Raw genomic sequence first — 72089 nt, forward strand, 5'->3', positions numbered from 1 at the left:
CACTGGGTTTTGGACATGTCACACCAGCTCAGTAGGCTATTTACAATTTGCACTGTACTTATAGACTAAAGAAATATAGTTGCTCAGAATCCAAAGGCCGTCCGATGATAGTAGTTTTAAAGCATGTACCGTTTTGTACCTCAAGTTCAAAGAGTCCTATGAAAGTTGAATTGCGAGCCTTAACTTGTGTAACAGCAAAACAAAAATACAGATCCTGGAAAAACAAAGCACAAATACGAGTTAAAAGCAGAGTATCCGCTCCAGCGTCATGATCCTGCCAATTCAATGGGGATCCGCTATGTTGACCTCTTTGCCAGATGACAGCAGGAGTTTTGAAGGTTTGTGTCAACCATATTTGAATGGAGATTATAGAAATTAATAAAATATTCAGGAAAATGTTACCTAGGAGATTAGAAAGATATTCTGGTAAATATATATTTATATGCACGGAGACATAAATTTAGATCCTTTTAATAAACCCACAGATTTTTAAAAGTACCTTGTTGCATGGATGAATGCCTCTAAGTCATTACATTTTACCAGGTAAAGCAAATAAGTAGTAGAGAGAAATATTAATTGCCAGAAATATTATTTGAGAGACTGAGTTACTCTGAGTTGTATTGTGTATTGGTATTCTGACAATTTTTAAGTTTTGTTAAAAAATTATTTTTAAAAGACAGCACACTGAGTATATAAAATAGCCATTTATGCCTTAAACTACACTGTTACGTTAGAAAATACATCACCAAAATGATTAATTTTTGTGTTTAAAAAACATACATACATACAAGAGAAAAATACTTAAATTTTGGCACGACATGGACTAAACATGGTTTGTTTAAAGAAATGGATTTCTCCGTGCTGTGATCTATTATCTATGTTCTTCTAAAATGCATGGATTAGTGGATAGCCAGATTGTTGAATACTTTGTCCTGCAAAACCTGTGTACTGATAAACTTGACAATGATGATAAAGTATTGTAGAGTAGTGGAAACTAATTTTTCAACATTTTAGCCTCTTTAAAACAGCTATCTAGGTTTTTATAATTGTGCTTTTCACTAGAATATCTGTGTGTCTAGATAATAAAAATGCTACTTTAGATTTAATAAAGCCTCAATATATCCCGCAAACTTCAGTCTTGCTCCAGTATGAAAGTGAGAAGGAATAATGCATCACATGTGGGAGGTGCTTTAGAAATGTCAGACATGATTATATTTCAGATTCGCAAAGATGTGATGCTGGTAAGGCAAGTGTACCATCCTACCAACAAAATGTCAGCACATCTTCCTCAAATGGTAATGCTAAGGACTTTCTGGCTTAGCAGAGATCCATTGATTTTTTGAGCTAATTTTTCCACTATTTCCTAGATCAATTCTTTCTAAATCAAACATTAAAAAAACTAAATTTCTATAGAAATGAGTCTAAAAATCTTTGAATCTGGCTGTTACTTTGAAAGAACTCACTTTTTCCTTAGAATTCTCAGTTGATCATAAAGACAGTGAGAAGAAACTTTGATATTTATTAATATGTTTATTTTAAAGATAGTTTCCTTAATGTAACAAATATAAAAAGTTATCAGTGTTTTACAAATTGTCAAAAATGTCCAAAGTACAAAAAAGATACGATACACTAGTTAAATGGAAATGATTGTACAATCTGGCACTGAAGTACTTAATACTGTGGGCATGCACACTGTACACCAGAAAAGCGCATGCATTATTTGCACAAATAAGGAAATAAGACATGATTACTGCATTATCTGATTACAAATTCATTGCTTCTGTCAATTTTCTTTCTTCAGGGATACCATTTACCTGTAAATAAATAAGAAAATATATAATCCATTAATGGTTACAGCCCCTCTTAGAATACAGAACTATATTGTCACCATTATAAATAGGAATTGCGTATCCTTTCCCTAAGCCTCAAGAACTCAAAGTATGCATTAGAACTGTCAGCAACTCAAGCCTATGGCCACCCAACTGTCCATGTTTGATGTAAAGTATGACAACTTCAGACTTTTTTTTTTTTTCCCAGATTCTTCCAAACCTGAATCCAAATCCAAATATGTCTCCCTGTTTAGAATTCCAGTATTTAGACAGGCCTGTCTATGCTTTTAGCTTGTTTGGACTAAGCAAGTATGGTAGATGTGAATAACAACTCTTTTTTTGATGTAAGGATGACCACGCTATCTGAAATCCACTCACTTTGAAGATACTTTCCATCTCCTAGACCAAAGAATTTTTGGGTAGAGGGGTAGGGAAGAATCAATGTGACTGTGAATCTATCCCTCTAGAATCATAGGACTGGAAGGCACCTCTAGAGGTCATCTAGTCCAATCTCCTGCACTCATGGCAGGACTAAATATTATCTAGACCATCCCTGACAGGTGTCTGTCTAACTTGTTTTTAACCATCTCCAATTATGGAGATTCCACAACCTCCCTATGCAATTTATTCCAGTGTTTAACCACCCTGACAGGAAGTTTTTCCTAATGTCTAACCTAAACCTCCCTTGCTGCAAATTAAGCCCATTGCTTTTTTGTCCTATCCTCCGAGGTTAAGAAGAACAATTTTTCTCCCTCCTCCTCCTCCTCCTCCTCTTTTCCAGACTAAACAAACCCAATTTTTTCAATCGTCCCTCACAGGTCCTAGACCTTTAATCATTTTTGTTGCTCTTCTCCGGACTTTTTGTCCACAACTTTCCTGAAATGTGGTGCTCAGAACTGGACACAATACTCCAGCTGAGGCCTAATTAGCATGGAGTAGAGTGGAAGAATGACTTCTCATGTCTTGCTTACTACTCCTGCTTAGGTAGGATGGGAAAGGGGGGATGGGAAGCCTGTTCATGGCCCTGTCCTGGGGCACAGAGGCTGGTCCTTACCAGTACTGAAATGAGGCCCTGGCAGACTGGCCTGGTAGGGAGCTGTGGTGCGCTGCAGTGGGAAGGGCTGTGCCTCTGCTGCTGAGGTAGGGGGTGTATTTCATGTGCTCTGGGCTGTGATGGCAACTCCCTCGCAGGGTCCCTGGAAGTGTGGCAAGGGGCAGGGGGCAGAGAAGCAAAGACCCTAAATCCCTTCCTCCCAAGAAGCCTCAAGCTAGCAGGGAGGGATAAGAAGCAGGGTAGAGGAGGCAGGGGCACTCTAAAAGTCTGATTCTCCTGGGTTTCTTTGTGTGGTTTTTAACTCTCAAACTCTTGAAAGCTAATAGGTACTGAAATCACTTGTATGTATGCCTGTGTCCCCCATATGTATGTGTATTATTGAAATATCACTAAAAATACCTTCCACTTTTCAATGCAATATAATGTATGAAGATTTTAATTTTTTTTAAATGTAGGCTTGCCCAAGGACAAAAATACAGTGCTCAGTGAAGTTTGTTGCTCACTGAGAACAAAGAAAATTTAGAGGGAATGTTGGTCCCTATGCTGAAGAACCTACCCAAAGCCCCTTTTTACAAATTGTGTAGAAAATGGGGGTATTTAATCTCTGAGGCACCTCTAACTGCTACAAAGAACATTTTTGTACAGTTCATTTTTGTTTATATAAACTGGCTACCTCTCAGACAATGCAACAACCTGAAACTTAGTATAAAGGGAGCTGAGCTCACGGTTATAGGAAAAGTAATATCTTTTAGTGGACCAACTTCTGTTGGTGAGAGAGAGAAGATTTTGAGCTATATACAGCTCCTCTTCACATCTGACATGAAGAAGAGCCCTGTGTAGCTGGAGAGCCTGTTGGTGAAAGAGACAAAAGTTGGTCCAATAAAAGATATTACCACACCCACCTCGTGTCTCTAATATCTTGGGATCAACATGGCTATGACAATGCAAAGTTATAGAAAATACATTTTTGAAAGGGTTTTTACACTTTTTCTAGAACATTCTCTATTTACTGTTGGGTAGTTTTACTAAAATAGTGTATTACAGAAAACAAGATAAAGGTGTAGGATTAACCATACGGAGGGTTGTAAAATGTATTTTTATATAATTTTTTGTTATGGGGTAGGGGGCAAATGTGCTGCTTTGTATTTCATGCCTTTGTTTGCATTGAGCATGTATTTAAAGTCCTGGGCATCCCTTTTTTTTTTTTTTTTTGCGGCACTACAGGGTCGACTGAAATCCCAATGGGAAAAAGACATGAGCCCAGAAATCTAACCTATGCCACCTGGCAACAATCCCTAAGGGACCATACAAAAGCTGGGGATAGCTGAAGTGCACTGAGCTCTGCCCTTCTCCCCAATGTGGCCTCTATGTTGGGGCTGGATGGAGGATGTGGCAGAGGAGCTAGGTACATGAGCTGACAGTTCTTCCACAATAGGAAAACTTATAGCTAGCCTGATGTGGCTATTTCCCTAAAAGAGGCAGGATGGAACACACCAGAACATCTGGCCCAAATAGACAGTCATGTGAGAGCTAACTTTGGAGACGTCAGAACAAGCACTTCTTATTTGGGGGAAAGGGAAGGAAGGGACATATAACAGCTTGTCAACAACCTCGAACCTGAATTGCAAAATGAAACACCTTTCTGATCAGATAAGCTAGGAGACATGATGGCAGATTACATTCCCATTGTATTGTCCCCTTCTGCTGCTAAACCTCTTTTGTTTCCCCTCAAATGAGCAAAAACTGGGATTTTCATCACCATTCATATTTACTAATAATTTACTAATATTTCACAGAAATTTTACCCTTAATTGCTAGAGATCTAAATTATGTGGCAGAAGTTGCCACGTAGAGTGCTTTCAGCGTCGAGGTGCAGAGGACATGGATGCTTCAGGTAGTCCGGTTTCTCCTTGAACACTGACATCCCCAGTGAGAATAGCAACTTCAGTAACTATTTCTATTCCTTCTATTTGCTGTGCCCAGCACTTTCATAATTCCAAAACATTTTATGGAAAGAATACCTGCCATTACATTTCAGTGAAATGGCAACACTGTATTGTTTCTAGTAAAAAATATTGAAGAAGGGGGACACATCATTTTCAAATGCTCTCAAAAAGAACAGTGAATGCTCTGCAAGTTTTTTCTGTCTAGAACTATGCACTTCAATCTGACCTTGTCTAAAACTTGGTTTCTTTTGAGTGGAAAATAGTTTGTTTGTTTGTTTGTTTTTAAGGCTGAATTGTGTGGTGTTTTTACAACTGACCAAAACACACTTTTCTCTGTGGGATGAGCTTCACTAAATTTAAACCATAAGCCTCAGGACAGAGATCCACTGTGCCACCTACCACTTTCTTAAAATTATCTGAAAACATAATTAAAAACCATTTAATGATATTGTGCAGAATTATCAAATTTTATACATGTGTTTTTAATTCTTAGATAACTAAAAAACACAAGGGCATAAACATCTATTATATACTTGCCTCAAATCTTTGAAATGTTGTCATACGAAATTCTCCTTTAATCCCCGAAAGCAGTAATGAAGAAGAAGAATTTTGAATGAAAACACCAAACAAGGGTTTCTTACATATAAGACAAACCTTTGTCTAAGAGGTGCACACACATCATGATACGTATAACTCTTGTTTCTGCTGTTGTGGATACTTTCCTTCCCATGAGCAATCTCAGACTTGGTTGTCCCTAGCATACCCACTGAATAACCCACCCATTTTGGCCACTATAGTTTCCTAGTATGATTCTTATCCTCTTTCCTACAAATGAGGTTTCTTTCTCAAATCAGAGATGCTAACTGAAGATAAGCAGCTGATGCCTCACATTTTTGCGCTCTAGACAGATGGAATTCATTCACTAAGGCCAATGGAAATTACATCATGGATTTAATTGTTCTGCCCAGAAATTCCCCGATCTCCATTGTTTATATCTGGTAAAAGCAAGATAAAAGTGCTACTTTATCACTCACTGTCCTTGACAGTAGCAAGAAGAAATTAGATGTGGCTAGTTGTTGGGGTGAGAGAGGCTAGTCTATGTAAGAAGATCTCTGTTTTAACTTCACTGGATCTGTGTTACTAGCCCCACTTGCATTGTAACCTTTTTGCCTACTCTCAAGCTGCCCCCTGCCAAACGTTTCCAATGATTTCTCCATGAAAACTGGAACTATAATTTTGCAACATCTTATTACATTTCAAAATTGCTTCCACAGGCCAAAGGTTGAGTAAGTATTGGGTGCTGATTGCTCCCCATTATCACCTGATCTTTCAGCATTTTTTTTTATACTGACCTGCAGTTTGCTGCTGTGGAATCTGAGTCTGATGTGGCAGGTTCCTAAAAATAATAATTTAACATCTTTAAAACATCTATATATTATGTACGCTGCACATCTATGAATACAATCATGGTATTTAAACTGTACACACATCATTCTTCTATGAGGCAATAACCTACTTTTCCCCAAGTGGATAAACCAAGTGACCAAAAGGCTAAGCAGTTCAACATGAGCAAGGAACTAGATTATTGCTAAAGCATGGTAGTACCGTATGATTCTCATTATGTAACCCATGTTCAAATAATAAATTACTAAGTGAAAAATGTAGCACAACAGAAGGAAGGTGAAGCAAACTGAATTCTAAAAATGTAGACACTTGAAATACAGAAATGTAAAGATAGACCAGTATAACTATAAGGGAAATTTCTTATTTTGGAAGAAAAGAGAAACTACTTTTTGGATTTTTTTTTTTTTTTGAAGTGGCTACTTGAGGAGGTTTTAAATGTTAGAAGTAGTAGAGCTGTCGATTAATTGCAGTTAACTCATGCAATTAATTCAAAAAATGAATCACAGTTTTAATCGCATAATTAAGCAATAGAATACCAAGTAAAATTTATTAAATATTTCTATATTTTCAAATATATTGATTTCAATTACAACACAGAATACAAAGTGTAAAGTGCTCACTTTATATTATTAGTTTTGATTACTAATATGTGCACTCTAAAAATGATAAACAAAAGAAATAGTATTTTTCAATTCACCTCATACGAGTGCTGTAGTGCAATCTTATCACGAAAGCGCAATTTACAAAGACTTAGATTTTTTTTTTGTTACATAACTGCACTCAAAAACAAACCAATGTAAAACTTTAGATCCTACAAGTCCACTCAGTCCTCCTCCTTGTTCAGCCAATTGCAAAGACAAACAAGTTTGTTTACATTTACGGGAGATATTGTAAATAATAAGCAGGCAGCATTGTCACCTGTAAGTGAGAAGAAGGCATTCGTACTTTTGTAGCCGGCATTGTAATGTATTTACATGCCAGATGTGCTAAACATTCATATGCCCCTTCATGCTTCGGCCACCATTCCAGAGCACATGCTTCCATGCTGGTGATACTCGTTAAAAAAAATGTATTAATTAAATTTGTGACTGAACTCTTTGGGGGAGAATTGTATGTCTCCAGCTCTGTTTTACCTGCATTCTGCCATATATTTCATGTTATATCAGTCTCGGATGATTACCCAGCACATGTTGTTCATTTTAAGAACACTTTCACTGCAGATTTGACAAAACGCAAAGACGGTACCAATGTGAGATTTCTAAAGATAGCTACAGCATCTGACCCAAGGTTTAAGAATTTGAAGTGCCTTCCAAAATCGGAGAGGGACTAGGTGTGGAACATGCTTTCAGAAGTCTTAAAAGAGCAACACTCTGATGCAGAAACTACAGAACCTGAATCACCAAAAAAGAAAATCAATCTTCTGCTGGTGGCATCTGACTCAGATGATGAAAATGAACATGCATTGTCCACACTGCTTTGGATTGTCATCGAGCAGAACCCATCATCAGCATGGATGCATGTCCTCTGGAATGGGGATTGAAGTATGAAGGGACTTATGAATCTTTAGAACATTTGGCACATAAATATCTCGTGACGCTGGCTACAACAGTGCCATATGAGCGTCTGTTCTCACTTTCGGGTGCCATTGTAAACAAGAAGCGAGCAGAATTATCTCCTGAAAATATAAATAAACAAACTTGTTTCTCTGAGCAACTGGCTGAACAAGAAGTAGGATTGAGTGGACTTGTAGGCGCTAAAGTTTTACATTGTTTTATTTTTGAATGCAGGTTTTTTTTACATAATTCTAGATTTGTAAATTCAACTTTCATTATAAAGAGATTGCGCTACGGTACTTGCAATAGGGGAATTTAAAAATTATTTCTTTTGTTTTTTACAGTGCAAATATTTATCAAAAATAAATATAAACTGAGTACTGTACACGTTGTATTGTGTGTTGTTATTGGTAGAAAACATCCAAAAACATCTAAATAAATGGTATTCTATTATTGTTTAACAGCGTGATTAATCGTGATTCATTTTTTTAATCACTTGACAGCCCTTGTTAGAAGTAGTCTTAGGAGATGTGGATTAGTGGTCAGAGTGCAGGTGAGGCAATTAAAGCTGCATTTATTTATTTCATTTATAACTAAAAGGAGAAAAAAAAGCATTTATCCTTGGCTCCAGTGTAACAAGAAATTTTGCTTTTAGCTGTTTTGAAAAACCTTGAAACACCTTGATAGAAACCGGCAGGAAAAAACCTCAGAGGGGGTTTAAAAACACTGTAAAATTCACTTCTCCCAATTTACATAATTAAGGTGGTGACAGTATCAGGACACTTTGATTTGCATAAAACAGTAATTAGTTCTAAGATTTAGGCTTTAGATAAGTAGAAATTAATATATAAATTTAGAGAGTGGAAAATTCCAGAAGTTTCCAGCAACTCAGGGGAAGGAGCTCTACCCAAGATGGCATTGGGGGAAGAGCTCTGTATCTAAAAATAGGTATGACATAATGGGGAGGAGCTAGAAAAGCTAGAAGCTGATTAGCTGAGATGAGCTGACCTTGAGAGAGCAACTAGTATATAAGGCCAACAGCTAGCAGGCTGAAAATGTGGGGGTTTTGGGGCTTGTGAAGATCAGAAGCCTCAAGCAGCAACCAGAACAACAGCAGCAGCTAAGACAACTGCAGCAGCATCTTAAGAAGATTCCAGAAAACAGTTACCCGGAAAAACAGCAGCAGCATTCTAAAGGTCACCCTGGCAACGACTTTCATAGCAGTGCAATTGGCAGCAATAGCCAGCAGCTGCCACTAAGCCTGCAGCAGCAGCAACCATCATCTCCAGGTGCTGCCACCATCATCTCCAGATACTGACAGAGCAGAAGGGCCCCTGAGACGAGTCAGAGGGAATTAAGAAGATAGAGTGTAAGTCTGATTTTACCAACTCCTGTTAAAGGGTTTTTGGGTTTGTCTGTCAAAGCTGGATGCCTGTGCTTCTGAATGAGATCTCCCCTGCCATTTTGTGACTGGCTGATCACCGCTCACAGGATGTTAAATATTAAATGATTAGATATTAAATGTTAGATGTTAAATGTTTAGTGTTAAGTAGTAATGTTAGTGTTTAATAAATGTTTTCTTTTTAATCTGTGAATATGATAATGGTTTCTCATGTGTGTATATAGAGGTCGCGTATACTACATTGTATTAAGTACGGTATTAGATTTTAACACTAAGACTAAAGCCTTTTTGTATGCAGGGTCCCTATATGCCTATTACATTTTAAATGCTACATAGACTAAGTCTCCTGTGTATTTTATTTTGTTGCACTGCTTTATTGTATAATTCTTAAATGTAATTCTATTGTGTTTTATTAAGTCCTGTTATCTTTTCTTGCTTTATTAAACTCTCTTTATTTTTTTTATTTCTGTTAAATAAATAAATCTTTTGTTTTTGAAGAATTTGTACTTGTGTGGGTCAATCCTTGAGCGGAAGGCTGTATCCCTGCCCTTTCAGGGGTTAGCTAAACTAGCTTGCTCTAGGGAGCCCTCTGCAGGTCGGAGACAGGCCCCCTGGTAACACCCTGGCAATTCCTTTAGGGCAGGCCACAACCTTGTTACCCTTTTGTTAAATTAGAACCGCTATCGTAGGCTAACATAATTGGTGGGCTTGTGCTCAAGGCGCTAAGAGCCCCACGCAAATTTGTAGGTAAAATAATTGGTGTCTAAAATTTAAAACACCAGAGCCCCAGTCATGAAAACACCAATACACATGCTTAACTTTACTCACATGAATAATCCCACTAAAGTCAAAGCAACTATTCATCTGAGTAAAATTAAACACGTGCATAAGCATTTGAAAGACCAAGGTCTAGGTCCATAAAGTTAGGCAGGGAAGTATCCTCTCACGGATAGAGGCAACTCCTTAAAAATGGCTAACACAACATATGGGGCATAAATATACTTTCACCACCCCACTTCAGTTGTTTTCAATTCATTAGATGCTGATATAAATGTACTTAACTAATCAGTTCTAATTTCTGATTATACTAGTTAGAAAAGCAAATGGAATGATACAGATAGTGCTTATCAAAATACGGAACTAAATATGTTTTAATTTAACAACTTGCTACTTTATGTGCAGAAGAAGCTGCCCTTCAAAATACAGGAAAGGCCACATAAGCTTGGACAAACTATGCAAACCCTAATTGGTCTGTTAATTGAGGTCTATTGTAAGCAGCCACATTTTGTGCCAGGTAAGGAAGAAGTGAGAACACTCTGTTTGTCAGCAGAAGCTAGGGTATATCTAGCATTGGACATGCCATATATATTTGCGATTAATATTTTCAGTATACTAAATCAAATCCACACAATTTCTGCATGCCTAATTGTAAAACTACAAGACAAAAACTTAGGTGCAGAAACCATCTTACATATAAAATACAGTATCTTAAAAGTTTTTTTTAACAGATGAGCTGTTTTCTGACTGACTATATCAAAAAGCAAATAGGGATACAGTTTTCCAATAATGGTAGAATAATTTCACTGCACAAAATCCATCAGTCACTATAAACATTTCCATCAGTCACTTAGTATAATGGGAACAAACTGTTTTGGTACTAGAGTATTGTGAAAGTATGAATGCTTCCTGCTTTAAAAACAAACACTGAGGCAAAGCCTTGGTATCTCCTTAGCATTCATCTATCAGCAGGAGCCCATTATGCTGTGACAACATTGTATTCCTGACATAGTCTCTTCTAGAAAATATGTTGTGTCCTTTCTTGAAGGAACTTCCCCTCACTGTAGTAAAAAATAAAACAACATTCTCAATGTAACTAGCAAGAATGTACATATTCAATTGATATTTATCATATACAATATTAAGTTTTATGGGAAAACCACAGCAACCTTCACTCAGAAATATAGGACAGCATGACAATGTTACAACCTCCATCTTTTTTACATTCTTTACTTGTATCCAATTTTATAAATACATTTCAGATGTAAATTAAATTTTTACAAAGCATCCACATTGCTTGTTTTACTAATTTAGAGTAATTAAAAGTGTAGTTCTTGTTTCCATATAGAACACTTATGACAGAGAATGAAACCTCATTGAAGCTGATGGGTGTGAGAGACTCCCTTCATTCAGGATAAATGTAAGAAACAGTTAAGGTCCTTATTAAAGCAAAATAGCTGAAACAATAGGAGCCACCATCCAAAACACAGGCCACAAATAAGGCAGTCAGAGAACACTGGTCTACAATTTTTGAGAAGTCATCTGCTTCAGAGATAAAATGTGCTATTTATCATGTATTTTGATGTGCTGAATTCAAATATGACAATTAAAACAACTGATTGGCTACTATGTCTAAGATATTTAAGTTTTTACATTTTATGTTTATGTATATTGTGTAGATAGTAGAGTTTTAATCATAAATTGTAAACCTAGGTCTTTTCATGTGTTTATGGTTGCTTTACATGATAATATTTCACCTGTCCTGTTTATATAACACTTTAAAAATCAGCTAAAGGGTTATATAAATAAAATTGATTATGAAACAAAAGGCAAAAAACTATTCTGTACATAGTTTAGTCCTATTCAGGGTCTACTCGGCGCTTCTTGGCTTGTCTCTTGTATTCATTAAATGGAGCATCTCTTGTCACTGTCCAGCAATAGTCTGCAAGCATTGATGGGCTCCATTTGCCCTGATAGCATTTTTCCATTGTTGCAATGTCCTGGTGAAATCGCTCGCTGTGTTTGTCGCTCACTGCTCCACAGTTCGGTGGAAAAAAATCTAGATGAGAGTGCAAAAAATGTATCTTTAGTGACATGTTGCAACCAAGGCTTTTGTATGCCTTGAGGAGGTTTTCCACCAACAACCTGTAGTTGTCTGCCTTGTTGTGTCCGTGAACATTTATTGCCACTAACTGGAAGGCTTTCCATGCCGTCTTTTCCTTGCCACGCAGTGCATGGTCAAATGCATCATCTCAAAGAAGTTCACGAATCTGAGGACTAACAAAGACACCTTCCTTTATCTTAGCTTCACTTAACCTTGGAAATTTTCCACGGAGGTACTTGAAAGTTGCTTGTGTTTTGTCAATGGCCTTGACAAAGTTCTTCATCAGACCCAGCTTGATGTGTAAGGGTGGTAACAAAATCTTCCTTGATTCAACAAGTGGTGGATGCTGAACACTTTTCCTCCCAGGCTCCAATGACTGTCGGAGTGGCCAATCTTTCTTGATGTAGTGGGAATCTCTTGCACGACTATCCCATTCGCAGAGAAAACAGCAGTACTTTGTGTATCCAGTCTGCAGACCAAGCAAGAGAGCAATAACCTTCAAATCGCCACAAAGCTGCCACTGATGTTGGTCATAGTTTATGCACCTCAAAAGTTGTTTCATGTTGTCATAGGTTTCCTTCATATGGACTGCATGTCCAACTGGAATTGATGGAAAAACATTGCCATTATGCAGTAAAACAACTTTAAGACTCGTCTTCGATGAATCAATGAACAGTCTCCACTCATCTGGATCGTGAACGATGTTGAGGGCTGCCATCACACCATCGATGTTGTTGCAGGCTACAAGATCACCTTCCATGAAGAAGAATGGGACAAGATCCTTTTGACGGTCACGGAACATGGAAACCCTAACATCACCTGCCAGGAGACTCCACTGCTGTAGTCTGGAGCCCAACAGCTCTGCCTTACTCTTGGGTAGTTCCAAATCCATGACAAGGTCATTCGGTTCAGAGGAGGAGGATGGGAGAAAATGTGGGTCCTGTGACATTGATGGTTCAGGACCAGAAGTTTCATCCTCTTCCTCTTCCTCGTCTGACTCAAGTGAGAATGATTCTGGTGCATCAGGAACCGGCAGTCCTTCTCCGTGGAGTACTGGGCGTATAGCTGATGGAATGTTTGGATAATGCACAGTCCACTTTTTCTTCTTTGACACACCTTTCCCAACTGGAGGCACCATGCAGAAGTAACAATTGCTGGTATAATCTGTTGGCCCTCTCCAAATCATTGGCACTGCAAAAGGCATAGATTTCCTTTTCCTGTTCAACCACTGGCGAAGATTTGTTGCACAAGTGTTGCAGCATATGTGTGGGGCCCACCTCTTGTCCTGATCTCCAATTTTGCAGCCAAATTAAAGGTGATAGGCTTTCTTAACCATAGTGGTTATACTGCGCTTTTGTGATGCAAAAGTCACTTCACCACAAACATAGCAGAAGTTATCTGCACTGTTCACACAAGTACGAGGCATCTCTGCTCACTTTGGCTAAACAGAAATGTGTCCCTTTGCAAAATCAAACACTGACAAATAAGAGAGCACGACACTGTATGATTTCTAGAGCTGATATAGGGCAATTTGTTCAGCAGAGTGATGTAAGCTTCGTTATGATTGCATCATCCATGACTTCTAGGAATAACATGATGCAATTCATATCATGTATGACGCAATACCAGCTTCAGATTGCATCATTCATTGTTTTGCCTAAAAAGCAAGTACTGTCCAAACCCAGTCATAGATTTATTCCTAGATCCAGTCAAAGATGTATTTTAGTCATTTCTGGTTTAAATTGAGATCCCTTCCCTTTATAACTCACTTATCCTCCGCCATTCCCAAGTCAAGGGTCGTATATACTGACCCAATAGCATATCTTGAAAACTAGAGCCGATCAACAATTTTAAGCATCATTTTCGTTCTCAGTGACCCAGAATTAGTAAAGTTTGACTACATTTATTTCAGAAGCATTTTGGCTGTAGAGCAGTGGAATCTGAGCTATGTAGATGGAGGGGTTTTGCTGCAGAATGAATGCAAACAAGTGAGGGGTGTGTGGCCTGGGTATTGTTTGGTGAAGGTGTTTGTGTCTACCACCAGAAGAAGCCACAGGAGCACTGGAAGCATGGTCCTGAGAGAAAAAGGAGAGAGAGAGATTTTTGAGCAGAGTGCTGGCTGGAAAGGCAGGCCTGGAACTGTAAGCAAAGAAACTACCTCCTGTTGTTTGGTTCCTACTGTGTTCAGGGAAATGGGATTTAGTGTGCATTTTTTGTAAATAAATAAGATTGTATCAAAGAAATATCTGATTCCATTATCAATTTCTCCACCAGATGGAAACAACCCACCAGACCTTGAAAATGGACTAGCTGCCTGGATCAAAAGAGATAACAATACATAATCTGGGAGAGGAAGTAAAGAGACTATCATGTTGAAGTTGATACGGACTTTGGTTCTGCTCCTATAATTCACTACATACAGGCATGCTGCTACATATGCAAAGAACCCCCATTGAAGCCATCAGGGCTTCAAGAGGGCAGAGCAGTGAATTGCAGGATTGGCCCCTTAGTATTGTCACTAGTACTGTATTAATTTTATTACAATAACAACTAAAATATGCTAGTGTTGTACAAATCTATAGGGAGAGATAGTCCTTGTAACAAGGAGCTAGATGGGGAGATGTTCCTCAGTGAGACATGCCAAATTGTGAGGTGAACATCATGAAGACTGAGCAATACAAAGAAATGTAAAAAGGTCAGAAATGTGGTCACAAAGTAAGAATCAATTTGAAAAATTATTATCTGTCATGTGGGGCAGGAGATAACAATTGTAAAAAAGACACTGTTTTAAATTTGCTATTTGCCTACAAGGATAACACAGCCTGATAATGGCCTCTTGCATTTTCACTTTTCCTCAGCATGTGTTTATATCTGGAACAAATGGGCTACAATCCTGATTATGGGCTGTGGGTATTACCATAATATAAATAATAATATTCCCCAGAGACAAAAAGTGCTTTCATGGAAGGGAGCTATGTCATGGAGCAGGGACATGATAGTCCCTCTTAGTAGACTCAATAATGTGAGGAATGGACAACCTTCAATTCCCATTGCATTGTGGAACCACACCTAAAATGCTGTGTTTAGTTCTCAGTACCTCAATACCAAAAGACAGATAAGTGGGAGGGATATCAGAGAAAAGCAATAAGTAAAATTAGGGGGCTGCAGAGGCATTGAATAATGAGGAAAAAGGAAAGGAACTAAATAGATGGGGGATAGCATTGCTGTCTAAAATATTTGTAAGATCTGAACAAGGGAGAGTGGTTAGAGTGGTAAATGGGGATATAAGGAAAATAACTGGAGCAATAGCTAAATGGTAGGAAAAGTTATCAAACAGAGATGTGTGAGACTGTGGAATAAATGCCCAAGAAAGGTGCAGGATTCCCCATTATATGAGACATTTAGGGTCTTATTCAGATTGATTAATACCTTATTTGGTGAGTAGTCACACCGAAATCAGTTAGAGGAGTAAGCTACTACACAACTTGAATAAAGATATCACAATTTGGCCCATAAAGACTGATGAAAGCACTTTAAGAAACAACCTCTTTTTGGCAGGAAGATGGACTAGCTGGGCATACACATTCTTCTCATCTCCAACATCTTCCTTATTAATGGCAGATTCTTTCTTGGATTGATTTTCCCCCACATAAAGATAAGATAAGCAGTTTCTTTGCCTTTGTTTATAATGCTCTCAGATTTGGAAATATAACAGACCTTTCAAAAAATCATGGGGGGCAGCCCTAATTTTAAACTAGAGGTTTACTAAATATGTTATGTATGCTGAAGAAATTAACTCCATCATATTTTGTTTCCTGCATTAACAATGTTATTGTGTCCTTCACATTAGATTACTACCCCACATTTGGGCATTAGCAGATTGTTACTGTATGTTCCCTACTAATTTTGTCCTATTCTCCATTACATCTTTATAACTGAAACAGAAGCCAATCAATGAAGGTGAATTTGATGTTTAAATCCATTAATTACAGCAAAAAAACAAAAATTATTTATTTAAAAGCACAAATAGGAATGCTTCTTGCTCTTAAAAATGTCAATTAACTGCTGACGATGAGCCAGCAGAGGGCATATGGGAAAATGTTTTTGTGAAACTTCAACAGTAGTGGCTATCTTTTGTTTTGTTTCCATTGACTTCAGAGGAAAAACAACTGAAAATGACTGCAAAGGGCGGGAGTAAGCATGTTTGAGCAGAGGAAAGCAGAAAAACATTTTTCTAAACCAATTTATTTCATATTCTCTAATGTATTTTTACTGAGATATCTATTTAAAAGTACAGGTTGAGACAAGACTGCAACAATGTTGCCTGAGTAACTCTGGAAAGAATTTTAATCCCTTCTATTTAATCCACTATTATGATGTTGGTATCCAAAATATGTCTTAATATTTATACAGTGTAGATATGAAACAAGATTACATTACTAAAGTGACATTCAGTTAAGAACTATGTGTCCTATATGAAATACGAATCAGAGGTAGTCCTTACTCTGGCCCTAACCTGCTACATATAATTCTTCTTTAAAATGAAAATCTTATACTCTAATGCAATGACAGTAAAGAGACACTGTCGAGATAAAAAATAATACACAATGTTTTAAAAAGCTCTTTGTGTTACTAATTATAAGATTATTTTTATTACTATTTGTGTTGTTTTATTTACTTTTTGTATTTCATTCAGTTTGGATAGTGAAACTTCAATTTCACTTTCTGGTTTTCCTGCACTAGCGCAATATTATTACTGAGATTTCCAACACTCAAAGAAATTGGAAAGGTCAACAAAAGTAGTTCTAATGTAAACATTAATATTTTCTTTGGAGAACTAGAGAAAAAATAGATTTTCTCTAATTATTGCAGTGTTCTATTTCTAATATCATAGTATTGCCAAGCATTTATAAATTATGAGTCAGGCCCCAAAACAATCATGTTTTTTATAAAACAAAAAGAACCCAACATTTACTTAGCTACTGGTTTTTGAGCCTTTAGGGTGCACTTAGATAATGTTTTCAAGCTTCTCTTTGCAACCATAAGGCCTACACATTTTAAGTAAAAACTAAAGCTGAGATGCTCAGCTAATCACATGCTTCCCACAGGTAAGGGCTTTAAGAAACACACCATATTGCAAGAGTTGGCCACACTGCTTATCATCCTAGACAAAATTTAATGGTAGAAATATTTGGACTGAGGATACTGGAGGAGAGGTAGATACAGGTTAAGAAGGGGAATTGACGAGTGAAGTAGTGTTGATCAGGAATTTTTCAACAGATAATGCCCTTTTTGCATAATCAAATTTTTGCCAAAAAAAAAAATTCCTGACAGAAAATTAAAATGACAACTCAGTTTCACTTACAAGTGCCTTCTCAGCTTGTAGCCAGCAATCCTAATTATTCTGTTTTGGTTCTCTTGAAACAGAATTTTTCTGGAACTCCCTTCCCATTAAATTTCTGTCCCAATTTGGGATGGGTTTTTTCCACCCCAAAATGTGAAATTTTTCATGAGAATTTTCTGGCCAGCTCTAGAGTGGAGTGTGGAAGGCCTACTAAATGACTTAACTGCCAGCTTATTTCTTTGCTTTTTACAGCTTTCAGTGATGGAATATGCAGACTGCTAACCTTAAACCAAAGCTGATTAAACTTTTTGGTGGGGGTATTTCACAGCCCCATTTCCTGTGCTAAAACCTGCAGACTTGCCCTCACCTATGTCAACCTGTACAAACCTGTTCCCACTGTCCCCTCCACAATATGTTCTCCCTCCTGTATTGCTGGTCCGCACAGAGCTGTGGGGGGCATAGGGCTGGCTTAAGGTGGAGGCCTGGGGGAGCAACATTGTGGAGGAGCAACTTGGAAGAAATTTGTGAGCAATAATGGAGCTATAGGGGGGGCCTCAGGATGTGCATGTGAATGAGGATATGGGGAAAGAAGCACATGGGGAAGAAGGGGTAACAAGGTTATAGTGGAGAGCACGAGGAAAACAGCAGACGAGCTAGGAGGGGCTTTTGGGAAGGAGCAGCTATACTCTTAACAACTTATACTGCTTTTTCTTCCCCATTCCTATGATCAATGGTTCTTGCAGCTTGAAGTCCCACTTTTTTCCAATCCTCTCCCAACACGCCTCTGCTGTGTGCCCCTATATTCCCTATTCATTTCCCTGCATCCTCATCCGACTGCTTCATGGCCCTTCACCTTTCCTTGGTTTCCTATAGAGCTGCTGTATGGTGCATTATGAGGAATTGGAAGAAGCGTCAGAATATCTGAGGAGCAAAGAGGTTGATTAAGGAAGAAGGGGAGCAAAGGTGGTGACTGGGGATATGTGGGGGTGAAAAGGTTTTTGGTGGGGGAACAAAACTGTGTAAGGAGGCTGAGAGAATGTAGTGTTTCTGCATCAAGGTATCAATACTTAAAGAGCTCCCTCTGTATTACTGCTTCTACTCTCCAATGGACCCAGGCAGTAATGCTGTGGGAAGCCTATGATATGCCTTTGTGAAAAGGCACCTGCCTCCCCCAGCATTGTTGCCTCAGTGAACCAGGGTATAAACCCTGATCCTTCAAGCCCCACTTTCAGGCTACTGCCTCACATCCCTAGTCACTCTTTCTACAGCCACATCTCTTTCCCAGAGTCCAACCTTCCACCTTGACTCAGCAGAGATATGTCTAGAACACCATAGGCGCATCAGGGACAGAGCAAGATTAAATTTTTTGACAAGCTAAGTTTTGAAGAATGGTAATGATCATTTCTGGTTTTCAGTGATATTTTTCCTCTAGTCTGGGAGGGAGGCTGACAACAATGGAAGTAGCTGATGTATCTGCATAGTTCTGTTGGTTCATCTTAGTGAAACTAAGATTTCATTTCTGCTTTAAATGCAAATTTCAAAGCAAATTTAACTATGGACTTACATAGTAAATTAATATATTCAGAGAAATAACATTGGCTGCCACTGCTAAATTGTATAGCATAATCATTATAGGCATTAAAGATCTAAATTGATACTTACTGCTGTGTTTGCATTAGTGGCATGCTAGTATTATCATAGCTGTCTGTGTGAAGAGGTGGTACAATCTCACCAGTAACTGGGTGAAACACAGGAAGTGTTGAAAGAGGCCATGCTATCTCTCTATTTTTGGACATCTCACGAAGCTCTTTGGTGGATTTCTGTATAGCACTGTGGTGGACCAACTGGATGCTATGTTAAAAGGAAATAAAATAAATATTTTTCTTAAAAAGGGTTTAAGAATATGGATAGTTTTGTAAAACCATTTAAAATTGTTTTTTCTTTAAAATACAAGGACTTTGATGCACACTACAGACTATCAGTAGAACAATTATAGTAGAGCTTCAGTATAAAACAAATATTTAAGTTATTTAATTTTGAAAACAAGACTTGTTCTATCAGACTGCTGTGTGAAGTAGTATTTTTCTAAAATATCTTAGACTATGCAATATAATGTTAATATTCCATTTATTTACTGCTGTAAAAATAAAAGTTTTGGTAACTTTTATATTGTTATTTCTTGTGGTGGATTCCTAAATACTCACAGAAGCTTCAATTTTATGGCAGAATATTATGTAGGCACGGGATACCTTTCATGAAAGTTCTTTCATCTGTCCATTGCCTTGTAAAAATGTAGATTGGGAGTCACATATGCATGAACATTAATTACATAATACTATTATTACTCTAAATGATTTTACATTAAACTGATCTTTATTAATTACAAACCCTTTTTATTCTGACCTGCTAGCCTTGCCACACCTCTCTGTTTTATAGCAGCTTTCACATATATGAATTAGACTGTGAATCAAGGAGAGTGAGAGAAGAGCATGACACATGTATGAAGCATGACAAGCTACTGAGAAATGAAAATTAAATGAGAAAGAAAAATAACAGGAAAGAAGACACTTACTCTGGTGTTTGCATGTTTCTCTTTTCCCTAAAAACAAAACAAAATTTATGAATTAAATAATAGCATTGATAGTTGGAACATTAAATCTATCTGCTGATGGAAAAAGTACATGATGTGGAAATGCTGACACTGTTACCACCAAATCAAGTTGATAGCATTTGCCACCAGGTTAATGATAAGAACTGGATGAGCACACGTATAGAGCTGTTGATACTGATGACAGACAGACAACCACACCCACACACAAGTGAATGAAAATGCAAGTTAAGGAAAAGGCTTCTGGCTAAAATAAATTCTATGACAAACTGAAATCAGGGTACGTGTAAGAGATGGAAGAAACTACGTTACTTGCTGCTTTTGTTTCATATGTTTGGCTTTTATAACCCTAAATTCAATTTACGTCCCTGGCAATATTTATTTTATTAGTGTTAGGATCTTTAAAATTAATGTTCAGTGAATGAAAATTTTAGTCAAATTAAATAACTGTCCTGAATTGGTGGGTCTTTTATTTTTATTTTATTTTTTTTGTGCATAGACAATTTAACCATTTTGAATAGAACTACAGTCCCTAAATCTATTCTCTTGGAGATTACCAATAATTTTAATGCATGTTTAGATGGAAAACTGTACAATATATATTAAATATTTCTGCTGGTCTGTTTAAAAAGTATTTTTATGAACTGAATGATACTCTTCTACAGAATGCTTTCATATGGATTACAATCTCAGAAAAATCTACAATTACTAATTAGTGTTTTAAAGTACTCACACTCCTTCCCGTCGGCAGCACATGATATAAGCAAGTATTAGAAAAAGCACCAGTGCTACTGCCGAGGGCACTGCCAGTGTAATTAGGAAATCCGAGTAATAGTCTCTGCTTTTCAGTGTATCAGACGGTGGTTTATATTCTCCACCATCAGGTAATATTCCCTCTCCTCGGATCACTTCCTGATAGGTGGAAACTTGTTTTGTTTTATCAACCTGATACCAAAAAAAAAAAAAAAGACAATTACATAACCAATTAACAAATGTCTGTGGAAAATGAAAAGAACTTTAACCAATCATAAATCAGAAAAAGCAACACTACAGAGCACAGCCTTTCAAATTATATGAAATCTCACAACTCCATTTATTTTTCCAAAGACTTCTTCATGTAAGGTATTCCATTGTCTTAATTAATGTTAAAGACCAAATCACAGAAAATGCTCATTGACCAATGCTGTGACTACCCCAAAATGGTACAATTTGTTATATGAACTTGACTGAGACCACCAATTAATTTTATTTAAGTCACTGAATAGCTACCAAATAACAGCAGCGGTCAATGAGCATAAAATAAACTCTCTGAAAAACTGTCAAAGACAGATAGGTACCAAATAACCATTTTTTGGTCAATATCAACCAGGGCAAGCTTTTGTACTTTTAACTAGAGCTATGGAAATTTTACAGCCAAAACTTTTTTGGGGGAAAATTAATGATTCAGTGACACCAAAACATTTCTCAAATTAGTGTCAATTTAATCAAATTGTTTATTTTTTGTGTGTGGTGGGGGGAGGGTTACCCCCAACATTCTGAAAACCTGAAATGTTTCATTTGGATATTTTCAAAATGAAAGTTTTTATTTTATTTGAAATTATTTGTAATTTCAAATTTTCCTTCGATTCTAAAAAGAAATAAAATACAAAAAGAAACACTGACACAATTCTTTTTTCATTTTCGGTTCAAACTGAAATTTTTTTTTTTTTTTTGGAATTGCCATTGACCAAAGAAACTCATTATTCACTCTTCTCTTCTTGTAACATAAAGCAGAAAGGGTGTATAGATCCCATTATTAATTCCCTCAGATATCCAGTTCCCCTGTTTTTGATTAGGTAATATTTATCCTGCTTTTGTTCAATTATTCATCCCACTCACACTCCCAAAGTGTACTGTAGTCACTAAAAAGTAGAAGAAAGAAGCAATGTAGCACTTTCAAACCCTAATAAAGGGGGGGAAATTAATGTCATCAATTACTGTATAATAGTAAAGCTCAATTATTTAGTATTAACTTCACAATAAGGGATTTTGAACTTAATTATATACCCTGGTTGTGCTTGTGCCTGTTCAATCTCAATATAAAATAAAATAATCCCATATAGTAACATATATGAACTAGTAGACTTCAGAATATAATTAATACATAAGGTGAATGTTTCTTTTATTCGTTTAAATCTAAGTAACAACAGACTCATTCATTTCCTTAGATGAAATATAGTCTTGTCAATTATTGGATGATTTAGAAGACCAGCATAAAGTGACAAATTAAAACTTAAAAAGACAAATTTTAAAAAGATTACTAAAATATTTATTCAGTAGCTGAATAGCTGTACAAATGAAAACAGTAATTTAAAAAAATTGTTGATTAGAAGACCATTTATCTCCAAAGAATCTATGACATCACTAAAAAATAGATATTTTAAAAGCACTTTTGAAGACTCATTCTAAACATTGCCATAGCACAAGATAAACATTTTTGATCAGTCATATAAATGAAGTTAGAGGATCTATTCAAAGTTCTGGTTTCACCGAATTAAAGAAATTATGCTGATTTTCAGATATATTGTAAGTAACACTTTGACTAACTCATTCTCATTCTGCATTATTTTATTTTTATATACGGAAGTAAGATTAAATATAAAAATGTATTTATTAAGAAATAGATCAATAACAAATATCAGATTATAGTAATATAAAAATACGTCCTTTGAATTTATTTTACCAAACAACACTAATTTTTGTTATTTGATAAAATAAATTCAAAAGACCGACTTTTGTATTACAATAATCTGATTATTGGCTATTGATTTATTTTTTAACAAATACATTTATATATTAAGCACATTTCTTAAATACTAAAAAGTAAACCCTGCCCTCTGTTGCATGAATGAGTTATGAATGACTGGAAAAAGGTTGTAGGAAGTCTCTTCTACCTGTTTCTTTGCCCCCTAGTTGGTGTTCAAAGGAAGTGAACTGGATGCAGTACTGAATGGAATCATGACCCTGAGGGGGGCATAGTCTGCTCCTGCCTCTCTGCCACTAGCACTAGCCACTGCATTCAGCAGTATTTGCTTGCTGGGGATGTACAGATCCATGTCAGAGGACAAGAAATGGTTACTTGCAGTAATTGGTTCTTTGAGATGTGATGGAGCCATGTATTCCACTTAGGTGTGTGTGCACCCAGTGCACTGGAGCCAGAGAATTTTGTCTAGCAGTACCCATAGAGGGGTGGTATTCAAACTCGTGGTCCCTCCCCTGGCTATATGAGCCAGCACTGCCCTGATCCCCCTCAGATCCTTGGCACCGAGTGCCCAAAGGCTAGACTCCAAAGCAGAGGGGACAGAGAATCAATCATGGGGTACACATCTGCATCACATCTTGAAGAACCACATTTACAGTAACTGTTTCTTCTTCTTCTTCTTCTTCAAGTAGATGCAGCTGTATATTCTATGTAGGTGATTCACAAGCAGTACCCACCCCAGGAGGCAGGGCTCCGAGTCCACCCAAACAAGGATTGCAGGACTGCCCCCACCAAAGCTTGCATCCGCCCTGGAAGATGCAGTAATGGCATAACGGTTCATAAATGTATGTATGGATGACCATGTAGTAGCCACGCAAATGTCCGAGAATGGGACATCACTGAGGAATGCTATTGATGCAGCTTGCACTCTCACCCATTGAAGCCATTTCATATGCAGTCTTGATACTGGAGGATATCCATTTAGACAGAGTCTGTGAAGAGACCTCTTGTGCCTTCATATGATCTGCATATGACACACATAGCTGAGGCAAAGCATGAAACTGTTTAGTCCTGTACAGACAGAAGGCTAAACATCACCTGACATCTAATGTATGAACGTGCTGCTCCTCTGGAGATGAATATGGCTTAGGAAAGAACACTGGTAAATATACCACCTGGTTCAAATGAAACCGAGAAACCCCTTTAGACAAAATTTTTGGGGTGTGGTTGTAAAGTCACTTTATCCGTAGAGAATTGCGTGCATGAAGGTTCTGCCATCAGAGCTTGCAACTCACAGACTCTCCTTGCAGATGTTATCACTAACAGGAATGCAGTGTTCTGACACAAATGCGGAAAGGGACAAGATACCAGGAGCTCAAACGAAGGTCCATTAAAACCACTAGGACCGTGTTAAGGTGCCACAGAGGAATCAGCTCTCAGACCGGAGGATGGAGAGAAAGAAGTCCTTTTAAGAATCTTGCTACTGTGGCACTGGAGAAGACTGATCTTCCCTGAATAGGGGGACAAAACGCTGATATTGCCGCCAGATGTACTCTCAATGAGCTAAGCACAAGGCCCAGTGACTGAAGATGCAGCAAGTACTCAAAGCTGTCCTGAATAGAAGGCAGCATTGGTTAAACACTGCAGGCCAACAACCACACCGAAAACTGCTTCCATTTTGCCAAATAGGTGGAGTCCTGCATGGATACAAAATTTGTTTCCACATCCGATCCGCAAAAATGATCCACAGATATCCGCGTCCATGGATGCAAAGCAGATATCTGTGGATTTGCAAGGCTCTATGAATAGGCCACTCTGGTAGAGGGTTTTCTACCATTGAGTAGGATCTTTTGAACAGCCATGGAACACCAGGATTCCTCCTTAGTTAGCCATGAAGCAGACATACCACGAGATGCAGGGAGCTGAGCATGGGATTTAAAGTGTGACCATGATTCTGTGTGAGTAGGTTTGGATAAAGAGGACAGGATATGGGAGGCTGAGAACGCCAGAAAAACAGCACTGCCTCAGTCATACCGGGACAATCAGAATGAGCTTGGCCCGATCCACCTTCAGCTTGAGGATGACCTGTGGGATGACTGAGATTGGGGGAAAAGCATACAGACGTGCTGACTGCAGCCAAGGTAGATGATATCAGACAGGGAGTCCAGTCTGAGGCCTTCTTGAGAGCAGAACAGATGACATTTCCTGATGTTGCTCGTAACAAACAGGTTGATCATCGGAATGCCCTAAGCTGCAAAGATGGCCCAGAGCACACTAGTCTTCAGAGACCAGGGAAAAATTCCTGCTGAGATGGTCTGTGAGATGATTCTGGACCCTGGGCAAGTGGTCAGCAATCGGAGTGATACTCTCCTCGATGAAGAACTGCCACAACCTGATTGCCCCTTGGCAGAGCATCCTGGAGTGTGCTCCCCTTTGCCTGTTCACATAATACATTGCGGTGTTATTGTAAGTATGTGAAAGAACCACTGAGCCCCTGATACAGTTCAGAAAAGTGTGACACGCACCATAGATGCTCATTGACCAATGCTGTCAGAAGCTCCAGTAAGTTGATATGCAGTGAGAACTCCTGCTCTGAACACAGACCTTGAACGTACAGTGACCCCAGATATGCTTCCCATCTCATCAGGGAGGCATCTGTGACAACAGACTTGGTTGATAAGGGCCAGATGAAGGAAACTCCATGACAAACATTCTCTAGGAGTGTCCACTACTGCAAGGAGTCCAGGACCAGTGGAGGGAGACAGACCACTCTGTCCAAAGAGTAAAGAGTGGTATGGTAAACTGTCCTGAGCACATTTTAAGGGGGCAAAGGTGTAATCTTGAAAACTGGAGCGGCTTGTCTGCTTGCCCTAGGTGCAGAAGAATTGGGCATTTTCAGTTTAATTTGAATAAGTTAAATTTGCTTCTGGTGCAGTTTTCCAATTTATAATTGATTGAAACTCAAACACAACTTATTTATAGTTACATTAAAAAAACACCTCAATAACTGCTAAAAGAACATTATTAGGTTGTAAAGTCAAGCACTTAAACATTAGGAAATGCTAGATTTATGGCTTCCGGTGAAATTTTAATTCTGCCTCCTTGTGCAGCCAATCTGTGTGTTGTGTGAAACAGGTCAAGTGGAAAAAATAGTAAGTGAGCATTAAATGCCTAGCCCTCTCCCAAACTTTTGGGAACACCTGCCCCATGTTTAACTCTGGAGGGAGGCAGATGTGGGGAGGTATGTGTTCAATGCCGGGAGGTGTGTGGGCAGACAGAGGGAAGTCTGAATCCACTTCCTCCTTCACTCCACTTGCTGCTATGGGAGCTGCTCTGGCAGCTACCAGATGTTCTCAGTACACTGTGTGATGAGGCGGTGCTGGAAACAGCACTGGCCTTAGAATGTTCATACTCAGTTATTATTGTGGCAGGCTGCCAAAAAATTCCTGACCAGTGCAAGCAATAGAAGGGAAATGACTGAGTTATTAATTATAAAACTTTCAAACCTGAACAAAATTTCATTGAACAAGCAAAAGGCATATCTATAGCCCCATGACTTTGTCCCTGCAGAATTTCAAAGGCCTGCTGCAAACAATGGAGGTTTCAGAGCTTCTTTTAAAAAATTGCAAGAATCTCTATAATGGAAAGTGTTAGACAATGTTGTGAGACACAGGCCCACTTCTGGATCACTACTCTGCATCAGCAACTTTTGTCAGGCCTGAATTGGTCTGTTATTAGACACCTTTCTACAGACATCCCTAATTTATGCTAATTTTTTCAGCAATCAACACAGAAACAGTGGATATTTTATGGCTCTTCCTTTTGCAATAATTGTCATTTTTACAGGTTTTAGGCAACTCTTCTGATTCAAAATGTATTGAAAGATAGAGGATGGGTGATCTACTGGACTGCACATGGACAGGTAATTAGGTATGTTTACATTTTAAAATCCCCATTCTGATAATCTCTCCAAAAAATCCTGGTAAGACATTTCACCTCTTTTCTTCAGTTTCCTCATTTGTGAAATGGGGATAATGCTTATTAACATACCTCTGAGGAGCATGTAAAGATAAATTAATATTTGTAAATGCAATGAAGATAAGAAATGCAATGTGTTAAGTATTACCAGGTGATTCAGCTTACTCTGCTAGCTCTTTTAAAATTTCTGCATACATCTCATTTGGCCCTACTGAGATATGGGTTTTACTGACCATCTTGGTTTAACATTGTTTGCATTACATTCTTCCCATTCCTCAATTTCTTTGCTTTTTGTTTAAAACTGAGAAAAACTAACCATTTTAAAAATTCAGCCCTTATCAGAATTATTCTCCTTCCCTGGCCAACAGTAGTCCTATTTTTTTCCTTAATATTTCTCTTTTACTTGATAAACCTGAGGAAAATTTTCCAGTTTCATTTGGCTCCAGTAGTTCATCTTATTTTCATTTTCTGCCTCTTATTTAATGTGAGATGTTTATGTTCAGAAGAAGTTTTTAACAATTTAGAAACATTGCAACCAGGCGTGATGGTGCATGCCTGTAATCCCAGCTAACTGGGAGGTGGAGGCTGGTGGATTGCTTGAGCTCAGGGGTTCTGGGCTGTGGTGCGCTATGCTGATTGTGCGCCTAGTGCTCCTGACACTAGCCAGCAGGTGGCTGAAGGAATGGCTAGAACAACACGAATGATCAATCAAGGTGATTCAAGGATAAACATTGCTAAATTACTCAACTCAGTATGTCAGTAACTGATGTCAATTTTTTTTTAGGTTAATGAGTTAGACCTAGGCATATTAGTGCAGTGAATTAATGAACCAGGCATTCATTTATGGGTTCAATCCTACTTAAGTCACCACAAAGGAAACTGAATTTGGTGGTTTTAGTCTTGCCTGCACTATAATACACTTCTAGCCACATAGCAAAATCCCTCCACATTCTAGCAGTCTCTGCTGAAGGAAGAGTTATGTCTGATCAGTCACAAGTGAGGTGCATTTGGCAGAGTTGTTTAGTGAGGCTTGCAAAATACTCGGCCACACTATGTTCAGCTCTAAGTAGCGCATTTACAAACACATCACTTCTTATGTTATCACAAAGTGACTCACCAAAGAGATTTTACACCAGTCAATATTGAACTCAGTACGAAATTTTTTATCGCAAGTTATTACAGGTTCCATTTCTTGGCTGCATCTCAGCTGATTTTGTGGATTTTCCACTTCTCGTAAGCATGAGGAGAATGGAACATCTGCACCAACCATAACATAGACACTGCAGAAAAAGATGTGTGACAAAGTGTCATCAGGATATCCATTAATAAATAAATATTTAATGAACACAGTCTAGTCCTCTGCGATCCAATGATCACCATAGTTCATTTCTAAAACAGCTAGTTGTGTTTTATAGGCTATGACATCACTTTTTCCAATGTAGGCCCAATGAACTGGGACCAAACTGTTTCTCTAGCTACTTATTACATTCCTACTACTGCTTGAGTGTACTGTGTGATTATGACTAGCAATAGTCAGTTTTCATTTTCAAAAAGTTCCGAAGCTCAAAGTTCAGGATTTTGAGGTAAAAACAGCAATAAATCATTGATAAAGTACTTGAGGAAGTTCTGTTAAAATAGTTCATTTCATATAAGAGAAAATTTTGTTCAGCATAGCATTCTTGAAAATTCATGGATATATCAGCACTTCTTCCCACGTGTAAATTGTAAAATGTATTTGAAAATGCTTTAAATTAGAACTGCAATTTATTAATTTATTATTGATGCCAACCTGTCAAAACATCCAGCTTCTCTCAACAAATTCCACAAGACAGTTATGCACTGTCAATACAAAATTTTACAATATACTGAAAGCAGAGTGTGGGACAAAACAAACTGATTTTAGTGTCAAAGTAAATAAAACAAGGGCTACTGTACTCATACTATTATTCATTTTCATACTTATCTCAATTGAAATGAATAAATGAAACTGTTACAGAATATAATCTGCTGCACCAAAAAGTCACAGAATCCAGGGACCTTGAAGCAGAATTTAGGTTCAGTTTGCCAGGGAGTACACAGAGCACAGTCTGAGCAATACTCAAAACCACCACAGATGAAACTCTATGTAGCATCTTATATACACTGGTGTGGCTAACACAGGATGAGGAAGCTGCGTATCTCTTTAGTTCATGTGTTTAAAAATTCCAGGAGTTAGTTTACTAGCCAGCATATATTACAGTAATACATAAATAATCCACTTTAAGACACTGTTCAATTAACAAATTTCAGATACCTTACTTGGGGGTTGGGTGCCAGATTTTCTTTAGCTGCTGTTCAACTGTAGTGACAGACTTCAAGAAGCCTCTCAATCAAAAAACATTAAAAAAGGAAAATTTTGCTCAAGGCGTATTTCTCTAGTAAGTTCTTATCTGTATATTTTTTTAAAAAAAACTTTCCTAAAACTTCTAACGCAAAGGAATGAGCCCCTTCACAAGCAATATTAATCAGTGAACTCTAAATTTAAGAGCTATAGTATTGGAAGATGTACCTTTAAATGTGCCTGTGATGTTTGGAACAGAATGCAGCTGAGCTAATTTTAAGTTTTGTGAGGTCTATGTTATAGAACTTCAGAGTCATGAATCAAAATTAGGCTCTGGAGTTACTGGGATATAAGACTGGAATTGTAGATTAAGAGAGTCTTATTTCCTTCCACCTGTTTTGTAAACAGGGAAAACTGTTAATGTTTCCTTGATTGTAAATTCCCAGCACCTAACATCAAAAGACCTTGATCTCCCCATCTGGGGCCTCTGGGTACGTATGTATTTTTAATATCTAATAACAATTTCCAAAAGTTTGTTCTTTAAAAAGTAACTTCCAAAAAGTCTTGAATGCCTGAAAGGAACATTAAACACTTCAGTGACACTTATTTTGAGTGCTAAAGACTTATAAACAGATTAGATATATATACACATGTGCTTACCCCTCTTTCATATCATTAATAGGAAGTGGAACTCTGCCTCCCCTGTCTAGAGCTGAGGTGATGTTTATAGCATTCAAACGCTCTGGTTGCCACACATTTTTCACTGCTCCAAGAAAATCTCCAAGAACCTCACTTGCTAACATTTCTTCTACATTCATGTTCTTTATGAAGAACTCCGCTTGATATGGTAAAGGAAAATCTAGTTGTGAAGGAAAAGAGTTATGTCTTTATTACAAAAGATCTAAAATAGTGGTTGAGTACTGCACTACTGACTTATTAAAGAAGACTGAGGAGGCACCTTCCTAAAATCCTTTTAAGATACCAAGTTATATTCTGATCTGGCCACTCTTATTTAATTATCAAACTATGTTTATTTATAATGGCACCAACTATTTTTTAAAGAAGCACTCAAGCTTTGCTCTATTGATGGAGCTACTGGCAACCTGCAAATAACCTGAGGGCTGATCCTCAGCTGGTGTAAATTATAATAGTGCTGTGACTTCAATGAAACTATGACAATTTACCTCTGCACAGGATCTGCCCCCTGAAGACAACACTTAATCTGCATTAAATGAAGAAAATTGCAGCTACCCTACTCTTGGGCAAAGAGGAGTGGCCTGCAATGACTACAAGTCTCAGCCTGCATTGCTTCATACACTTGACCAGAGTGGCATGAGATGATTCATTCAAGATGAAATACTGTAGGCTGGAACCTGTAAATGCAATAGGCCACAACTCCATGTTGAAACTGAAGGTGATGACAGACTATATTGTAGGTCTCACTTTAGTTTCCTCTTGTTTAAGTAATCAGTAAATTCAAAATGCACAAACTGTCCACACCCACAATTAGAATGGTCTGCTAAATTTTATGGCGAGCTGGGCAAATAACTGATTTTTCAGTTGGATGACAGTTCTGAAATATATGTTTTAAAAAAAAAAATCAGTTTGGTCAAACCAAATCTGATTTTTTTCTGACTTTTCAGTTGATTGAGAAATTCCATATCAGGTATATTTCAGAGCAGGAATTCAAACCTCTATCTCCCATATCCCAAGTGAATGCCCTAGCCACTGAGCTAAATAATATAAGGGCAGTAGCAGATGCAGCAGCATCACCACCATTACCACCACAAACTTCACCTCCTCCTCCTCTGGTTGTTTTGTGAATGGTCAAAATTATTAGTGTCAAATTCATAGATTCAGGTTGACCAAAACAGATTTTTCAGTGAAAATTCAATTTGCCTGAAAAAGTTTGCCCAGCTCTAATTTTAAGACAGATCAGTGGTGTTGGTATTTTTAAGGTGACTTGTATTGTTTTCAGTTTTGAACTGTGATTTGTTTGCAACTTGGTTAACCTGAAACATCTACTTTTTTAAATGTAAAAGTTACCACAGAACATTGTCTGCTGCACCTGAGTTTTATGTTTTATGTGCAACTATTTTTGTGGTACTGTGCATTTGTATCCGGTTCACACTCAAATTCAATATGCACATTTCATTTTTTCCCCATAGATAGATATTCTAAAAGTACTTAGCGGAGGCCAGGAGTAGTGGTCAGAGCTCTGATAAAATAAAAAGCCTTCTTTCAAATATTAAAGAAAACCCAGAAGAATTTTCATTTTACAGGTTTCATTAACTCAAATTACATGTATTTATGTCTTGTTTTCTGATTTTACAGACTACTGAATATTTTACTTATATTGTTACATACTGCAATCTGGTTACAAACTGTATTGAAGAACACAGGTTTTCCTAAATGAATATCAATATGCTTCGTTTTTAAATCCTTTACACTCTTCTTGGAGATGCTATCTGATTTTTTCACTTGGTTTATTTATTTAGTTTTGCACTAGCTTTTAAATTTAGTAAAACAAGCCTTTCACAATCTTTCATGATAAAACAGATGTTATTAGTTAAGCACGATAGGGTATATTGTACAAATCAACATAGTAACATTATGAAGATGAAAGGGATGTTCACACTGGAGAAAATTTGAGGAGAAAAAATGTTTGCAAAAAATTGTTGTCTGACATTTTTCCTTGTTTCTTTTGCTACTTTTAGAATAGATAGATGCTTTGTGATCACATACCAGTTTTCCTTCTGAGTTTTTATGACATTTGTCTATAACTGTGGAAGTGATTGTCACACATTCAGCATTATGATTTAACTGTAGTGAATCATTTCAGTTACCTAAATGCATTTGGAGGGATTTTCTTCGTCTGGTGATACATCAGCTATTGGCCTCTATATGTTGTGGGGATTTAGCTATAAAATAAGTAATAAATTCAAGAGGCATATCAAAGTTAAAAGCCTATGTGTTGCTTTTAAAATCTAGGGAATGAAGGCTTGGTATTGCAGGGCCCTGAGCATTACAGCTCTGATTCAGCAATGCACTTAAGCACATACTTAAAAGTTAAGCATATGAGCAGTTCCATTAAAGTTAATGGAACTAACCATGTGCATGTAAGCAGAGTCAGGATGAGCTCTACCCTGACATCTGGTGGTGAATTATGGCGAGTGTGGAAAAGAACTCCAGGGGCTGATCTTGTTTGCATAGGCACACCCACTCGCCTGGCATGAAACAACAGCAACTCAAAGTGGTTACTTTGGCTGGTGTGGGATCCCCACTTTCTCTGTTATTGGGGCAGAAAGAATAAAGTTTTGTTACCCTGATTCTGTGAATCAAGGCCAGTGGAACTGTTGTATGACAGAAGGACTGAGTGAGTCATTCACCATTACCTAAGTAGCATTTGCTTGTCAAGGGGCATGGGTTACAAAACCCAGTGAATTGAGAGAGAGGTTGGGGGCAGGTATTGGTACCTGGTGGTGTGGGTCCCCTTTGTGGGCCTGAAACACCAATTGCACCTCCTCCTCTCTCTACTGTTGAATGTCAGAGCTAACTTTGATTCCTTTAGGAGTCTAGTTACAGGCTGCTGAGCTGAGTTCACTTTGGGCCAATAGTGCACCAGCACTGGGGCTCCCCTACTACTAGCTGAAATCACTAAGAGCTGAAATCACAAAAGAGCTAAAGCTATTTAAGAGCTGAGATCACTGAGGCTGTGTTAACTAGTGGGGGAGTCTGAAGCTATATTGCTAAGCGGCTGGCGGAGCAGCTAGCAGAGTGTAGCCTCGCGGGGGCAAGCGGAGCGGAGTGGCTGGAGAAGTAGCGAGCAGAGCAGAGCAGTGCAGAGCGGAGCCTTGTGGGAGTGGCCCAAGGGACGGCTGGAGCGGAGCGGTGTGGCTCACAGGTCGGTGAGCAGAGCGGAGCGGCTCACAGGTCGGTGAGCGGAGCAGCTGCCAGAGCAGCTCGTGGGATGGCAGGAGTGGGACTGCGGGTGGAGTGGAGCGGAGCGGCTCGTGGTGAAGGCTTCAGTGGAACCCCACGGAGAAGCAGCCGGTTGGACTTGGATCACGTAAGGTGCCCCTTAACACCTTGCTCACCCCCCCCCCCTTGAACTCTGGGGCTGCACTGATCAGGGACAGAGACTTTGGGGGGTTGTCGGACTTCTGGGACTTTGGTGATTCTTGGGTTGCTGGACCCAAGAGACTTTGGGATTGGTGGACTTTTGGGACTTTGGTGATTCTTGGGTCGCTGGTTTCAAGAACCAACGGGAAAGGACACGGCCCAATTTGCTGGGGTGGGTCTTCGCTCATGGTTTGGTCTATGAACTCTAGTTGTGGTGTTTTCCCAATTTAATGCTATGTCGTTTACCTCATGTTATTAAACATTTTCTGCTACACCGAGGCTCTGTGCTTGCGAGAGGGGAAGTATTGCCTCTTCGAGGCGCCTAGGGGTGTGTGTAAGATTTTCCCAGGTCACTGGGTGGGGGCTCGAGCTGGTTCTGTGTCACGCTGTTGGGAAGGGACCCCTATGTACTGAACCCGGCCCTTGCTGCTATCAACTTGGCTGGCAGAAGGGTTACATGCATAAAGTTAAGTATGTGCTTAAATGCATTGCTGGATGGAGGCCAAAATGCTAAGCACTCCCTATGACAATTTGAAAAGGAAAAAGAAAAAACCCACTATTGATTTGTGGCACCCATATTTTTTTCTGATAATGGGACATATTCTCTACTCAATGTAAGTATTACACTGCCAATGACAAGAATAGGAGTTCTGTATGTGGAATAGGAGAGAATATATCCAATGTGTTTACATAATAAACTAAAAGAATGTAGAGAAGCTGCTCCCAGAAAAAAGCAGCAGTAGATAAGGATTTTTATTTACAGGGGAGTGTTGACTAGAGTATATAACAGGAAAAGTGTGGAAGAGAATGCAGCCCTTTACCTTATCATAAAACATTCTGTTATGTGCTTCTCTTATGACAATCTCTTTTGTGTATGACACTTGTTTTGCCTACCCATTGAATAAATCAATGCAAATTACATTTCTTTAACACTTATGCTCTTTTTTTGACTAACCTGCACTACCGTCTACATTTCTGCTAAATGTGTCCCAGTGAACCAGATTCTGTACTTAACAACATTGTAGGTCTGGAGCATAGACTTCCATAGACTTCAGAGCTGCTCAAGATTTTCACCAATATAAATGAAATTAGAATTTAGCTCATTCTATTTATCTGGAGAATTTTTTTCAATGACAGTTGATAGAACATGCAACTAGCTGTTTTGCAAGGCAACCTGAATCTTTAAGGTCACTGCTTGTATAAAGCGTTTGATATTATGAAATTCATTGTCTTTCATAAAGACATTAAAAAAGCATATTGGGCCTCCCTGCCTCCATTTCAAAATCCAATATCTACTATTGTTGATGACAAAATTGTGCAACTCCATTTACCTCAATGGAGCAGTACTTGATTATGTCACTGCTTAATTTGATCCAGTGTCCCTAACTTTGCAAAAAGTTTTTCATTCTATGCTTTAAAAGTCTAATTCGCCAGTTAGATATATCTTTCATTAACCAACTGAGATGCAAAATAATGCTGACATCCCTGCATGTTTCTTTGTCCTTTAACTTCAAAGGCTTGATGCACTTTTCAAATACAGCTCTCACTACTATTGGTTTCAAAACAAATACTTCGCAGAAGAAGAGATATATCCCTTGTATTTGGTGTAGGTGTAGAAAATATACAGTTTGGTACAATTTGGTTCCAAAAGCAAAAAAGTTGGCTCTTCAGAAGAATTTTTAAGAACTAGGCATAAATCAGCCCTGGCAAAAACGGTTTAGCAAAAAATAACAAACAGGATGAATCAAGACAGGGAAGTTTCCCTTACCTCCTCACCACTCAGGCTTTTAGTTGAAACATTGCTTAATGTTTGACAGTATTTTGTCAAATCTATTAATCATGTAATCTTAACAATTTATCACTTATACAATCTAGAGCGCTGCAAAATCTCTTCTGTACATACCTTCTGCTGACATTATATTAATGATCAAGTTATGTCTTGCAGTCTCAAAGGTGCGCCTGTTATAAGCAGTGATCTAGAATAAAAACAGATGACACCAAAATGGTAGTACAAATATGAAAACCAAAATTAATGAATTCAGCAAAGAAAATATTGTTTTTCTTAAATTAAAAATATTCACTAATATATGTACCGTATATACTCGTTCATAAGCTGAATATTTTTGGTAAAAAAGTGACGCATCAAAGATCGGGGGTCGGCTTATAAACAGGTCTACACCAAAATTTGATGATTTTAAACTCTATGGCAAGGATCGGCAACCTTTGGCGCAGGCCAAGGGATGTGCTGGCCGCCGCTTCCCGCCACCTCCATTGGCCTGGAGCAGCGAACCGCGCCCAGTGGGAGCCGCAATCGACCAAACCTGTGGACGTGGCAGGTAAACAAAGTGGCCCGGCCCACCAGGGTTCTTAGCCTGGCGAGCTGCGTGCCAAAGGTTGCTGATCCCTGCTCTATGGAATCATTGAATTGAATATCTAATACATTGTCATTTTGTTTACCTGGAGCGTCCGCAGGCATGGATCCCCTCAGCTCCCTATGGCCACGGTTCGCCGTTCCCGTGATCGGCCGAACCTGCGGATGCGGCAGGTAAACAAACTGGCCCGGCCTGCCAGTGGCTTACCCTGAAAGGCTGGGAGCCAAAGTTTTCCAACCCCTGAAATATAAGGTTGGCTTATGAAAGGGTCATACAGTTTTTTGTTATTTTTACTTATCCATCTTGGGGTGTCGGCTTATAAACGAATGGGCTAATGAACAAGTATATATGGTAATTATTTTTATTTCTGAATAGTAAAAATATAACCTCTATGGACCATATAGAAACAGGAAAGATAAATGAATGAGCAGGCCTACTGGATTGAAGGAGCACTATATTAAATAAAGACAGCTTACTGGGATTTTCACACTAGTAGTTATTTATACTGCACTAATATTCTCAGATACCACATGGATAACATATTTACATACAAGTGATTGGCGTACCCTAGTCCTGTATTCTTTTCTCTCTCGGCTCCATTTCAGGAACACGAGGGAGCAGTTCGTTTGTTTTTCTGTATTTTTTTCTTCTTTTATTGACCTAAGTATGATAAAGTCAAAGAGTAGAGATGGGTTTTGTATTTTGTCCTGAAGGCTGTAAGGTTTCTATTCATTCTTAGCAACTGGAGGAGCTAACCTAACTGGTGATATTTATAAGAAAAAACATTGTAAGGTCTTTGGGATGGTGACCAACTTTTAGTTGTATATTTGTACAGAGCCTAGCACAATGGGACCTTGATCCATGAATGGGGCTTCTAGGCACTACCACAATACAAATAATAAGAATGCCAGAGTCTTTATCTTTAGGTGTGTTGAAAGCTATTGGGAGATACAGAGTATATGCTCCTTATTTTTGGGAAAAAATGTCTCTGATTTAATTATGTACAAGTACACAGAAAGGTACCTTTTAAATGCATGAAGGATCTGTGGTATTCATCTGATGGCCAAACAGTCCCCAGTGATTATTCTTTGACTATGTTGAAAAGTTATACCATGACTGAACTCATAAGAATTTTGGAATATGGTATATCAGAATTGTGTATTTTTCCCTTTCCTCCCCATTACCCTCAAAAATACAGATGTCTTATAACACAAATAGAAATAGATGGTCTCTGCCCAAAAGATCTGACAATCTAGCTTGACATGATTCAACAAAGGGAGGTAACAAAATATCAGAAGGTGGAGGGCAGGATAGTGGTTACGTGAATGAAATTATGCAGTCTCTCAGGAAAGGATAGGAATAGCATAGAGGAGCACACTAGTTAAAAATAATATGACTAGCTCACTTCTTGAAGGTGTCCCAGTAAAAGGGCTCTTGAAAGGGATTGGAATGAGGAGAGGATAGTGGTCTGACATATCGGTTACAGGCAAATTTATGTAAGTGAAGAGAATAAAGCTTAAATTGTAAAAATAGTGTACTCTATGTATAAGAAATGTTAATAAAAAATAGAAAATTAATCTCTAATTTGAGAGCTTTTTAACAAAAATTAATTTAGCACTGCAAAATTAAATCTGCTGAAAAACTAACACTAACTGTAGCACTAATATTTAGAGTGGCATTCTTTCCTTTTTTTATTTGTAATTTCAGTTTAACAATAAATCCAAAAGATAGATAAATCACTTATTACAGCTACATCACAAACTATATATTTAAAACTCCTATAAAAGATTGAAAAAACCATTCACCTATTTATTAGGGAGTAAATCAAATAAAACAAAAACTGTACTGGGCCCAGTCCTATTTAACATATTCATAACCGATCTGGAAAAAGGGGTAAACAGTGAGGTGGCAAAATTTGCAGATAATACAAAACTACTCAAAATAGTTTAGTCCCAGGCAGACTGCGAAGAGCTACAAAAGGATCTCACAAAACTGGGTGACTGGGCAACAAAATGGCAGATGAAATTTAATGTTGATAAATGCAAAGTAATGCACATTGGAAAACATAATCCTAACTATACATATACAATGATGGGGTCTAAATTAGCTGTTACCACTCAAGAAAGAGATCTTGGAGTCATTGTGGATAGTTGTCTGAAATCATCCACTCAATGTGCAGCGGCAGTCAAAAAAGCGAACAGAATGTTGGGAATCATCAAGAAAGGGATAGATAATAGGACAGAAAATATTATATTGCCTCTATATAATATTTAGCAATTTTTTCATAATGTTGTGAGCTGCAGAGTTGCCCCATTGACTTGCTAATCTGTGGTGGGGGACCAAAGGCATGACTGAGAATCATACAGGTTTTGTCTTTCAACTGCTGTTCACTATATAATTAGTACTTTTAAAATTTTAGAATCATATTCATATTAGTGATGTAGATACAACAAATAGTGATTTTTGTCAGCATTAGTAATTAGGAGATTAGAATAGGAAAATGGTTTGGTGTTAGTTACAAATGTAAACATGAATAATTTACCACTGAGTGATAAAAAGTAAATAAAAAATCTGTTTATTGATTTAACAACTGTATTTGTTTGCACTGAAGGGAAAGATAAGTGGTATATTTCTAGGGAAGAGAAGTGCAAAGTTAAATATTTAGATGTTCATTTAATTGTTCATGAAGTTATTTTGCACACTATTTTACATTAAGTGATAAAGATTTAAAAAATGAAATAAAACCTTCTGATGCTTTTAAAGGAAGTACCTCAATGATGGTAGGTTTGCCCACATTTTCTATAGTTGGTGATCCGTACAGCACTCCATCACTGTATGGTGTCCTCTGAATGTAGCGTAGCCATCCAGGTCTGTCAGGGTAACCCATTAAGTTGGTGTTAAATGTTATAGGATCATTACTTATCTCACCTAGATAAGATACACAATATTAGAATGTTTTCAAAAAATGAACTTTATGCACCTTGTTTTTGAAGTTTCCATTAAATAATTTTGAGTTCAGTTTTGTCATATAAACACAATTACTATAATGTTTTGTAACACATCATTGCAGTTCCATGGGGAAATAATAAAACTGTAATTTTTTATTATCAAAAAAGTGCAGTTTGAGAGAGCCACACTCCTGAGTCCATGCCTCAGCATGTGTAATTGACAGGAATCCCATATTTGAAATGTATAGCCAACAGCAGAGTGGAGTGTGCTTGTATTTTCTTAGAGCCCTAGTGACCCCTTCTGCTTCCACCCATCAATTGCTAGATCCTGGCTTCACAGGGGCCTATGTTTCCTAGAACACCAAATCATCCAGCCTCACTACCAACAGAAGCAAAAGGATTCAAAGCCCAGTATTTCCAAGCACAAAAACCTTTAATTTTTTAAAGGCTCTAGAAACAATGTCTACCTCTGAGGACCTTACTGTAAGAGGGAAACTGGTTTTTTTCACACCTTAACATGTGTCAAGACACATAGGTTCTCAACACTAACAACTGAGCAACAGATTTGCTTTAGAGAAACTCTTCCAAATTTAACCCTAGATCAGAAGATTGGAAAGAGGCAATCGCTGCCAACAAGCTTGTGCCACAGGACAGAAGTGGGAAAGGATTTTGTTTTAAGAAATTTATGATAGCCGAAAAGACAAGAGGACAACAAGATTTCTCTGATACAATTTTTAACTGGTAAAATAACACTTACATATGGTGTGCTGGCCCTTTAAGGGTAGGCTCCTCATTGAACACTGTCCTGCTCCTGATTTCAGCACAGACCCCAGGAATGTTGTGATCTGTAGTTCCTAAAGTGAATGAAAGTTTGAAACTCCAGGCAAGGTATGTTGGGAATAGGGTAAATAAACAGCTCTTTTTTCGCACAGCCGGAGGATGCAGATAACGAGTAGGAGCTGTGGACAGAAAGTATCTTGGAAGGACCCTGGTCAGTGGCCATTAAAAGTACCACTTAGAGAACTGGATGGCTGGAGAAGAAGTGCCAGAAGAGGAAGCTCGATGTTTAAGACTGTTTTATTAGGTAATGTTGGGAAGGGCAAAGAACAAGTGGAAGCAAGTGAAGGAAGAAGCCTTGGGAAAGGGAACATGGGGGGTTGGGGGGTGCACTTGTTTTCTTTTCAGCCCAAGTGTACAGCTGCCAATAGAGGGCAGGAAGAACTTCCCATTCACTTCGCTACATGAATGGAGTGAGAGTTTGCACAGACATTCAGGAAGAGAACCTGTACCCTAGAATGAGAAACATTAGAAAAAGATTGTGCAGACTCTCAAGAAGAGAGACCCAGGAAGCAACAGTGGGAGACTGGACAAAGAAAGTGTGATTTTGACTTCTGCTTATTTGGACTTTCATAACCCAGATGATGGATGGTCTTCATTTTAATTGGTGAGTTAAACACAAACCAAATTCAAAAATCAATGAAACTTCAGGGTGTCAGAGGAAATTGAGAATCAACCACGATACTACAGCAATATGCTAAGACATCAGTTAAACATGTTACCATGGCAACACAGAACACCTTCCCAACATCACTTCTCTGGGAATAATCTCACCAGGGTGCTACAGTCGCTAGGGTTCATCCTAAATTACCCCATTTCACAGTTTGTTCCTCAAAGTCAATTTTAATACATCGGCAGTCTGAGATGTGGCTTGTTTCAAAGTCCTTCTCCAGGAAAGGCTCTATGATGCTAAGGATCTGGCAGAGCAGATTTGTCATACACAATAGTTTTAAACAAGGACTATATTGCAAATGTTGGGTAGGGTGACCAGACAGCAGGTGTGAAAAATCCGGCCTGGGGGTCGGGGGTAATAGGATCCTATATAAGAAAAAGACCCCAAAATCGAGACTGTCCCTATAAAATTGGGACATCTGGTCATCCTAATGTTGGGTCTTGATGATCAATGTGGTATTCATGATGCCTACGGGTGGGGCAATTTCAGTGGATCATGAGGTCACAATTGTACAAGTCAGAGATTCACACTGCATCTGTGTAACATGCCTCAGACATGGAGTTGAGGTAGCAATGTTCTAGAGACAATCTGCAATTAGGAAAGGACTTTCAAATTCCTTCCATTTACATCCCTAAGCTGTTATCTCAGGAGGGGACAAACTGGGCCTGAGATAGGCACATTTCACCATATTATTGGCTGACAGTAAAACTCTGTAGCTCCAGCAGTCATACACATGGAGCACAAACTCAAGAGTAAGGGTCTGTCAAAACATCCACCTTTAGAGAAGATTAAAGAAAATAAAAACAAATTAAGTTATTTTTTTCTCTTGAGAATATTTTAAACATATGACATTCAAACAAATGCTATTTTTCCGCAATGTGGTTTCAAGGCACCATGTTCCAAAATCAAAATTAAAAAGATTGTCAATGAAGTAGAACTTTTCAATTTTACTTGCTTCTAGAAGGCTAAATAATTTATAAGCAAAGTGGGGGGAAATGTCCTTTATCTTCATATAGTTTTTGAGATGAATTCAAACCTATGTTTTCTATCTTATTAATGATCTTCCTTTAGTTTTACTTCATGGATGCAAGTCAAAATACTATACTTATGAAAATATAGCCCTTTCTATGACAAAAGACTGATTTACAATTTAAAAAAGTTACTGCATGTAGAAACAAAATAGAAACCAAGGAAGCTTTCATTTTATTTGAAAGAAAATAATCATCACTGCTCTATGCTAAAGACATTTAAAATTTTTATTTTAAATGTTCCTTGTGTATTTAAAGTAATTTTATAAAATGTATAAGATGCTTTTTGACACAAATTGTTAATATCACTATTTATTTTGTAAGAAACGGATACAATCTCAAATGGGGCATATTTTACAAAAATCACCATATGACTCAATCTTTTTAAAATTAAAATTAAGCTTGTACGACTACATTTTTAATGGGATACCAAAGAAAAGTGCCAGATTCTAATCTTAGATTCATAACATGCGCTACTGAACATTTCAAAGTCCATAACTGGGCTTCTCAAGATGCACAGCAATGCATACCTGTAGTTCATAAGCCTTAAGATTTAAAACCACTTGAAATTATCCACTTACTTTACCAGTATAGAAGAGTCAACCAACGTTAAAAGTGTTGAAGTGATATATGTTCAATACTGTACCACAAATTATTCTAGATACATTTGAGATCTTGAATTTAAAAGTAAAAATGATATTTTTCTATAACATGGAAGATCTAAGCATCCCATACCAGGCTTTGGATAAGGAGGAAACTCCCCCTTAAAGTATTCTCTCTCCAAAACATGAACAAAAAGAACTCCAGCAGAAGGATATACATTCCGATCAGAGTGCACCTTAGAGAGAATCGTGTACACTGAAAAGCAGAAGGAAAGATAAGAGACAGAAAAGTAAAAAGTGAGACATGCTCTAGACAATAAAGCATGCAATACTATGGAAATTTTCATTTCTAGGGAAAGGAAAGCAACAAGCATTAGATACCTGTTAATAAGTTTTTAAAAGGTTGTGTGGGTTTAAGAATACAATGCAAAACAAATCCTCTCTTTGCCCATTATGTATCCTCCAAGTCCTGTACAAGATTTCAGTAAACAAAATTAGACAGTTTTTAATATTTCAAATGCTAATCACATACTTAGATAGATAATGAAGAAGCCAATGAGTATTTTTGGAAACTTGTTTATTTGTGATATTCCATATATCAATAAAAACACATATGAGTGTATAATCAAATTTCCCCCATATTTTTAACAACAAAAATAAGGAACAGAAGGAACAAAGTAGCCTATACAGGCTTAATAACTTGTTTGTAAAATAATTAAATATGAATATTTAGTCAAATACATCCTGATGAAGGCTGTTTGTATGCAAGCAAGAACTTCATTATTATACCTTATTGTAATTTTTCCTTGTTCTTTGTTATTCTGTATTTGTACACTATCAATAGCCTCAGAACATAGGGTAATATTCTTCCACTGTTCTGCATGCAAGACTCCCACGGACATCTATGGTAGTTCTGTGCACAAATTGAGGGTAGAATGAATTATATTAATCACACCACACACCAAGGGTAAAATAAAAATGTCATAATTCCACAGTGACATTTTTTAAATATTTAATATTTACTACAAAAATTGAGTGCTTCTGTCTTCTGATTACATCTCATGTTCTAAAAAGACATATTACTATCAAAAGTGTATATAAACTATGTATATACAGTTATATTTGACACAGACATAATGTGCATTTTAATTTCTTTCTGTTGCTCAAGGTAAACTTCAGAAGTTAAATTTTAAAGGAGTCTCCATCCAGCCTCCCATTTTTCACCTACAATTTTGCAGTTACAGCAAACCAGGTATTCAGATAAAAATAGACATACCATCATTTTTATTTCCTGTTATTTGCAGGTTCAAAATGGGAGCCCAATTTTAAAATCAAGCCCTATATGTGTGATATAAAATAGCTTAGTTTTATATATGGCACTAATCTAAACAATAACATAATACATTGGTGTGACACCTCATCTTCCCATAAGTGAAGAAGATTCACATTCTGTCAAACTAGAATTTTACAAGTTTATACATACTAGGATCATTCACAACAAACATAAAAAGGGACTCAGATAAAATTCCAATCCATTTTTATTTCTCCTTTAAATTAAAACTTGAACTCTTTTAGAAAAAACTGCTTTTAAACCCCAATGAAGATTTTACCAAACATTGGAAAAATCAGATTGCACACGCAACACAAGAATGGAGTTGGATGGGGATGATATGCAATTCACACAAATTCACATTGTGCACACCTGGAGCCTTCCATGTTTTACTCAAATTGTTCAGCTGCAGGATTTACAATCGTGAGAGCCCTTGTTTTAGAGAACTAACAACTTGTTCTCATGAAAAACAGCTTTGATGGTAATCAAAACGAGACCCGCTCAGTGCCCTTTTCAGGGGTAAGCTTTGAAAAACATTGTGTCAAGTAGAATTTCAGATGGTTGGCATAATTATAAATCATCAAAAAACATTCTACAACTGCCTGAATCTGGAGAAGAATGTGCATTTGTCCTAAGCTATCAGGGGATGAAAATGAACTTGCTCATTGAGTCCCCAATTGTCATTCCCATGAGCCAGGCTGCAAAATATGGTGAGTGGGCTGGACAGAATATCTGCAACTCCTAGACTGATGTCATAAATTATTAAATTCATAGTATGCTGAAGATTTTTCTGGGTTTTTTTAATTATTATTTCATCTTCTATAGTAATCCTAGACTTAAGTTATTTCTCATTAAGTGCATTCACAAAAAGGATAAAGAAAAGTGTCAGATACTAAAAGACTTTTTTCTAATTATCTCCTTGATAATTTGGGATTCATTAGGATGTAATGCCATCTTCACCAAACTTAAAATAAACTCCACTTTATATTTAAAGAGGCGACCCTCAGCTCATAAATTGTCATAACTACATTGAATAGAATGTAGCCAGCTGAGGGTCTGCCCCAAAGACTGTAGACCCCCCCAAGCATAGAGTTTATTTGATAATGAATATCAATATACCTTTCTGATAGGTGAAGAGTGTGTAGAAATAGCAGGTCTGCTAATGTAATATTTAATTTCAAGATGCATGGTCTTTTGAAACAAGTTTTAGTGAACCTTTTTCTTTTAAACATTCGCTAAACAAGATATGCTTGAAATTTGCTGTTTCCAGTTTGCTATCTTTGATTTAATAACTCTGTTCTTTGGCATCTTCCAAATTTTGTGTTCATTCCCATTATAAATATATAAAGACAGGCTCAATGTCAAATGTCCCAATATTTACTGTATTACTGTGTGTTAAGTGAGTTATACTTACTATCATAAATAGCCTCTCGAGCATTCTAAAATATATCCACTATTTTAAAGAACAGTACAATATAAGCAAAAGAGAATCCATGTCCTCTAGCTGGCTGAAGTGGAGCCACTACAGGCTGGACAGCCTTCAGACATGCTCCTTCTCCAGCAGAGCTACATGTGTTTGGGGCCCTGGTGCTTCTAAGTCCCTGTCTGTGGGACTTGCAGCTAGTAGGCACAGGGAAATTTGGTGGGGGGCCCAATCTGAACTCCCTTGTTGCCACCTAGATCACCCATTTTTCACAGGGCGTGGCACCATGCCCCAAATCCATCCGTCACCATGCCCCTTCTGCCCTCTCCAGTTACATGGTGGCCACATGTGCTTAACTCTCTCTGCTCTGGGCACAGCTGGGGATCTGCACTGGCAGGATCCCCACAGTGTGCTCAGTACTGTTTTGGATCTCCATCCACATGGTAGCCCTACCTCTTAACCCACTGCCGGGATCAAGCCCTTATTGCTGATAACACCCAATTGAGGTAAGATTTCTTATTTCAATTTTTCTTTAGGCCAAGCTTATTGCATGATGTTTGCTCACAAAACATTGCTGAACAACAATTAGTAACAAACATTCTATTCCTTGCACCAGATATTCTGAGCCTGGTTTTCTAAGATTAATAGCTTCAAGCGCCACATATATTACTGAGCTCCAGAAATCAATCTTTTTCTAATTATATTTATGTATTAATCCTGGTTATCACAGTTGCCTTTGCCCATTGTGAATTTTGCTTTTATTAGATTATACTAAACAGCCAGACCTTATAATACTTTTATCAATAAGAATAAATTCAAATAGTCTTGAAATGTAAATACATTTTATGAAAAAAAATCTGCATTAATAAACCAGTTATTGTTAATATATTTAAAGCAGGTTTCATTTAATTAAATTAACCTAGAACAATTTGCTGCATTTAATCAAAGCTGGTAAGTACACCCACCATCTTGCCTTAGTGACCCAATAAAGTCTCACACTTGCTTTTGTAAATGAACTGTAAATAGATCAAGGAAACAGAATTATATAGGAAATTGTATCTAACAAGAAAATCTGAAAAAGTAATTTGTAACATTAATAAGATTATTTACAGAACAGAAAAGGTGAGAAAAATATGCTGACTTGATGAAACCTAAAGAAAAAAATTATCTATTTTTCTGTTCCAGATGCTTTGCTTTATACCTTGAGACTTTAATACTACAGCAAAGATCAGTTTCAAAAAGGAGAATCAATGAAAAGGTAAAGGTAAACTTTCTCCATAAGGAATACTTATAGAAGAATTAATAAGAGAGACTATAGTGGGGAATTTCTGCAGAAAAATTATTTCTCTGACATGTATTATGTCTTACATAGGCAGTTTACTGGATATTCCCACATACACTACAATGGGTGCTCCTGGTAATGGGACATATTCGGTTGTTGAGGTAAGTGTACCATTGAGGACTTCCTGCAGATGTAAAATGATGACATTGGTGGACAGTTAAAACTAAGCTTCAGAGGAACAAATTAATCCTAAAAATGACCTTACCATGTTGAACATCCTAAAAGCAGCTTTAGAATTTGGCCCACAGCTGGAATGGAAGCTAGGGTTTCTCTTTACTGAAAAAATTAGTGTGTTTTAAAATGTTCACTGATGTGTTTGGATTAATGTTTTTAACACTAATTAGCACCTAGTATAAAGTCATATTTTAAAAAATTGCCTACCAGTGCTACAATGCTTTAAGTTTACAAAGCATGTTACAGACATTAGTTAACCCTGACAATTACCCTGTGAGTTAGTTTATAGTGTTATTGTAATTATTCTAATATAATCATTTATTATTATTAATACTGTTACCCAGGTGGAGTCTTGGGTTAACCAAAACCAACTAACACATTTAAATAGTAGTCGCTCTTTCTACATTAAGTTGAAGTCCTGTTTAAAACAGTGTTAAAACTGTGTTAGCAAACATCTTTTAAAAAACAGTTCTATTTTCCTAATCTAGATTGGGCGTTGAAAGGTAGAGTTCTACCCTCTGGGTATATATTAGCTTCATTAATGCTAACGTAATTGAGCACATGCATCCACAAAAGAAAAGATACATTAATCCCACTTCCCCTTCTGTTTTAATCAATAATCCCCTGCCTTTAAAGGGCAAACTCTAAAATATTTTGAGAAAATAAACCCCCTACATTTTCCTATTTGCAGTCTTTAATACTAGTTTCTAATCCCAGTTCCACTAATTGGTCCCTAGTATTTTAACATGTTCGCTAGCTACTTACTTATGCCCTCATTACCATATTATTTAAACTTCATACTCATTAATGGATTTTATCCTCACAGCACCCATGTGAGGTACAGAAATACACCTCTACCCCGATATAACGCAGTCCTCGGGAGCCAAAAAATCTTACCGCATTATAGGTGAAACCGCGTTATATCGAACTTGCTTTGATCTGCCGCAGTGCGCAGCCCCGCCCCCCCCCGGAGCACTGCTTTACTGCGTTATATCTGAATTTGTGTTGTATCGGGTCATGTTATATCGGGGTAGAGGTGTATCTCCATTTTAGAGATGGACAACAGAGGCACAAGGCACATTGATGGGGTTGCCAATTTTGGTTGGACATATTCCTGGAGGTTTCATCACATGACATAATCTTGCACTGAAGATTAATCTTGAAATCCTGGAGACTCCAGGACAACCCTGGAGGGCTGACAATCTTATATATTGAATAACATGTCCACACAGCCATTCAGAGCCTGTGGCTGAGCTGGGAATTGTTTCCATTAGGTCTCCCAAGTCCTAGTCCAGTATCTAATCCACTAAACCTTCCTTCTTACTTATGTATAATTCAGTGTACTTTGAATGATATATTCTATTCATTGTACAGGATGAATTTTGACCTTACATATATTTATCTTATAACCACATATGAATTGTAATAACACAACTCTGGAGACTGGTATTTGGAAAGTTCTCCTTCACAGCCTTTCCTCTCCCTTCCCCTGATGTTTCTTCAAAATGAGAAAGGAAGTGGAAGGTGAATCTTCGGTCCAATATGCCACTTGCTCTTCCTCTCCAGCTGATAAGAAAATATCTCATTTATGGATAGTTTGTTATCTTCAGGCTGTGCAGCCTTTTAACAATCTTCTATGACTGACCAGTTATGGAGAAAAATGTGCAACTGTCCTAAAATGTCAGAAGATGTAACTGAACATTCTCGCTGACTCCCATTTCCGTGTCATTCCATGTCATTTCCGTGAGCCAGATTGCCAAATATTCTGAATATTGTTCGACAGTTTTTCTGTGACTCCACCTCATGGAAGGGGAAAGTTTTGGGCTACTGTGGAAGCATTCTGTGTCTGCTACAAAGAATATTTAATTTCTTACTAAAGTTCGTACATGATATGGTCCCAGATTAGGTGCTCTCAAGGCATGTAGGGGGCATTATCTACCTTCAGTGCACTGTTTTTGCTCCTCCTTTCCCCCCTGACTCCATGAATGCCTTTCTGTGAATCCTGGGATGTACATGCTGGGAAGGGCTGGAAGCTGCACAGGCCTGAGGGATAAGTAGACAGGCTGGGAACAGAGGGGAGAGGAAACATAAATTGTCTTTCTCTGGCCCTGTAAATATTCCCCTGGGAAAATAATACTGCCTCAGACTGTATTACCTCTTATGAGAAGTGTTTCTTTTTTACCTCTTATGAGTAGTGTTCCTTCCCCACAGATACTGGGGACAGGCATAGCCAGGAAATCACCCCACTGGAGCGGCACTGTCAGAGAGCCTAGAGGCTGTGAGCTGTCAGAGGCCAGAGCTAGCAGAGAGGACCAGGATCTCAGTGTGGATGACCCTGCACTCCCATGGATTTCAGAGGATCAACCAGGTTTGGTGACAGGCCTGCAGTCTATTCTGCATGAAAGGGGGGAAACCCATTCTTCTCAACAGTGAATTTGGGGGATCTTCACAAGGGAATCCATATAGAAGTTTCTTCCTCCAGAGCTCCTTTTCCGGGTTCCCTGGGTAAGGGTGATCCTGGCCATAGCTAGAGCTCTAGGGAGATCCAGATCCTTCACCTAGCTAGATGATGCATGAAAAGTTACTGGCATTTTCTCAGATAACTGTTGGTCACAGTAAAATTCAGCTGCAATATTCTATGTAAAAGCGACAAAGAGTCCTGTGGCACCTTATAGACTAACAGACGTATTGGAGCATAAGCTTTTGTGGGTGAATACCCACTTTGTCAGACGCATGGGTATTCCTACAGATTCTATGTGTATTCCTACAGATAAGTAATAAAAATTGTTTTTTTTTTCTACATATAGATATGGAATGAATTATTTTAATAGTTATAACAAGTTATTGCATTAAGCACACTGCAAAGATGTTTTTAAGCAACCAGCAGTGAGAAGTATATATGCAATATTAGATTATACACACAGCCATTATTTTAAGCAAAGCCATAGGCAACATAAAAACCCGAGGGAAACTAAACATAAAGACATACAGAATCCTGACAGTTTAGAAGATTAAAGAACTATAAGATTGTTTTTCAAAATTACTTACCTTGAGATGTCATTTTATTAATAAACATTCACTGAAAAAGCAAAGGTAATATTGAAAGCAGATGTTGACTGAACCCACAATGGGATTTAAATTTACAACCTAAACTCACCATTCTTTTCAGCAGCCCTTATTCTGCTGATAATATAACTGTTGGGTTGCTTAGTCTTCCAGTTAATTGTTCCATTTATCCCTTCAGCAGAGCTTAACAAAAAAGCTTTTCAAAATAAAATAAATGCAAACAAAAAAAGAATTAATGTCAGATTAACAGACTCCCACAGATCAAATGCCATTAGCTGGGATCAGATTCTTTTAAAGCCAGCTTTTGTTTTCAACTTTTCTTCAGAGTGTAGAAACAGAAATAAATAAAATAGATGGTGCTGGTTTATATATCCCTCTGGCAGTCACCATTTTTGCATGCAATCTCCAAATAAGGCCAGGTCTACACTTCGGACAGCCTACGTATGTCAGACAGATCACATACCATCACACCCTATGACCAACACAGCAATACCAGCAAAAGCACATTGTGCAAATGCAGTTATACTGTACTTTTAGCAGCATAGTTTGTTTTGCTCTGGGGATGGGGGTTTAGAAAAAACTATACTGGTAAAGGTGCAGCTTTGCCAGTACAAACTGCATCCGAACTACGAGTGCTTTGCCAATATAATGTACTGGTATACCTATACCGATAAAGTGCAATGTAGACAAGGCATAAGAGGCTGAACAACAAGTCACACTCAGTTCACGCTAATACTACACTATTAATTGGCTAACAATTTGCTGAAGACAAAGCAATTTAGATTTTCCCCAAAGACCAAGTGAATCATTATGGGCCTAAGTGTGCTCCACATCACATCCAGTATAATAATGTGCCATGTGTAATATATTTGTTTTAAAGTTCTCATAAAACAAATTCAAATCCATTGTTCAATAGAGGATTATGTTTATGCAAGTAAGCAAGGAATTTTAAATATAAAGGCTATATATCAAAGTGTTTACTGTGACAGTTAATATAAATGTGTGTGTGATTTAGAGTTTACCACAATATATTATTATTGGAATGTCTGTTGTTGTTCTAAATGTATGAAACACTTATCTTAAAATCAATGTAATTTCTACCAGCAAGGCCATTTAGTTCAGAATGATAGCAAAATCAATGTTTTGTTTACCACTGATTTTTTTTAAAAAACCAGCCCATTAACTTACTAACAAAAGGATGTCTTAAAGAAGTTGAAGAACGTCATATGATGGGAAATGGGTAGGTTATAATCAACAGCCTTGCATGTATTCAGTTTGGGGGTAAGGACAAGTTTTAATCTTCTGAAATGAAGTTAAACTGCTTTTGTCTGATTTTTAAAGATAATGTCAAGCTGTAGCTTCTTGCCTGGGACCCAAAGGTGGGAAGTAGGGAGGACTGATGATAAATGGGCTAGGAGGGCTGAACCCCACAAATTAAATCCCCCTTTATTTATTTAAAACAAAACCTCTTCTGGCACATGACTTTTTCTCCCTTCTCTCCAGCAGCTCAATGGAAAGCAGCAGCCGGTTGGATGGGACAAGGGGAGAAGGGAATGGTAGAGTCTAGCCCCATCAGTGAAGAATCAGAATAAAGTCCAGGATGGGAGGGGCAGGTGGGCCACACTAGGATAAAAATGTGCTAACATTCAAATTCTACTTGTGCTGGCTACACTAGGGTTTTAAAATGTCTTAGCTAATACATCCTAATAGTGAAAAGGGAAAGGAAACTGGTCAGATCTTCCATGCAGGCATAAAAACCAGTCGCAGATTAGCCACTAGGCCAATGGGGCCTGTGCTCAACAGCCCCGGCCAATTGGGCAGCCCTGGAAAAATGGGCACCCCCTGCCCCGACCTGCTCCGCCTGGCGCTCCTGCTGGGGAACGGGGTCAGGGCACGGGAGCTTGCCGTGCTCCATCCACCCGGTGCTCCTGCCGGGGTATGGGATTGGGGCACAGGGGCTTGCCCCACTCCGTCCACCCACATGTTGCTCCTGCCGGGGAGCAGGATTAGGATGTGGGGGAAGGAGTGTCAGGCATGCAGGGCAGGACAAGCCCCCGTGCCCTGACCCCATTTCCCCGTCAGGAGTGCCAGGGAGGAATGCAACTGCAGGCAGAAGAGGTGGGGAGGGGCCCCCACTTGCTCTGGCCCAGGCCACAAACCCCTAATCCCCCACTGATAAAAAACACTGTAACTGGCTCCTGCCCATCACATACTCTAGAATCCCTGACATAGTCAGAGGTGGGGAGGGGTGAGGGCATGGCCAGGCAGGCTGTGTGCCAACAATCCCCAGATGGTCATGGCCCCTTGGCACTATCACCAGCTGATCTATATTATAGCAGCCCTTAGACTAGAAACAAGCAAAGAATTTTCAGATTTGGAAGATGGTAATGGGTTTAAAGGACTAAATAAAAACACAGTAAAGTCAACAGAAGCAATCAATGTCAAGACATTGAAATTTCTGCATAATTAATGTATTTTTTTAAATTGTTGTTATTCTCTCTTTGACACACTTGGACTTATGGTACTCCACTAACTCTCACTCCCATTATTTAATTATAAGGAAACTGGATGTCTCCAAGGACTTTGAAATAAGATAAAAACATTTCACATCTATGCCATTTGTTCAAATCCAGCCACGCTGGTGATGACCAAAAGTTGACAGAACTGGAAAGCTGTTCAGTGGCCAATAAGAAGTAGTTTCACTAGTTGCATTTTCTTGTGTGTGGATATTCAATTCACAGAACCACCATTACACATTTGATAAGTCTCAGTAAAGAAGCCAATGGCTAAATGAACATGGAACACATCATTTCAAAGACAGTACCTCCAGACTTTTCCTGAGCATTTAATTTTATTAAAATAAATCATACCACCTTAAAATTATTAAAACCTCAAGTGGGGCATGGTATATATACTATCCAACCTCACTGGTACTTCAAATACCTCGTTTGATATTACATAAAAATATTATAATTACATTAATTTCAGAACCATTTATATTTACATTCTGCATATCAATATTGTGTCCATGGGTTGTGGAGTCAAACAGGAAATGGTTAAGGGGCTGAAGAGTAGATGCAGCTGGATCTCATGCACCTACCTGGCACAGCTGCTATGTATAAATGAAGGAAGACACAAGACATGGCCAGATTAGAAGGAAAGAACTAAAAGCTGTGTTTTTAAGATAGCTATTCTCCCCAAAGAAGAGGATGTTATTTTTTGGAGTTGGTTTATGTCTTATAAAGGTAAGGCTGTTTATTGGACTTTGATTATACCCTGGAAAAGAGAGAATTTAAGAGTTTATTTATTTTATAATTTTGTACTACCAGAAAGGGAATGCCTAGCCCGTGATAAAAGCAAATAAGAATTTCTGAAGTTTAATTACAACATACTAATAGCCTTTAAATGTTCACTGTCAACTTGAAGTCTACCTAATTTTTAAAAAAAAGTTAGCCACTTTCAGGTACTACATCTGGCCTACCTCCTCTACCATGATATGTGATTTTTATGCTCACATTTTACTACTTCTGTAAATGTGTATTTTCTCTTCCCTGGTGTGATGTGAAAAACCACACACAAGCACAAGTAACTAGCTACAATACAGTAAATATTGTCAACTGTAAAAATAAAGAAACAGAAAACTTATGATAACCTTAAATAATCTTTTGCATCGGGGCTCCCAGGTAAAACTGAGGTTGCTAAAAGGAGGTTTTCTCCAATCCTAGTCTCTCTCCCCTTTATGTGTTATGAGAAACCATTCAACTGGCTTAAGGGGCATGGGGTGGAGGGAGGATATCTGTTACTGGTTCTTTAGTTTCTACATCTGCTTCTAAAATATTAATATTTCTTTCTGTACTACAAAGGTTACTTTTTTATTCTTATGAGAATGAATTAAAATAGCAACTTTGTAGAGTTATCTAAACTGGGGGGGAAAAGACAAATCTACAGGATAAAAAACAAATTCAAGAAAATGTAATTAAGGAGCTTTACAGATCTATACCAAGATTTCTAATGTCCAGAGTCTATACTTTCTTCAAATTTCTGAGGGAAAAGTGTTGTATAACTATCTGATGACACTTCTCAGTTTGATTAGAAATTGTAAATCCACCTTTCAAGTATCCAAAATAGTCTGTAATTTTTTCCTTCTAAATTATGCAACCACACAAACAAACTTTATTCCATAATTGCAGTCAAACCAATCAGCTGACTATTGTAAAGACTCACCCTTCTGTATCTACTTATCTCATTAATATAAAAGCTTTATATTTCTTTTTGATGATGAGTTATGTCAGCAGAAAGGACAATATGGAATGGATTAAGGCATGAGCACTAGTTGCTTAGGGCTGCTCCTCCTTAAGTCATGCATGTAAGAATCTGAACTCCTATTTAAACAAATACATTTCTAGCCCTCATGGTGAAAAGAAAATACTGAAAAAAGAAAACAAAGTAATTGATGCAGTGATGTCTGAATCTACAGGTGGACAGAAACAGTAGCTCAGAGAGTACAAACTACTCCATTCTTTTCAGTGGGTTTTATTGCCAAGACCCAGTCCACTGCTTGTGTGGTCCTGCAAACATTATTCTAGTGATCCTGCCACAGAATGAAGAGACAAGTGCAGTGGGTCTAGCCCAGTTTCATAAGCAGATACTTACTCCAGAAGTTGGGGCATATTGGGGGGGGGTCTCATGTTTCTGCTGCTGCCTCTCCAAAGGGGGAGGGGACCTTTCTTACTGTTCCTGAGGCACCCATATTATTATCCCTGCCTCTACTAGAGGGGAGGAAGCCCCTGCACTACCACTCCTAATAGAGGGGGTGGGGGAATGCCAGGGCTGTGGAATGGGGACAAGGTTGCAAGGGAACAGCCACAAGGGGATGTGTGCCTACGGCTCCAGATTCCCTTAATCTGACTCTAAAGGCAATATGACTGATTTATAAAAATGTTCAAAGAGAGAAATCAAGTATGAGGCTTAATCTTGGGATAATGGAGAGGTCTTCATCTCAGACTATAGTAAACTCTTTTCCCCATGTCTGAAATCATGACTTGATAATGCAGTCTAGTTTTAACAGCAATTATTGAATTAGTAGTTCTCTGAAATAATAAACATTTTTAAAGCTTGTTCTACCACAATATCAGGAATATCAAGTCTTATCTTCCCTGGCTTTGTTGGAGAACTTCCAAGGGTGGGGGAAGAGGTCACAGATGGTCATCATTAACTCTCGTATCACAAATGAAGAAATCAAGGATTCTGAATCTTAAAGTTCATTAGACAGTGGAATTAAATGTCAACAAAAAAACTCCTTGAAACAATAACTAAAAATCCCATACCCTTTCACCTTTTAGTCTCAAATGATATACCTTCTAGTCAACATGGTTCTCTCCCCCCCCCCCCCCCCCGGGTTAATAAAATCTTTATTTCTGAAATAAACCTTTTTAAACCTTTTGTTATTTATACATCATGAAGCAAAAAGGAAGAGAGCCTGGACTTGTGCTATTGCAGATCAAGTGCTATAACTAGAGGAGAGAGTAAGATCTTAATTAGCCAAACTTGCAGAAGACAACACTTCAAGCAATGCCCTTAATCAACATGCAAACCATCTACTAGTATCCGTAGATGTTGCATGCACAGGTCAAGAGCAATTTAAAAACAAAACAATGCTTCAGTGTATTAGGGGATGTTGAATTGCTTCCAAAATCCTGATTGATGTGCAAGTAAGAATTCAGAATTAAGTGAATATCTTCAAATATATAACCCTGAATGAGATAAGCCCTGGTTATCTGAGGACAAACCCTCTGTGACACGCTACCAGAGTTGAGATCAGCAAAGAATCCTATGGTAAAGTCTCATAAACTTAGGGACGTCTGTTTTGAACTCGCTCCCCATTCCATTGAGTAGTGGTCACCAGAGGCCAGATTTATTTAATCTTTCAGGTTCAGCAAAGTCCTTTAACCTATTAAAGAGGGAGAGGTATGGGATGATTACCTTATGGGCAGTTCTGTATTTTGAGTGTGAACCCAGAGCATAGGATGACATCTATAGCTATAATAGGGGTGGCCAAACTAACTGACCCTCCGAGCCACATACAATAATCTTCAGAAGTTTGAGAGCTGGATGTGCCTGCTGGGGCTCAGGGCTTCAGCCCTGCTCTTGCTGAAGCTCCAAGCCCCAGCAGTCGCTTCCGATGGGGTTGAATCCCTGAGTACCCCCTCCCTGTAGGGCAGAAGCTCCTGAACTCCCCCTGCCCCAGTCTGGTAGGGGGAGAAGGGGAGCTCTACAAACCGCACTTTCACCCTAAAAGAGCTGTATGTGGCTTATGAGCCACAGTTTGGCCACCCCTTTTATAAAGTTGAAGAAACAAGTAAATGAAGCTAATACTGCAATAAATACAGCATTACAGAAGTTTGATATAATGTAAATGGCAACCGCATGCTAAGATACAGTTCTTATTATGATGCAGTCTTTTAAACTACACATACTTATCCACAACTGTATCCTATACCTTGCTCACATGGGTTACACTGTCAGACCTTTTAAAAAAAGCAACGCTGTAAAGCCTCGGATGGGTTAGTTTTTCCACATTCCCACTCCAGAAACTCATAAAAACCTTTAAAAGTACTAAATTTAAAAACAAATGATAATCTGTTATTTTAATTGTGTGGTTTATCCCTTCTGAAGTTACCCTTCATTGACTACACCACTTATATCCTGCACACTGAGCCCATTCATCTGTAATGTAGATGTAAATAACCTGAGGTCTCTCACAGTGAGTACCAGAAATGAGCAACTAATCTTCCAAAACCCATTAATTTTTTTTTCACTTTCTGTATCTATCCAGTTAAAACTGCTGAAAAATTATGGCTGTAGAGATTGGTTTAGCTCCTCCTTTTACTGACAATCTAATCCTAGCATTGTGGTGGGGTTGAGGAGAGGGGCAATGGAAAGCGTGCTTCTGCTCTCCCAAGAGGGGAGCTGTTTCACATATCTATGCTTGCTCGATAGAACTGGTATGATCCCCACCTTGCATTATGTTGGTGGATTAACCACAAACATATGAATCAAAACACTTCCTAGACTCCACCCCAAAAAAATTCACATTACTTCCATTTTTTAAATATTTTAATACATGTGGTGACCTTACTTATCATATTTAAGGTAAGTGATCCCAAATGCCACTGCTTAGTAGTTTGAAAGAATTAAATGGAAATGAACTTTTGATCACAACAAAGTGACAGAGAAACTATCTGATAAAACCACCATTCTTTTTCACTGCAAAATCCTGGTACCCTAATGATAAAGTTTGTGGGAGTGGCTGCACTCCTTTTGGTAGGGTGGCCTAACACTTTCCTTTATGAGAAATGTCTCTGCTTGAAGAGATAATGCTTTTTGTGGCAGGACTCTGAAAATAGTATGATCATGTGATTAAAGACTGTCAAACATATGCAGAAGGGAGCAGAATAAAAGTTTCCTGTACAACCTTAATTCTGGCACTCTAACTTCTGAGTGGTTGACACTGGTGTGACCATAATATTCTTAAGTCTTTATTGTATGTAATTATTTGCCCAATGCCAGAAACATGCATGTTGCTTCAGACAGAGCTAGGAGAAGTGTCTGCAAATCCTATGAGGTCATAGCGGTGACAGGGAAAAAAGAATCTTTGTAGCCTTCAATAAAACTAGATATATGCTCACTACCTGAATTGAGTAGAGAGATCTCTTTTAAATGACTGTGCCATCGGATTCTCTTCATGCATCACATCTCTTGTTCTTTCCATGATTACCTACTGCCTGTTAATCTATGGAGGCATGCATACCATATTCATTACTGTGCCATGAGGGGTACCTCTCTGCCATCTACGTCATATGTAAAGTGATGACTACTCCTAAAATGGGCATGTTGCGCCGGGTGTAGCTAAGCAGTGGTTCGGATGGGGAGGGGCTAGCCGACAATATAATTACATGGAAGGTGGACATCACATCACATCACCTCTAGCATGCCTGTAGATTTTTACAGCGTCAGGCTGCTGTTTTATAGCGTTAGCACAAGCCTAGGGGAGGGGGCCGTTGGGGCAGTGTCAATCCTACAGAGGCTGATTGGGCGATGCACTGACACCGAGGCTCCCAAACTGGCTTTGCTGCAGAGACGTCTGTTTTCCGTAATGAGCGGATGATGGCCGTGGCGGCTGCCTGCTAGGGCCAGGGGATGCTGCTGGGGAGCGAGAGGAGCGCGGGGGGGGAGGTGTAATAAGGCTCCCATCGCTGCGGCTGCTGGAGGGCAAGGCAGGGTCTGCGGGGCCGAAGCTGCCGGCGGGGAGGGGACTATGGGCGCCGCTACTTGAAGGGAAGGTGGGAGGTTTAAAAGAGGAGCTGCTGCTGCTGCTGCGGCTGGGGGAATGGAGGGGGCGCTGCCCTGGGGGTCGTGGGGTGCTTGTTGCAGTGACTGGGGGCCGAGGGAACAAAGCGGGCTCGAGCGGCCCGCAGCCGGGGGGTTGAGGGGCGGCCGCCGAGGCAGGGCGGGGTTTGGGGTGACGGGCGAGGGGGGTACAGCGGGGCCGCGCCCGTTCGATGCAGTGAAGGAGCCGCTGCGACCAACCTGTCAGCAGGAGGGTGGTGAGGGCGCCCCCGCTCCGCCTGCTCTGCGGCCGGGGCCCCGGCGCACAGCGCTGCATGGCTCCTCGCTCCTCCTGCCGCCGCTGCTGCATCCTCCGCCCGCTCCCTCCGTGCCGCCGCCTGACACCAGCCAGCGGCATCCCCCCGCCCCTAGTGACGGTCTCCAAGCAGCGCCGGTCGGTCGCCTCCGCGGGGCATGCTGGGAGGAGCCGAGCTCCCCTCAGGCCCGGGAGCGAGCCTAGGCGCGCCCCTGAGCCGCGAGGGCGCGCGCAGGCCGAGCTCGCGACGTGTGTGGGGAGGCCTCTCAGGGGATTGGGGGAGGGGCAGTAAGGTCCCGCAGAGGAGCCTGGCGGAGAGCCCCTGCTTCCAGTCACAAGGGCCCCCGGCCACGCAGGCTCTGGCCTGTACTTAACCCTGAGGTGGAGTCTGAATTTCCTCCTTCCATCCCCTGCTGCACTGGCACAGAGTGAGCAGGGTTTGCCTCGCCCTGCAGCCCTCCATGCCACTGCAGCTGGGTGCGATGGACTTTGGCTGGGTTCAGCTTAGGGTTACCAGGTGTCTGGTTTTCCGATCGAAAAGGGACCCTGGCAGCTCTGGTCAGCACTGCCGACCGGGCCATTAAAAGTCCGGTTGGCGACACAGGCAGGCTCCATACCTGGCTTCGCATGGCTGGGGCTGGGGCTGGAGCAGTCCGGAGCTGGGTGCGGTGAGCAGCTGGGAAGAGTGAGAGGGACCCTGGGCAGCGGGCCCAGCACGGGGAGACGCCTCAGCCAAGAGGCCTTGCAGGCCAGACTTGAAGGGGGATCGTAACCCTGACAGGACGGAGGTGATGCTGGGAAGAAGGGTCCTGTCACCCAGAGCCTGAGAGCGTGTGGCCACCACCAGAGCAAGTGTCCAACCCGCAGCATCCCTGCAGCACAGCCAGAGCCTGAGAAGGAGGCCTGGGACCTACAAGAAACTGTGTAGTGAACTGCCCTGACATTCCAGAGACACTGTTTGTGATGTTCCCTGCCACAGAGCGGTGTGATGTGTTTCCTTCAACCTTTCCCATTTTTCCTTATTCCTTTTTAAACTAATTGTTAATTAAATTGTATTGCTTTAAATCGTATGTAATGATCAGTGGGTCAGAAAAGCATCCAGTGCAGAGAGAGAGTACCCCGGAGTGGGACACCCTAGCCCCTGACCTAGTGACCACAGCAAGTTTGGGGGTTGAGCCCCCCCAGGAATCCTGGGCCCAGCCTTGTTGGGGTTACGAGGACTCTGCCAGACACGAGAGTGGAAGGGGAGTCCTCGAGGGCAGGGAGGCCTCTGGGTAAAGGAAGTGGGAGCAAGGACTCAGATCCTTCCGCTAGCCCATTTCACCTGGGTAGTGCAGAAGCCAGGAAAGTTCCCCACAATAGCGGGACCATTCCCCCGCTTACACTTACATTCCAGAGTTGATGGTTGTGATGTCCCCGTGCCACAGAGCGGGGTTGTGTGTTTTCCTTTAATCTTTCCCATTTTTTTCCTTATTTTTTTTAATTGATTGCTGTTGAATTAATTGTATTTGCTTTGAACTGAATGTAATGGTTAGTGGGTCAGGGAACCATCCAGTGTAGAGAGAGCATTCCAGAGTGGGGACACCCTAGCTCCTGCCCTAAGTGACAACGACAAGGTTGGGGTCGAGCCCCCCAGGAATCCTGGCCTCAGCCTTGTTGGGATTATGAGGACTCAGACACACAGGAGAGTGGAAGGGGAGCCCTTGATGTCAGGCAGGCCTCTGGGTAAAGGAAGTGGGAGCACTTTCACTAGCCCATTTCACTGGGGTAATGTATAAGCCAGGAAAATTCCCGAAAATAGCGGGACCATACCGCCGCTTACAAAGAGGCAAATTTGATGGGAAAATATCTGAAACTGAACAACATAGACCCGGCTTTTGGCAGTAGCAATTGTCCCAGTGCTGAAGAAATTGAGGAGTGAAGCATAAAAATGATGGAAATCCTATTACTAAGGAATAAGCAGATTTATCTGACGATAAGGAATGGAAATGTGAGAAAAGTGATGGAGAATCGTCTAGTTTTCCTGGTGATGTAAAGGAGAGTGACAATGAAGAAAAATCCAGTTTACATGAAAAGGAGAGATAAGATAAAGAAGAATCAGCCTTGCATGATGACAGAAACCGCAGTGAGAAAAACTGTACACTACAAATCGATACATCAGATCTTGCTTTATGTCCGGCCATCCTAAACTCTGCCGATAGTGATTGTACAATTTTGAATGGGCCAGGCAAAATTGAGGATATGACATTTCCAGTAAATGAGCAGAAGTGACACTTCTAAAAGTCACACTGTGAAAGGGTGCTCAAGAATGGTGAGAAACTGAATCGGTGTTGGCTAGTTTACTCAAAATCAACCAACAAAGTGTTCTGGTTTTGTTGCAAATCATTTGACAAAAATGCCAAATCACACTCCCTTCAGGTTTTGGAGCGACCTTTATCTCACCTCAGCCTACCTATTTGCTCTGGCCGAATCGGTCCCAGACCTCCATTTTGAATTTCTCTGAATGTGACTGCTTGCGACTGCCATCTTGTTATTGCTATAACCACCCAAAATATCTTTAATAATTATTAAACTTCTATAATTATAAACAACTATCCATATTTAAGTATACTCTAACACTATGATTCACTGTCACCACTCTATTTTTTATTATTTTTGTAACCCTTCTGCCAGGTGGAGCTGGCAGCAACCAGGGCCAGGTTCAATATACAGGGGTTCCTTTTCAACAATACAACACAGAACCATCTTGAGCCCCCACCCCGTAACCTGGGAAAATTACACACCACCCTTGGGCACTGATGAGAGGCAATACTTCCCCACTCGCAAACCAGGCAGGGCACTGAAGTCCTAAGCTGACAGGGCAGGAAAGCAGGGGCAGAAGTAGTCTTGGCACATCAGGTGGCAGCTCCCAGAGGGGTTTCTGTGATCCAACCCGTCACAGCTGGAATTCAACATGAGGGGCAAAGCCTGTCAAACCAAATCACTGACTTCAAATTTCTGGTCTCAGTTGTGGTTTGGCATGATACTCTGTTCCCAGTAAACAGTGTAAACAAGGCATTACAAACATAGTTAATAGACATCATGACCTCTACTACTTTGATGAGAAGCTGCCTTGATTTCGTTGTGGCCAAGAGAGACAATGGATTTGAAGATGCTATCATTGCTGCCAAAGAAATGGTGGAAAACTTAGGAGTTGAGCGTGTCTGCAAGGAAACTCATATTCATCAGAAGAAGAGACACTTTGGTTACGAAAGCAGAGATGAGTAGTGGGAAGCTCAGAAATAAAATTAAAGAGGAATGTTTTTGCTTGCTCTTTAACACCGCTCGAGTGTCCATCGAAGAAAGGTTTGGACAAATGAAACACCACAAAAGACCTGGGGGGTTTTGTATGACCTTAGTAAGCTGCCGGTGGACAGGAAAACACTCTTGAACAATTGTACAGAACTTCACTGGATACTGACACATGGGGAATGTTTGGACATCAATGATAAAGACCTCTATGTCAAATGGGACAACATCTGTCACATTTTGCCACATGGGAAGCACTCTCCACTCCAAGTTCTCCATTCATTCATGATGCAGAACTGAAAGACGCTTTCCCTAATGTGTGGATAGCTTTGCGGATTCTGCCCACGATGCTGGTCACAATCACGAATGGTGAGAGCAGCTTTGCAAAGCTCAGGGTCATTAAAACATATCTTCAGTTGACAATGGCCAATGAGAGACTGACATTGCTTGTTATTTTATTGTTTGATAATGCTATTGGCCAGTCTTTGGATCTCTCTGACGCTTTGCTTCATTTCACAAGGGCAAAGGCGATTAAAGCGACCTTTTGAACTAAAGGACTAGGGTTAACGTTCTAAGGCTGTCACCTACTGTAGCTCTATTTAGTACCCAATGTTGGTGCACAGTTCAATTTCTTCATGTTTGTACATTTCAGTTATTCTTAAAATTTAGAAGTTTCTATAAGATAAGAGGAAATGAATTTTTTATTTGCTTATGTATGGCATGAATAAATACAGCTTTACAGATCCTAGCGTGCAAATTTATCTTCTTATATGACAGGGATAAATCATGCATCAAAGTTGTGAAATGGATTACAAATGCAATAAAAATAAGGAATTCAAAAGTTTAAAAAATGGAGGGAGGTGCCGAAGACGCTCCTTGCCTGGGGTGCCATTTGGTCCTGGGCCAGCCTTGCCATTTGCTCCCAGTGGGGGACAATTTTTTAGCAGCCCCTGTGCTGCCCTAAGCACTGGTGCTGCAATATTAGCCAGCCCATTACACAAGACATATGCACACACAAAACTAATAATAATAAAGGGAGGAGTGAAGAGTTCTTGCTCCCATCCCCATCTGTAGCTGTGTATCTAGCCCTATAAATTTATTTTATTCTATGTTTAGGGTGGAATTATCAAAAGTGCACAGTGTTGTCATAACTGGTCCCATTCATATCAGCGGGAGTCTTTTACTATTGAATAGAAGCAGAGTTCAGACAATCCAGCACTTTTGAAAATTCTACTCTTATTTTTTAAGTTTGTAAAATTAAGTTGTCCTCTACCGGTTTAAACCATTTGAAAGTCACTGAAATCTCTTGGCAACCTTTTGAAATACTTGGTAACAATGTTTCCGACCTGGGGAAAAATGATCATCTACTGTTGTATTATCTTGTACAACTTTATCTTCTTAATTTGTTGTAAAACAGCGACTTGAACAACTTTACTTTCTATGAGGAATCGTTTATAACTGTGTAGTACAATTCAGAAATCTCAAACATCACATCACCCATATGAATTGGCAACATAAGAATGCACAATTTCAGTGTTTTGCTTTGACACTGTAAAGCTTCAAACTTCTGAGTAAGCAGGGTCTTCGATCAGAACAAGCTCATTTTGATTCATTCTTTAGCTTGTCAGCTCTACTCAATAAATGCAATGTCATTCCAGAAGGTACTTATTTTGCAGATTCTAATGTGAGCAACTCACATGGATATGACAGGGCTCCAAGGCAATGCTGAGGCTCTGTTTACTTGTCATCTGCATTATTTTTAAGGCACTCTAAAGGTTCAACACAAATAACATGAAGACCCAATATTTTATCATATCTGGCTCACTGCCTAGACTCCTAAAAATGAATTCAAGGTTTTTGTGGTTTATCAGAAAATTGCATGTGCTAGCAAACTGTGCATTTGTATATATTCTTTTTCAGAAGAAAAAAACTTGAAATGGTAGTTGACATACATTTTAATGATGGGCTTATTAGAGAATATAAGCAGAACTTGTCATAAATTCAGTACTGGTCATTTTTACAATAACTGTGAATCTATTATCAGTATCTGACAGAGCTGTGTTTGCATAGAGAAAAGGTTTTTTGTTCACTAACTGGACTCCCATAGTGTCAGAAAGCATGGGGTAAAGTCAAATGATGTCATCAGTCCTGTCTGCACTCATAAAATAAGACTATGGAGTTCTTCCCCCTTGACATAGACAATCTTGGTGGTAATTGTCAGGACTTGAATTAAAATCTTTTTGTTTCCTCCATATGATCTGATGTTGTTGATGATCTAACCTTTTGACTGTATGTTCTACAATCTAATTAACTATAGTTTCCTATTTGTAAAATTTATTTTTATTAAAGGATGCAGAGACCTTTAGATACAGAGCTTAACCTGTATTTTAAAGAAAACTTGATTTCTACAACTTTTGGTCATTAAGTTTTGTTGGGTTTTCTAAACTCTGCTTCTCTGGAGTTTAATCCTCCAGGATGGGGGAGTCAGCATTGCCCCTACAGTACCTGCAGGCCAGATTTTAAAAGGTATTTAGGCCCATAAAAATGCAGATCGATACCTAGTGAGATTTACAGAATATTTCTTTGCATCTAAATCTACATCCATACCCTTTGTTCTTACCCTACATTAGTCAAGGCAATATTGTAAGAAGTCATGCCTTCCCAAATGTCAGCTGGTCACTCCTATCTTGTCATGGGATGACAAACAACAGAATAGCAAGATACTGAAGGAGTAAAGAAAAACACTTAGTTCTGAATTAGTATGACTTATATTCTCTATATCATTTCTCACTCTTTTTATTTATCTTGGGACTTTATTGTGTATTACTGAAAATGCACTTTCACCCCTTATGCTGACCACAGATGTGATCAGTATGTAATTGTGCTGCCAATTAAGGCAACTTCAGTTGCAGAACAAATTTATATAATGGGCCTTACATAAGTGGGTGCTATACATATTGTTACTCCTGATTGGGCAGCCTGCCAATTCTGCTTATTGTATACCAGGGAGGGTAATTTGTTGATATCTTGTATGATGCCACTGGAGGCTAATGTCCTCTATTCATAGAAGAGTGCAGTGTGGGCAGAAAAGTGAAAGCTTTCCTACACTGCCCAATCAGTAACCTCCACCTTGATCTGAACGGACTGCTCTCTAGATAGAAAAGGTTAGTCACCATGCCCATTCAAACCCTGTCCTCCCTGTTAAAAGCCAAGGTTGCAAACTGTGATTTGATGGTAGCTTTTCAGATATGGCCATACCTAGGGTTACCATATTTCAGCAAGCAAAAAAGAGGACGGGAGGAGCCCCACCCCTGTCCTGCCCTAGCCCTGCCCCTGCCCCACCCACTTCCCACCCCTCTCAGAACCCCCAACCCTCCCCCCCGCTCCTTGTCCCCTGACTGCCCTCTCCTGGGACCCCTGCCCCTAACTGCCCCCCAGGACTTTACCCCCTACCTAAGCCTCCCTGTTACTTATCCCCTAACTGCCCCCTCCTAAGACCCCCCCAAATGCCCCCCAGACCCTACCCCCTACTTGTACCCTGACTGCCCAAAACCTTATCCACACCCCAGAAAGCCACCCCCCGAACTCCCGACCCCCCCCCCGTCTCTTGACTGCCCCCTCCAGAACCTCCCTGCCCCTTCTCCGACCCCCTGGCCCCCTTGTTGTTGGCCTTTCTTCACCTAACGTCTTGGTGAACTTGCTCAGGAACTGCCTGAGCCGCTGGGCAGCAGCGGGGGAGGAGCTCCAGACTGCCCGAGCCGATCTGTGATGCAGGGAGGGAGGGAGTGAGTGAGCTCTGCTGCAGGGGGAGGAGGGATTCCCTCTCGCTGTCGGAGCCCCATGTAAGTGGCACCATCCGGCTGCCCTGTTAGCCGCACGTGCTCTGCATGAGGGGGGGGGGGAAGTCCGGACATTAACAAATTCCCCCCGGACGCTATTTTTAGTTCAAAAATCCGGACATGTCCAGGGGAATCTGGACGAATGGTAACCCTAGCCATACCCGCAACAAGAACTGAACTGAACCACAGACTCATTTTACACAAGCAATCACATGGCAACACTTTCTTTCCCTTAATCATTGTGTCTAGATTCAAACCAGCATCTAGAAATGAGAGACTCCTGTCACTTTTCCCACTCCGCCTGAGCTAGCAAGTCTATAGATTTTGGGTGAAACTGTTTAATATTCATGCTTCTGTAGTTTAGCTGACACCAGTATACCAGTGTCCAATGTGGAATTGCCACCCTGGACACAGTTCCAATTGGAAATCTTTTCCTCCTAAGCACTTTACCTCAAGCAGTTTTCTAGCCCTGCTGTTACACAACCTCTTGCTGCCAGTCAGAAATGCACTTCCTTTATGTCTCTTTTTGTTCATGCTCTAGATACAACATATAACAGGCTATAGATCCAGAAGGGAACAGAGGTGTGCAACACCAGTACTTTAGTGTTGGGACAGAAAAAGGAATTGCTATAGACAAGTGGTGCTTATGGGATTTGGCCTATGGTTTAGAGGTAGCTCAATGGATTCCTTTAAAAAGAACCGAGTTCAGTTCTCAAACACTGCCAAGAAGGGATAAAAACACTTTTGAACTAGAAAAGATGCATGGGTGGGGGTGTTTTGTTTTTTGTTTTTTAATTTGTTTGGGGTTCTTTTGTTAATGCCAAAACCACAACAATCTTGGTTGTCCTAGGGCTAATAGTTTAAAATTAAGATGACTTGTAGAATTTATTCTACAGCCATGTTTGAAAAGTTACTCTCTTCTCTAGGCTCACTATCATGGATCTTTGATGCATGAGAATCTAACCTAATAAATCTGTTTGTCTCTTCACTAAACTTGAGACTGAAGTCAAACTTTTCAACCATAGATGCCTATTGATTACACTGAGAACTACAGGCATTCAGCAGCTTTGAAGGTCAGCCCACTCTTACTTTAGAATCCTAACTTTCAGGCATCCACTATGGGGAGATCAACGCTACTGCAATTGATGCAGCAGGGATCAATTTAGCGGGAAAGTACGGAAAGTCGACCAGAGATCGTCTCCCATCGACTCAGCACAGTGAAGACACTGGGTAAGTCGACCTAAGCTACATCGACTCCAGCTAAGTTATTCACATAGCTGGAGTAGCGTAACTTAAGTCGACTTATCCCGGTAGTGAAGACAAGTCGCATGTTTGAAAAGATTTTTGTATCTGTGTATGGTTCCAAGGAAAAGTTGAAATCCCTGTGATAGTGTGTTTTATTATATATGATTTTAAAATAGAATTACCATCACCCTTGTTACACATTACCATTTTATTTAATAAAAGTCTAGAGCAGTTTGCAATAAAACTTTCATTACACTCCCAGGACTTCCTCTGCCCCTTGAGCTTCACTGCTAACTGCTGATATTCAAAACTTCTCAGCACATCAATGTGATAAATCATAAGTGCAGTACTTTTTTGTGCTAGTCCTGTACACTCTACCCTAATTAACTGTATTTTATCTGTGCAGCAGTGCTATATAAAAGCATATTAATTTGGGGGGCAAATTTCTCTTTTAAAAATAGCTTGTCAGCATACTTTAAAACAGCTTTAATTTTACTAGTAAAATGCAATGAAGGGGACATATTAAGCACTCACTTAATAATATTTATTAGAAGGAAGAAATCAGTTGAAACTATCTACCAAATTTTAATTTTAGAAACACAGATTATTATTGAGTTCTTTCTTGAGCTGATTTAGTCTGCATATCTCTGTTTTTATGTAACTTGACATGGAGAAGTGGAGCACAAAAGCTTGAGTTATGTAATGTAGCATTTTTCTCTAGAATTTGGCATCTGTCTTGGAAAACATATCATGTGGTCAGGAAAAGGACGCTGTATATATCCAAAGATGAAAGTGGTGTAAACAAGCACTTAAAAAAATTATTGGAAAAAAATTTAACACACTGTAAGTTAAAATGGCACACAGGCAACTTTAATTTGCTGAACCAGCACTTATGTAGCCAATCGCCCTACATCTCAGTTACAATGGCTGTATTACAGAAGTTAGTTTTAGATGGCTGAACTATTTTTGAGCAGTTTCTGCAGTGTTTCAGATACAAACATTAGCTCTTCTTTTCTACATTTTTTTTTCTTTCAAAAGTTTGGCTCATGTGGACAACACAGGAAAACCCTTTCTCTCTATCTGTGTTTGGGTTTCCCTGCCTGGGAGCATCTCAGGGCAACAATGAATTTCTGGATATTATTCCACAAATCTTCTCTTTTGTGAGGGACTTCCCTTTCAAGACCGTTGGTATCATAAAACAACTAAGTACTGCAGCAGTTTCTCTGGCAGCTGTGTCTTAAGGTATGATAGTCAATTCTCAATCAATCCACCTCCTTTGCAGTGAGAATGCAGGCTAATCAAACTTGGTGATGTTAGTCGTCCAGCCCCATTCCATTATTTCACCTCGGCTGTACTTTCTTTAACTCCTCCTTCTTCTGCATTTCATTTTTACCCCATGTTTGCCTGCTCCATTTTTGCTGCACTTCCATAGCACTGAGCAGAGATGCCATCCAAGATATTCTCCTCCCATTTTGTCAGTTTGCCAGAAGCTGCCACCAGCCTTCTAGTAAAGTTGTGGTGTGATATCGGTAAGGCAAATAACTTGGGGAAATGTACCCAAAATGACATTTTTATGTTTAGTGGACAGGAAACAAAAGGAGGCAGAGAAGTCAATCAGGTGTGCTACAAATCACTTTATGGTTTGTAGACTGAATTCCTTAATGATATTCCCATTAAAAGTTCTTGCTGCCAAATACTGTTTGCTTTCACTCTCAGAGCTGCCTGCATTTACATAAAGTATTGTTCTCATGTCACTGCCACAGACAGCAGCTCCATGCGATGAGAGACAGAGAGAGAGCAAGCCCTGCAAATTAATTCATACAGCAGCCCAGTTTAGTGCATTGTTAAAAATTATGGGATATCCCACCAGAAATCCATCCCAGAACATCGACTAGTACAGCACCACTTTGGACATAGTTGCATGGGTAGTGCTTTGCAGTGGGGAAGCTCCACCTGTGCAAAACTACCCCAGGCTAGGTTAGCCTGGGCTAACTCTGCAGTGAAGACCTACTCCTAAACATTGAGAGAAGATGCAGGTAAATTGAACTCTGGTTTCTTATGGTACACCAGAACTCCAAACTACAGGGTCACTACCCAGTCTAAGTTCAAATTTCCCTATTTTACATCTTGGAAAAGTAGCAGTTCAGAGGTATCTGATGGTTTCAGCCATTTGTTGACTTTCTTAAAATGTAGACCATAATTTATTTTATTATTTTTTTTCAAAATGATTCATTGCCAGGATATCACTTTTTCTAATGTGTCATGTATGTTTGTGAATTATACAAGATAATTCCCATACCCACAATTGAATTCTACATTCAGATATACCACAGAGCAAAATCCATTTCACAGGCTGACCTATGACTATCCACATGGAATTTTTTTTTAAAAGAATACTGTGTAGCCAAATCACATCCAGATGCACAAGAATGAAATATCTAAAGACCGGGGAAGTCTGATTGTATCTGCCATTCATTATTTTGTCAGATTTTGTTGTCTTTTCTCCTGTGTTATGTTTTTACTGTTAAAGCAACACATTATAAAACTCTACATGCCTTTCCTCAGTGGAACCCTATGCTTTTTAGAAACTACAAGGGTGAGTGGTTCCTCTTTATCACCGAAAAGCAGCCATTTCTGGGGAGGAATTTAGATGCTACTCTTTGTCAACAACTTTATATTATACTAGCAGTGCAATCAGTTAAAATAAAATATGAACATTTGTCATGTGAGTTGTGGTTGCATTTTTATAGCATGTTAATGAAGAGCAGCCCAATGCTAGCCTCTTCTACTAAACTTTTGCTCAATAATATCTTACCCAATCAAAGGCTGCCTTTTTGTAGGGAGTGGGGGGTTTCCTGTAATTTTCAAAAGATGCTTTGGTGCTTGCTGAAAAGGCATTTGATGGTGATGTACTGACCTCATTTTTAAAGAGTTCTCAAAGCAGTGTTTCCTGTTTTTTGTTTTTTTAAATGCTCACATTGTTGCTCCAGGGGAGCCAGACTGGATCCATCTAACTCACCTCAACATGCCCCTGACGATAAATCAGATAGGATATAGATACAGAAGTACTTATTGTAAGTTTTGCAGCTCTATAACTCTTACTGGACAAATAGATCCTCCTTTTAAATAGCGTTTCTGTTTTGTTTTTTTAATTTTTGTCTTGAAAGGATTTCTGTTGCTACCAATATACTGTCTACTGCAGTTAGCATCAACCACTCTGTAGCTGAAAAATAAAACAGAAGTAACAAACACAGGGCAATAGCTGGATGGGAGCTGCTTGCACAGAGAAGTGAAAGCAGCAAGTTTAAAATAAGAAAGGAACTGGCTGTAGTCCTCTTCCCCACACCCTTTCTATTTGGAAAAAAAAAAGACAATAAATGTTAAATTGATTATCTCTACTGTCTGTGGTACATTTTCTGTTATCAGCATCACTGTCTGTGACAATTGATCTTGGAGATGAAAAATCATTTGGCATGTACTCCAAAAGTTGTAACTGATTTTTAAAAACTTAAAACAAAAAAGAAACAGCGAAACTTACAAAACCAATCAAATATTTAGCTTTCTTGCACAAAATAGAATCAAACATGAAATAAGAAAATAATTACAAAATTAAAGTGGGATAACATTCATACTTGCATCACTGTGCATAGAACATTGTCTCCACTGTCTGATGTTCTTTTCCCCCATGGGAGTACTAAAGGAATAGCAATATGTTCTGAATTATTGGTTCATCTTCTGTCTTCTCAGTAATGTATGCATTGTATTATGCTCAATGTCTCATAAAAACTACAGTTTAAAAAAAAAACAAAGTACTGTTCTTCTGCTTCCCCTTCTAGTTAATGACAAACCTTGCAGCAACCACCAGATGTGGTATTGTGTTGCAGTATTTCAAACTGTAATTTCCAGGTATAGCAAGACACAGTAACTTCCCAGCCCATAGTTCTATGGAAACATATCAATTGTTCAGAGAAATGGTGGTTATCTACGCCCTTATTGTTCCCTCACATGGAGAAACCTGCACAGCACACCTTCCAGTAAAGGATGAGGAGAAAGCTTTTTTTTCTTTTTCTTTTGCCACCAATTGGCTGCTTTGGCATGGGGGTTTCAATTGGCAACAGGGACCTATTAATCTCAAGACCTCATCTCAGGCAGAAGGTGAAGAAGGCTCGGTGAAAAAGGCACGTTGGTGGCTCCAAACCTTTCAATTCCCTCAAGCGTTTTTGGGGAGAGAGGGAGGAATGCAAAACAGTGGGTCCTTCTCCTCTCTCTACTCCTCACTCTGATGGAGTCCCTTCTTACAGAGACAAAGTCTTGAGATTTACTGTTGCCAGTTGAAAGTTCCCACCCCACAGGAGCCTGTTCCTGGGTGGGTGGGAATGCTTTTCCCTCATCCTGGCTTGTCTTTTTTTTTTTTTTTTAAATTAAATTCACAGCTAATCTCTACACTTCACTCTTCCTCAATAACTGCTGCTGGGCAACCATGTTCCTCCAGCAGGGAAAGGCAGAAAGTGGACTTTGCATACTGCAGGGATAGGGATTAGCCAGGAGAGTGAAATTCATCCCTGGGCAGAAGTTCTGCCTGAGGCCTGAGCACCATTCAAGTCTCACTGCAGCTTTCAAAATAGGTCTAAAGGAGACTTGAGTGGTGTTTAGGACTAATGCTGGACTTCTGCAACTGGGTGAATTTTTCCCTTTTACATTAAAGAGACAGAAGATGAGGGCACCTGGAGCAAGGGTAAGGGCTAGAGTGAACACACACAGAATGTGAGTGGGTTGACCAGAGATATAGGAGGCGGTACCATGTGGAAGCCGTGCTGGGCATGGGGTTTTTGGGGAGTACAGCATCTAAAATTTTAAAGTCCCAGAGTGCTCTCACTGTAAGCATTCAGTTGCAGGAAAATCTGACCACACTGCTTTCACACTACCGAATAAGAATAATTATGTAGGACCTTTGTCAATTGAACTATAAAAGTTGTGCTGTAGACATGCTTCTACCCTGAGGAGTTTGCATTGTAATTTTAAGACCGCATAGGGTATGTCTACACTGCACTGTAAGCCCTGGGTTAGTTGAACTCGAGTTAGCAGACCCTGGGTTTGTTAACCTATGGCTTGAGCATCTACATTAATTTGTAATTGCAGGTTAGGAATTGCCGAACCCTAGGTCCTAACCTGGATCTCCAGCGTCTACACTGCTTTATAATGGGCCCGAGTCTAACCACCCATATTCCAGACTTCCTAGCACCGTTCCAAAATGTGTCCGCTTTAACCCTTTGTTTGTGGTGCAGTGTGGGTAAAATTGACTAGCCACCAAACTGGACAGTCAGAGGACAAAGTAAGTTGGCCTGTGAGATTGTGGGATACTTCTGGAGGACTCCCAGAGCATGAGTCCAGTGGGGCTGTGTCTAGGCTGGAAAGTAATAGAGCTTGAATTCTGAGTCCCAGCTTAACTTACGCTTGGACCCTTCACACCCATGGGGTCTGAGCCCTGGGTTAATGTAATTTGTGTGTAAACAGAAGGAGAGTTACACTTGAGCCTGAGTTTGAACCCTGGTCTTACATCGCAGTGTAGACATAAGGGAAAAATGTCCAGTGCCTATGGCAATAAAATAATGGAATTGCAGTGCTGGTAGGTGAGGAACATGCTTTGAGGGTTAATTTGGTTGGTTTGTTTTTCATCCTTCCTCCACTGTATTGTCTCCCTCCACAGATGTGAAAATAAACATATTTTCTATGAGAGGAAGATTATTGTATTTAGGCCTTGCAGAAGCATGAGATGTTTATATTTTTAATTTTATTTTAAAGGCTATTGAAGAGGGAAGCATTGTACATTGTGTTGCCAGCACAGAGGGCCCCAGGGGGCAACAGCGGGGTTCGTTGTCCAGTGTGCTTCGCGCCAATGAACACACCAGGATGGAGAAGCAGACAAAGTTTATTCAAGAGCTTTGAATAGGCTCTAGGAGACCAGCAAGTCTCAAATTAAGCGCACTGAGACAAGCAGTTTTTTTCTTTCTTTTTTTTTTCCTACCTTCCCCTCATTCCTCTCCCTTCCTCCCTCTGCAGTAGTTACATTAAATGACCTTGTCTGTGCATCTTGTTC

The 72089-nt window shown here is 39.3% G+C and overlaps 1 protein-coding gene across 13 annotated transcripts; it reads right to left on the minus strand.

Moving 5' to 3' along the window:
- Window positions 1-1510: 1510 nt before the first annotated feature.
- On the minus strand, window positions 1511-57712 carry SGCE (sarcoglycan epsilon). Of its 13 annotated transcripts, XM_034760471.1 has the most exons (15): window positions 57566-57712; window positions 49068-49172; window positions 42431-42554; window positions 42023-42110; window positions 41775-41897; window positions 38324-38481; window positions 35085-35157; window positions 29720-29918; window positions 27857-28019; window positions 20755-20966; window positions 19986-20012; window positions 19076-19264; window positions 6182-6225; window positions 5367-5401; window positions 1511-1814 (listed from the first exon to the last, which is right to left on the minus strand). In XM_034760471.1, exons 6-15 carry the CDS (start codon window positions 38438-38440, stop codon window positions 1764-1766), a joined length of 1110 nt encoding a protein of 369 aa, XP_034616362.1. In that variant the 5' UTR covers window positions 38441-38481; window positions 41775-41897; window positions 42023-42110; window positions 42431-42554; window positions 49068-49172; window positions 57566-57712; the 3' UTR covers window positions 1511-1763. The 13 variants fall into 13 exon arrangements, with proteins under 13 accessions (XP_034616362.1, XP_034616361.1, XP_034616367.1 ...); XM_034760470.1 differs by lacking the exon at window positions 42023-42110; XM_034760476.1 differs by lacking the exons at window positions 41775-41897; window positions 42023-42110.
- Window positions 57713-72089: the final 14377 nt, after the last annotated feature.

This window comes from Trachemys scripta, chromosome 2, assembly GCF_013100865.1.
Source record: "Trachemys scripta elegans isolate TJP31775 chromosome 2, CAS_Tse_1.0, whole genome shotgun sequence".
Taxonomy (NCBI): domain Eukaryota; kingdom Metazoa; phylum Chordata; order Testudines; family Emydidae; genus Trachemys; species Trachemys scripta.

Bases quoted from the DNA above. Each gene is read 5' to 3' on its own strand.
- SGCE (XM_034760463.1), bottom strand. From the start codon at position 57,674: ATGCAGCAGCGGCGGCAGGAGGAGCGAGGAGCCATGCAGCGCTGTGCG. The intron at 35,158-38,323 runs GTACTTCCTTTA...TTTTTATTCTAG, and splicing joins GCAAACCTACCATCATTGAG to ATCACTGCTTATAACAGGCG. The intron at 20,967-27,856 runs GTGAGTCACTTT...TTTTGGTATCAG, and splicing joins ACTGGTGTAAAATCTCTTTG to GTTGATAAAACAAAACAAGT.